The following is a 72,089-nucleotide window of genomic DNA, read 5'->3' on the forward strand; positions in this document are numbered from 1 at the left end:
CACACTTGATTAACCTATTACATAGGTAACATAACATACATCTACACATTTGGCCTGTAAATTGCCCATATCACACATTTGGGCAAAATTCACATTTTCACTTAACTTACAACCAAGGCTAAATTTCCACATAAACAACTAGCATACCTCATGTTTACATATATTCACTTTCATCTACTAGCTCACTCTATCACATCATCACATACACATATACACTGGGCTAGATCTCAAAAGTCACACATATACACACATATTCATATGTGATGCACAAACATGAATTCCTATGGCAACTTATATACAAAACCACTATCATCAATTTGAATTCATTACACCATCTTATAATGGGCTTTATAGAGAAATCTCTATCCCTAGCCCAAATCCTTTCCCTTCGCACCACTAGTACCAAGACCTAAAAAATATAAATAACCACGGGTGAGATAAAAATCTCAGCAACCAATATAGTTCGTTAAATGTCTCTTATCATAAATAACCATGTCAAAGTAACAAAACAAAGGTAATATCAGATATATATCAAAGTATGAAGAAATTTCATCTTTTCAAAGTATTTCCACATAAATACACATTAGCATGATAATCTAGCCACCAAACCTCTAATGCTCCTCGACATGGAACCATAGGCTCTACTAGATCAATCACTCATTGACCCGAGCACACTTTCAATGGTAGAAACACCCAGCTAAAGGTAATTTAACCCACAATCGACTATGGTTTTTCTCTTCACACATTTGTGATAGAAGCGTCGTTGACTCTTAACTATGCCCTAACAGGCACTAGGGAGTTGCCAGACTACCCGAATGTTTCATAGTAACAGTCCTATAATATGTTGTACCGAATTACTCATGGTAATATCTTATATAATGCTGTACCAAATGACCTATAGTGCCAGCCTGATCATATGAATTTTTCACTCACATATTCCTACACACACATATCCCCACATGTCATCTTGGGTGAACTCCTACCCCTTATGATCATGCTTTTTTCACAATTCACTACCTTTTTCACATTTACACACCATGTACTTTTACTCATAACATACATACATATATATATATATATATATATTTAAAGCTAGAAATCCTTAAACTTTCTTTTCACAAATTCATTTCATGCTAAGCTTGTTTTCAATACCAAATCATGCATAAAAACCAACTAAACCACAGTTATACAATTACTTTTATATAATTATAATAGTTAATAAACATAATAAACTATATGGTTACCTCCTGTTCAATAGAAAAGGTTACCCATGTTCCAACAACCCTATTCAAGCTCCTTTTCATAATTCTCACGTCACACGCTAGAATCTATATAATTTAGGCACCCAAAGTCAATAACTTTATTGACAAAAGTGCCAATTATCACAACTAATCATCTAATCACTATCATTTCCTCTATTCGCATCTATTCACGCATACTATGACCAATGACCACTCATATCATGCATTAATTTCCTCACTATCAAACTTTCTCTCACTACTCTCTCTAGATTAGGGCAAATTGTGCCTATAACTTTAAAGCTTTATCGTTCCAACTCAAACCAGTCACAAAAGTACTAGTTTAGTTTCAGAGAACCTTTCTATTACTATAGGGTAAGGAATCAATTCCTTAAAACCTTTAAATTCAATTTCTCAATGGTTAAAACTAAGAAAAAACAAGGTAGAATTGGAGGTTAAGCAATATGAGACTTACCTGATAAGTAATTAGTCGAAAACATCGTTCTTGCTCCCGAAAACTAAGGCCTTAGCAAATATCCCTTCTCTTCTCCATGCCTGACCCTCTTTTCTTTATTCCTTCTTTTGTTTTCATGAGCTGGACATGAAGGCACTTATCAGAATCTTACACCATACACCATGGCGCATCCACTCTCTATTATAGCGTATGGAACAATGAGGGAAAATCCTTACTATACTCACATGCTTGGCCAAGGAACCTCATTCTTCCTCTCATATCTGTTCACATAACATTCCAAAGGAGTCAATATAACACTTTACTATCCACAACCCTAATCCTACATTAAATTACTAATTCAATTCGTAATTAGTCATTAATATAGGATTAGAAATTCAAGATGGTACAACTACCACATTCATAATGCTAATAAATCACTTTTCAATACTCAACCCCTTAATCTCAAAAATAGATGGGAGAGCTCAAATCTCAAAATTCATCAAATGCTCTACAAAATCACATGTTATACAACACTCTTACTTGCATTAATATTTTGGCCCTGCTCTAAATATCACAAATCACATGCATACACCCTAAGGCTCAAAATACACTTTATAATTCACAAGATACATAATGCAAGTAAGTTCCAAATGAATCAGTCCTAGTTGGCAATATCATTCAACATATACACATACATACTCAAAAAGTAAAAGAGGCCTACTACTAGGATATCAATCCTATGCCTCTGGTTGTTTTCCTCTGTCCGATCCTCTTGAGTTATTTCTTATAACATCGAAGATAGTAGGGTGAGTACAACCACTCAATAACTAAGGTCCAACTAACTTATACTAATGCATGTCAATTAATTTAAATGTAAGTGGCAAGTTATAATCCAATTCTTAAATCATGTAACATATACAACAGCATAAATCCACATTTTTAGACATGATAGCATATGCTCAAGAAATAACGCTTTATAACACAATTTTCTTGTAAGAAAAGAATTAGTCACATGACCAATTAGCATATTTTCGCATGGAAATAAAGCCAAATTCATAATTTTCATTATTAGGGTCACATTATAAACAACCATGTGCCCTTTTCCCACTATATGAATAATCATTACATCCTTCTTGTTACTCTAACATGAAATTGTGGGCTATATAAGCATTGGGTTTGTTTATATACTAAGACTGCCCTAGCTAAAACACTTGTGAGAGGTTACCTAACCAAGGCTTCTCATACTATGGGGTGTCATTCTCCTTAAACTAGCTTCCTTGTCAAACAAGTGGATATCTAGCTAGGTTCGAGTCTCTTATTGAACTAGTGGGATAGTCTCTCATTGAATAAGTAGGATAATATGTATATAATAATTTAGGCAAACCATCGAGCTCTAATGGAAGCCTTATCATATGGATTTTAAATCTCTACCCCTCTTTCTAGACAAACTCACGCCTGTTATGATCATTCAATGCATATATATGCACTATCTCATAACTTGCACATTATTCACTACTCAAGCATGCTCAATTATCTCATTGTACTCTCATTACACATAATTATAATTAATCATTGAACTTTCTATGGCACATAATCATTGAACTTTAGTTACAGTAAATCATTGAACTCCTCAAATCCAAGAATCATTGAACTCCTAAAAAATATACACCTTTCTTTGAACTTCTCATAGTACACACATTCATTAAAACTCACATCAATCACATTCATTCAACTTTCCAACACACAATTTCTTCAAACATTTTCCTTTTCCATTCATTGAACTCCTCATGACAACAAATAAGTGTAAATCCATTTACAACCCTCATCACTGATTATCACGTGAAAACACTTCATTGAACTTTACTAGAGGATTAAAAATGGATTTCCAATTACAACATACCACAATTAGATTGCATTCAAGATCACACATTTAAATTTATCAAATACAAATCAAATAACTAATTAACATGCAAAAACATAAAGTAAAATTCCACCAGTTACCTCAAACTTTTAAGAGGTCAAAGGTTTCATCCTTCAAATACTCACTTCTAAAGTTCCACAAAGCTTGAATGGTGTGAAAAATAGTCATTCTATAAGTAATCATAATGAAATTCATCAATATCCACTTTTGGGCTAATTTCTACTATTAACTCAAACACTTCTTCACTCTTAAGATTCATTCTCTACTCATATAAAAATACTCATAGGGTTTCTTAACTTTTCTTAACTCACATTAATTTTATCAAACTCTTTAATGGTCATTAATTGAGGCACATTCCCCCAGCCACCCCATTAATGGTGGATTTTTCATTCATTAATGAACTCCAATAACAAAAAATGGATATGGCCAAGAATGTTAGGTTCCATTAGCTTAATCTACTCCTATTAACTTTATTTAAGACAATGGGTTCGGATCCATAACCTCTATGAATTGAAAATCATCATTTTCAACTACACCCTAACTTCCAACATAAAAAAAATGGAAGAAGTAGGTATATTTAAGCTTGAGAATCTTACCTCTAGTGTTTAGAGACTTCAAATCACTCCAAAACTTTGAATCTCATAAGCCCTAGCACAACTCTTCAGTTGCTCCTTCACTTCTTGTTTTTTGTACTTTTTTTTACTTTATTTTGCGATCTTATTTTTACAAAAATGTGGCCATACATTGTAACATACACATAATGCACCATGGTGCATGTCATAGCGAGGTCCTACTCAAAATGTATTAGCACACATTCGTTAGGGTAGCTCATCCACAAGCTGCAACACATGGCATAAAACCTTACTCTTTAGATTTTCTTCCTCTTTCATGACCAGGTAACCTGACTTTACTTCATACCCACATTTAGGGCTGAAATTATAATCAAACATGCCCGTTAGACCTCTCTGGCTACACACCTCACTAATGAACTTAATTAATCTAATCAGGCTTAAATAATCAGGTTTAAAATTTGAAGATGTCACAACTTGCAATTGTAGTAATAGCAATGATGTTGAAAGGTCGAAATCCATGAGATTGGAAGAATGCCTTAGAAACCTTAAAAAATTCTAGGCTTTGCAAAATGTTCATAGAGACTTGGTAAATGTTTATAGAAGTTTAGAGTTAAGCTATAATCATCTTGAGGCATAAGCTCAAAAACTCCTCTTGTTCTGCTCTTTCTTTCCAAAAGATTATGACATTCCTATAGACCTTTTAACCAAATTAAATTTGCTATAGGATTGGACCTTTTTAGGGAAGCTAACAACTATTTAGAAGCAAGAAGAAGAATGATTCCAGTAAAATATAACCTTATTAAATATTCTTTATTGTTGAGGCTAATGAAATATGTGTGAAGATGCATGACTTAGTTCATGAAGTGGCCTTGTAGATAGAAAACAAAGATGTGCAAGTAATCATAAATCCAAGGAAAAAATTGAAGCCAAACTTGCAATTTTTGTTTTGGAGTAATAAGAACTTTCCTAATCATTTTGATGGTACAAAGCTTGAGATTTTGTTGCTTTAGATAAAAGGGGAAGTTAATGTAAAAAAAATCATATGCAATATTTGGTGAGATGGCAACCTTAGAATTTTGTATGTGGTTTATGATAAATTCAAGGTATGTTTCTCTCTACCAATGCAATCACTACTTTCATCAAAGAATATCCAAACTCTTATCTTGGAAGGTTGGAAATTAGGTGACATCTTTGTTTTGAAAAACCAACAAAGCCTTGAGGCTCTTGAGCTAAAAAGTTGTTTAATATTTGAATTACCAAAAGAAATTGGGGAAATAATTAATTAAGGAAGTTGAGATTGTTGGGTTTAAGAAAATGTGAAATTGAAAAGAACAATCCTTTTGAAGTGATTGAAAGATGCTCACAATTGGAAGAATTCTACTTTGTTGAGAATTACAATGTCGAAGATTGGAATTGGGGGGTGAAAAAGGAATTGAAGATGATTGCTTTGCAAATGTATTCTACTGCTTGTTCTAGTTTTAATGTTTTGTTGGTGATGATAACTACTTGTCAAAATGGTTCAACCCAAACTCATGAAAAAATTAATTTGAAAGCCATGTTTAAGTACTTTGTTAGAGAAACACAAGTTCTTGAGATGGGGGAAATCGGGAAAACAAGATGGAAATGTCTAGTCCATGACATTATTCCAATAAAAGATGGGGACATGAATGGGCTGACATTAAGTGCCTTACTAATATCAGTAAGTATTATATTTCCAATATGTCAGTCTTCTCGAACTTGGTTGAGTTACATCTTGATGGCATAGATGTGAAAGAATTATATCAGGGTCATATGCCTTTTGGCTTTCTTCTCAAGCTGGAGATTTTAAAGTTAAAGAAGTATAAGAAATTGCACAACATATTCTTAGATGAAAATCTCAAACTATCTCATTTTAAGGTCTTGGGATTGCATTAATGCCCAATGTTCTAATCATCAATTTTCCAACCTTCTGTCACTCAAAGTCTGGTGCGATTGGAAGAATTAAATATTAAAAGTTGCAAGGGCCTAAGAAGTTTAATTGCATATGAGAGTTTGGGAGAAGAAACATTGGATGTTGATAATCAAAATGGTTATGGCTTACTATTCCCAAAGTTAAAATCTTAAAATCTTTTCTAATTGAAAGATGTGGCAAATTAGAAATGATATCATTCCTTTAAGCCAGAGACCCTCTTAAGTTGAATCATATATCCATAATGTATTGTGAGAATCGAAAAACATATTTAGTGAATATATAGGTTTAGTCCAAGTTTTGCTCTAGGAAATTATGCTCTTTTTTCTAACAGGTGTGAGTCTTTTTGATGCGCCAAGTTTCATTAACATATTTGAAACTTGTAAGAAATTTATGCTAAAGCCACCTCAAGTTTTGAAAGAAGATTCAAAGGAGAAACATGAAAACTTTAGTAAAAGAAGTGCTTTCTCATGGCCTGACACAGCCTAGTCACCTCTGCCTCAAATTTAATTCCAAGCTAAACTACTAATGAAGTATAGTAGCTAACTTGGGTCAATCTCTTGAGGAGCTCTTAAAGTCCCAAGGTACAACAAAAAACTTAAATTAAAAGGAATAAAAGGAACAAGTGGATATGTGAGGTTTAATTGACTAAAACTAAAAGACTTGAATTTAAAATGCTAGAATATAAAATGTTTTTTTAATTTTCTTTATTAAAGGAAATAAACAGACTGAAAAAGGAAAGAACAAGAAATAAGATGTAAAAATTGTTGGATAGGGAGGTGCATCAGAAGATTAAAGATTTTAAAGTCCTTATCTTGATATGGATCGAACAAACTCGTTCAAGTTAAGGTGGATAGAAGAGTTACCTTTTAATTTTTCAAACTTGGCGTGTATTCTCTTCAAGAATTTAGATCTCAAGAGTTGACAACATAGATCTGCTCCCTCTACTAGTATCCACACGAATATCTCTTTAACTCGAACAGCATGCTAGCATTTCTAACGTCCGTTCTTCTTTGAACGTTAGTTTTCCTTTCAATATATAGTATGCGGATCAGAGTTTTCATCTTCCACTTAAAAGCCCATGAAAATTTAATTAAATTTATCTCATAAATTTAATCCATGATAACATATCTAATTCAAATTTATCTTATAAATTTAAATTATAAAACTGACATGATATTCTCTCATATCATGTTAGTCATTAAATTTAATCTATCATATAAAATTAAATGTAAAACTAACATAATATAATATATATGATATATACATATTATAATATATATATATATATATACATGACTATATATATACATATATATTTTGAAAAAAATATATATATATATATATATTATATTATATATATTTAATTTATATATCATAAACATATACATATATATATATATATCACAGATATATACATACGCATACACACACATAAATATAAATATTTTGAAAAATATATATATATAATTATATTTTGAATTTTATATTTCATATAAATATATATATATTTGAATATTTATTTAAACATATATATATATTTATCAAATAAATATTCATATATATATATATATAAAATTCATTCACCCTATATTATATTCATTGAATCTAGACATATTCCAAATTCAATGAACTTGGATGTTATAACTCGAGTTGAGCTGTTCTTGTGTGCAATCCTGTAGGCCTATATGAAATTGGCAGTAGGCTAATTATGTTATTAGCCCATAAGTCACAAGTGGCCTCTAGCAAAACATTGCAACTACCCAACTCACATGGGGATCAATGATCCGATGTAATCTATCATGCAACCATATCACTTTCCTTTTGTCATGCGATATTTCAGTTAATTGTGAGACATGGAATTGTCATTCTCCTTTATCTGACTGTTACTTTCTCAATCTTTGAGTGAACTAACTGTAGTAATGGAAAAAACCCTTTCCATTGTAGTATGGCCATATATTTTCTTAGTCTTACTTATCAAGGGGTAGTGTAATATCTCTCACTTAATATGAGGGACAAATTTTATCTTGACCGTTCATATTCCTCTGCATGAATATTAATAAACTCAAGCATAACCTTTATGATCACCCAGTCAAAGGTGACTTACTAGGTCAAAGTTCAGTGATCATCATGTAGGAATCCATGATGATCTCAGATCAAAGGGCTTAGTGATTTAGTTACATATGAGATAAGTTTATGACTTGTACCATGTAGCTTTCTCATAATGGATCGATCCAGCACTTTGTACTCATTTAGCTACCTATGACTTTGATTTGTATCTCTATAATTAATCAAAGTCATACTAGTCTTGTTTCATCTATGATCCCTCATAGGTGACCGACCAAGGACATTTAGGACAATCACTATAGTTTGTCCAAGGATACAGTTATCATATTGAACATGCAATTGATATAATAACAAAAGAGAAATTCATTAAATAACAATGTGCATAATATAATGATTGGCCCTAGGCACAATTTCTAACATCCAAAATTCAAGTGATAATAATAGCCCCTTAAGGGTGTGGTTGCCCTATCCTTGGCAATAAAATAATAACTAGCCTTCACTCTTAAATTAGGTTTGAAATTTGTTTAGGTAATTCCCAAACTCACACTTAAATTCCACTAGAATTCCAAAAAATCAAGTGTAGTTATATTCCACTTGATAAGTCTAATTAATTCCTTAAATTACTCCCTTGCCCAACCTAACAAAATCTAGTCCAATTGAGAATATACCTCACTCTTTAATTCACACAAAATGCATAATATGACTCACTTGTGTGAAAATAAGAGGAAGAAATTAAATGCTCAAGGGAATCAAAAGAATAGTAAAATAACATCAATGGACAGCACAATAACTCAAGGAATGATTAAACTTCATTAATTGAAAATGCTACACAAATTCTGAATTCCAAATTTAGCAATATTAAAGATTTAAATAGAGCACAGCTACTAAACAAACTCAATTTAAGAGAAGAGTAAAAACAGTCCAAATAATCCAATAGCCTCAAGAGCTTCACCACACCCAAAAGGGCTTAAGAGTTTAGCTCTCCATGAATGTTAGCTCAAAAATCCCATTGACCAAAAGAGGTGTTTTGGCAATGAGAGATTAGGAGCTAGTGTGACTGATTTGAAGTGAGTGGAAGTGATAATGAGATGTGTGGATCAAAATTCCAGATTCTGGAATTTGAAGAATAGTGGTGTGAAAGTGAGCAAAGGGAGAGTAAAACCAAAATGCAAGAACAAAATCAAGCAAGGAGTGATGGATGATGAAGATGTAAGAAAGAGTGAAGTGTAGCATGAATGAGTGTGTAAACAGTGGACAACCAGATTTGGAAAATGAAAAGAAAATGAAAAAAAAAAGATGAAGAAAAGATTGGTCTGGACAATGGGAGAAAAGAGAAGAATGTGAAAGGAATTTGAGAGAGGTGGTGGCTAAAATTGAGGCTCCCCCTTGACCTTCTATTCATGGATTTTCTTGGAGAGAAACTAAGGTTCAAGATGGATGATTGGTGAACAAGGTGGAAGCTTGCACCATTAGATTAAGGGCTACAAATCCAACCTAAAAAGACAATGCTTGAATTAAATAAAGTGAAACTAAAATGTCTAAAATTTTATGTCTTCTTTGCTCCTTATTATCCTCTTAAATTTTATCTTGTTCATCCACCATCAAATGAATCGTGATCTTGATAAAGGGTTGAGATCTCATCCTCTTATAGTTAACAAGTCAATTTCAGATCACCCTTCAACCTACATAGCCAATTGTCCCATTAGCATAAGTGTAGAACAAAATTAAGCACTAATTTAAATTCATCAATCTTAGGTGAAAAGTTATGAAAAAAAAAATTGGAAAATGATTAGTGGACAGGAGTTGTGATTAGTTTACTTTAATTTTTTGGATTAAGAAAACCTAACCCAGTTTACTATAAAAGTAACTAGGAAGTACAATTAAGGTACTAAAAAATGAATGAAATAGTGAATTATTCACAAACTAAAAAAGATGAACTCAAATTGGCTCAAAATTTCCTAAAATTGCAATTCTGCCCCAAAAATATGAAAAATTGCAGAAACTGCCTAGTTGCTCCAAAGGCCACAATTATGCTCTAAACAACCCCAAAATGATGCTAAAAGTCAAGGATTAGAGGAATAAAATGATGTAATAATTTTGACTTATCATGGGCTCATAGGTGTGTTTTCTAACCCCAACTAAAGATACTAACATTGTAATTTCCAATGTCACACCGGAACCCCACATAATCTTACTTGTACGCTTTCTAATCTTGCTCTCTTTGTTCAACATTTTTATGTTCTTGTTTTGGGCAAAAATGTTATTGATTAATTAAAATTCCAATTGTGTAACTAACAGAACTATTCTCAATTGATTGAATTTATTGAAAATATGATTTGATGTCTTTAAAGTTAGAAGTTTGAGAAGGTTTTAGGGAAATGGTGATATAAGAATAATAGGTCATTATATGTCATATTTGTGTAACTAATAGTTAAATAAAATATTAGGAATGAGTTGGTTAAAAATCTACTCCCCCTTGTTAAATAAATTGCTACTATGATTTGGAACTGAAGTAGTGTTTTTTTTTCCCCCTCCCAAGAGATAACTGATATGCCATTATATTTAAAATTCTAACATAAAAAAAAATAAGATAAGCATTACATAATTTAAATTTAATTAGAACTTTTAAAGAATTCAATGTTATAATTTTCAAGAAATACTGTTTAAGCTTTTTTCGAGAGTATTCAGAATTAAAAAAAAAACATTACTATGAAGTAAAAGGAAATTTAGAAATTTAGTTAGCTCAGTGAACTAGCACAAATAAATTAAATGAGACTAATGTGTTATGGAGCGGTAGATCCAGAATCGCATAAGAGTGTGGGGCAAAGTTTTTTACAGAAAAATAATGAATTTATTCACATATTTAAATATCTTATTTGTGCCCCAATTTACCCAAATCCCAAACACACACATATGCACCCTAAAAATAAAATGTTCTATTATAATGTTAAAAATGATAAATTCTGTCAAAAAAAAAAGTCATTTCAAAACTCAAAGTAGCTTAACTAAATTTTTTTCCCATTATTCTCTAACAAGCAATAAATTTTTTTTTTTTGGGCCAATTCTTGATAAGAAATAACAATGCATTCTTCCAATGTTTATCATTTACTGTTTCTTAAACTAAAATTGCCTTTTCTTTTCACATCAATAATCATGCTTTCAACTTATTAATAAAAAATAAAATGTTATGTACTCCATCCATTCCAAACTATTGTTAAGTCATTTTTATTTTTTTATGTTATTATATTTTTATGTTTTGTTTCTTGAGTATTTAGTTTCAATAAATTATAGCTTATAGTAATTTAATAAAAAATTTAAAAATATATTTTCTTAAATTACGTACAAATTTTGCCCCATCAAATAATTTTATTTTGGGTCTGTCCCTTTATGTTAGGCCATAATAAATAATAAAAAGAATTCGGCTATACATTAAGTAACACAAAATATATTAATATAATTACTCAATTATCATACAATACTTCTATTGTTGATCAATAAGATAGGAATTTACAGAAATTAATAAAACACTTAATTATATTGTTTTATTAAGAGGACTAAGAAGTATATATACTTTTCCAACACTGTCGCGTGTGGATTTATCCATGTGTTTGTTGGAACCTGCATTTCGATTATAATGTTAGGAAAAAAAAATGATAAATTCTGTAAAGCAATTAAGTTATTTAAAGCAGCTTAATTAAAATTCTGACCTCTATTCTTCTCTGGAAATCAATGACAATGCATTCTGTAATGTTTATCATATACTCTTTCTTAAATTAAAAATATTTTATTTTTCCCACATCAATCAACATATTAATTAAAAGTACTAGTACAAAAAGTATTTTTCGCCACAGTTAAAAGCCCTTTTTCACGATAGAAGATAATGTGTAATTAAAGATTGTGCGGTAATAAGTGTATATTTTTCACCATAGATCATAGGAGAACTGTGGTGAAAAATAGGATCTTTGAATTCACCACAGTTCATATCAGAACTGTGGTGAAAAACACTACAAGGAGAAATTTATGGTGACAGTTATATCGAATAATTGAAATATGCCTTTTAGCCAGAGTTATAACTATAAGTATATGAACTGTGGTGAAAAACACTACAAGGAGAAATTTGTGGTGACAGTTATATCGAATAATTGAAATATGCCTTTTAGCCACAGTTATAACTATAAGTAGTCTGTCGCTTTAAATGCTATATTCTATTCCCATGTGTCTGAATTCACACACAATTTCTTAAAATCAAATTATTAAATGCTAATTAATCTCATTCTTTTATCCCAATTAATCTGATAGGTTTTCTGTAACCCATCGCAATAAATGTGTCTAGAAAAATTACATGATGAATGCAAATAAAATATTAACTTCTAGTAAATTAAATATCATTTGCGGTGATAGGGGTGAGACTGCCTGTTGCCATAAATGCAAATTAAATATTACCTTTTAATTAATATATGCACACTTATTAATTAGATTTAATTAAATATGTATGAATTCAAACATAATTAATATATTGAAATCAGTCATATTTGAGAATATAATTAACAATATATTTATTTAATTTAATTAATTTATTGAAATTCATTTAATATATCTGCTTAATTAATTAATTTACTTATATTATTAGACTTCAATTAAGGTTGGGAAATTAATTGCAGAAAATAGACACATTTATGGTGATAGGGTCCCTTAGGCCTGTCACCATAAATGTGTTTGATTTTAGATATTTTCACTTAACCACAATTAAAAATATAATTAATATTATTACATGTGATTTATTGCGACAGGTTTTTGGTTTGCCTATCGCCATAAATGTGTCTTGATACATTTATATGTTTTTAATTTAAATTTAATTAAATATTTCTTAACAAGACACAATTAACAATTTAATTAATAATTTATTTTTAATTAATGAAATTATTTAATTTGATTTAACATAAATTTATGGTGACAATTAGATTTAGCTCCGTCGCCAAAAATGATGCATTTTTTAACTTATTTACATATCTACCCCCGAGTCTTATATTATCATAGTTTTTTAACAAACTGTGACAAAAAATGTATAGTTAAAATTATATTTTATACTAGTGAAGTTATTTTTTTTGATAAATAGGCTCAATGATAGAAAAATATACTCCATCTATTTCAAAACTGTTGCTGAGACATTTTTATTTTTTTATGTTATTATAGTTTTATGTATTATTTCTTTAGTATTTTGTTTAAATATATTATACCTTTATAGTTAATTTAATTAATAGTTTAAATTAAAATTATCTGTTTTTTAAAATTAATATTTAGTTACGTGAAGTTTCGCCCACTAAATGATTTTTTTGGGGCTTTCCCCTTTGAGAGAAAGGTTTTTAAATATATTTGTAACGATGTGAAAATAAAAAATTAAAATAATTCAAATGTAAAAATCATTTGCCACAATAAATAACATGAAGAATTCATCTATACATTTAAGTAACTTTTATATTCATATAATTACACAATTATCGTACAATATTTGTAATATTGATGAATAAGATGAGAATGTATTGAAATTAATAAAGCAATTGTATTATTCATGTAATTACTCAATTATCATACAATATTTCCAATATTATTTTCGGAACACACACATGTGGATATCCATGTGTGTTGGCGGTTGCAACAAATACTCCGTGAATTACTAGCATGGACGCAAATGTTTAAGTTGAAGTAGCATGTCATTAATTTAATTCCTCATAAAATTCAATCTTAAATGTCTACAATCTTGTAAGTCCACCCAAGAAGGGGTGAATTGAGATTAATAAAAATTTGACTAACAATGCAAATTTAAAATGAGAGATAAGGTTAGAATGATATCACCAAGCACAAATGGGAGTAGGGAAGAGAAGGGTGTTTAGATCATTCATCTTTGTCCAACTCCAATCACTTGAATCTACATCTAATTTTCAAGATACACTACTTGAGATTTTCTCCACTTACTCTGCCAAGATTAAGTAGAGCTCTTAGTTGCCTTAGTACAATTATATATTCTACACAAGTTTGAATCACTCCTCCTTACAAGGGTAATACTTAATCCCATTTAAGCTCTTCGAGCTTAAGTTCCTCTACTTTGAATGTGTAAAATAGGGATAAATAGAGTAAGTTTAAGAATGAACTACTAATATTAAAAACTCTTTCTAAGAGTAGATTTACAACAAATGAAGCTCACTTATAATGAACATTACAATAGGAAGTTGGTGAACTAATAAATAAATATGAAGGCATAACTCTTGTGTTTTCTTTCATTTTTTTTCGTCATCTTCATAAATGCGTTTATTTATAGTTAATCTTCATAAATGATCTGTTGGACACAAGAGATTAGCTGTTAGACTCTTCATCTTCTTTCCTTCTAGCTTTCTCCATAAAACAGGCAATGGCACAGTGCTTTTCGATCACTCTCATGGCAAGTAAGGAAAATAATGGCTCTTTGCATTAAATGTTCTAACAAAAGGTAGGTAAGGTTTATACCAATAGAGCCAATGCTATATGGATTTAAAGGATAATGAAAGAATCAATAAGAGTTTAATCTTATCCAAAGTTGTGTTTAAAAGGATTCTAAGTAGATTACAAGGTTAGCACAACTCATAAAAAGTAAAAGGAATGGATAAAGAATAAGATTTGAAGATTACAAAATTGAACATGTAAAAGAAAACATGATTCTTGCTGTTTATACTAGAATAAAGAGAGCTTTACCAATATAATCAAGCACATTCAATGGTTTTGCACAGTGTTTGTTGTTTAGGAATGACTTAATTATATCGGAATAAATCTTTGTGAAAGATGGTGATTCATGACACGTTGGATTATTTAGTCTTATTTAGTCATTGGTTAAATTTTATTTCTTGAATTCAATTATATGCCAAGTATGGATTTTCTAGAATTGTTTCAACAAAAATAGATGTGTACAGCTATGAAATTAGGCTATTAGAGGTGTTTATAAAAAAAAAAAAAGGGCCCATGGAAGATATATTTGTCATGGAACTGATCTTAAAGAGTTGGGTAAGTGAGTCAATATTACATGCAATAATTCAAGTCATGGATTCCAATTTATTGCAAGGAGTTCATGAACATCATATAAATAACAAATTGACAACTACATCCTCCATTCTTAAATTGACTTTAAATTGTTGCACTGGTCTTCCATGAACACGTGGCAATATGATTAATGTTATAATATCATTGAACAAGATCAAGGCTATGTTTCTGCATAGGTAGCAATGCAATGTTTAAATAAGCATTAACTCTCTTACAATTTTTATTGTTATTTATTCTCCCTTTTTTATTACCCACTTTCATAATATGTTGGACTCATTATTTATTATAAATGTGCATTTATTTTCTCCCAAGCATAAAAGACAAGATATTAGTTGTAATAGTTGTTGCATTACATTGTCTATCATCCTTTTTGTTCAATTAATGATATAGCACATACAAATAAATTTCTCAAGCGGGTGTCCAACAACCAAAGCAATTATATAGGTTTTTTATTATTTGGCAATAACTTTTCATTGTGACACGCCACCTTTGTAATAAAGATGAGACCATTACAAAGTGAGATTCCAAATCATTCTTGTAAGCCATGCATGTAAATGCTCCCAAAAATTCTAATAATAGTGTCAAGAAAAAAATAATTGAGGATTATTTGAAATTTTTTTATTAAATCTTCAATTAATATTTATGCCAAACCACATATAATTTTTTGTAGAAATCCCCCTTGATAGTAAGATATCCCAAAACTTCATACAAATATTAAGATTCCAAACAAAACATACATGCATCATCCACAAAAATGCACTTTTCACCATTATTTAATTTTTTTTTTTTTTGTGTGCGCCATCCTTGCATAGAGGCTATGCTAATATTCTCTATAACATTCTAATTTTATTAGATATCCCCCAAAGGACTTTGACTATTTATGTCCTTTTTTAAAAATTATATATCCAAATGCATTATTAATTAAAATCATCTAAACATTTTTGTAGTACTATACATTTGTTGTGTTATTTAGCAACAATTCAAAGAGACCCCTTTAAAATGTAAAGCAACTTTATTTTGTAGATTCCTTGTTCTCCTTAGAGTTTCATCCTCATTGTTTTCTCATCTTGTTTGTTATCTCTCAGCTTAGTACCCAATTATATCCACGGAAGAGAGGGTTCCATTATGTTCATAGCAGCCATTAAAATAATTTTTAAATAAAAAAGGAAAAAAAAAAGCTAATGCAAGAAACTATCCTCTCAACATTGTGACCTTGCTAAAGACATTCTTGTTGGATTTGATGTGTACAGAGAAACTAAGGACCTCCATACAAATAGAGAGATAAACTTCAAGAATTTGGTGCTTGGATTGACTTACAAATGACTAGATCAGATGCCACCATGCGAGAGGTTCTTTCAATGCATGTTTGAAAAATATTATATGTTTGAAAAATTTGTGATTCTGATCTCAAAGAACCTCTTATTTCTTGGATACCACCCAATATATACAACCTCTTACATGTTTGATAAGATCAGATTCACAAAGATCAAATGACTTCTGTTAGCACCTTTGAAAATGATGTTGAAGTCTCCAAGAAATTCCTTATAAATATTACTCCAAAGAATTAAGAGCCATTGAGTGATTTTGATCTTATCATATTCATTAAGGGTTTGGAACCACTCTCTCAGGTTTCCCATCATTCTAGAGATAAATTCTGAAAGAACCTTTCACATGATGACATCTGATCTAGTCATTTGTAAATCAATCCAAGTACCAAATTCTTAGAGTTTATCTCTCTATTTGTATGGAGGAGTATCATCAAATGTAAACCAAGATGTGGGTTTGAAATTTGAGTCCTAATGGATAGGTATATATTGAACACCTTCCATAGCTATTGCTTCTCATACTTTATCAAGGAGTCTTCCACAACTGTTTCTAATCTAGATTCTCTTCTGGGTTCTCCCTAAGTCTGTTGTTGTTGAGTTTGAGGTTGAACCATAGCAATTTTTGATAAATCAACTAAGTAGTCTGTAACCTCTCCCCATATCCACCTAACATTAGGAGGGGTTAACTAAATCACCATATTCTTAAACCAAACTATATTTGAAAAAATCTTATTTGAAAAGCTTGGGTCCAAAACTTGTTTTGAAAATCATCAAAATCAATAACAAAATAGAGCATAACATAACAGAAACTAACATATGCATTCATTAGAGTCCATGCATGCCTTTCAAAACAAAAGAATAAAGTCAAAAACTAAGCCATGCGCTGTGACATGCACCACATACACTGCAGCATGTGGCACAAAGCCACGATCAACCCTTCTCTGTGTCATGCACCATAGTGTGACATGCCATGTACCACAATGCACATGACAGTATTTGCTGCTATCATAAACTAGTTTGTAGTGCAAATTTTCAGCGTATGCTATTTCCACATATGATGTCTGATTGAAGTGATTCAAGCGCCCATATGAAGCTTATTTCATAAGCTAACTAATTAGATAAGTTTGGACATGGACCAACCGTCCGATCAAAATTTGGACACTTAGGGTGCAAAAAAATTACTTTTTTCTAAAAATTTTGCACACCCAAGTGCTCAAATCGCTCATATTGTCTCACTAGACCATTATAGGCCTTGAACCAAGTCCAAAAGGACCTACTATATCTGATTGACCATACTTTATATCATGTATACACATAAATCAAGATTTGAACACTTAACAGCCCATCTCAACTTTTGACAATTATTTATAACTTAACATACACAGACCAGTTTGGCCATTTTCACCACAATATCACAAAAAATTCACTTCATATCCACTACTAGCATATTCACAATATGTTCACAACTAAATTTTAGCCTAAAATGCTTATTTCATCACATATGCACACATAAGGCTAGGATCTACACAATCACTATCATTTTCAGCATTTCACTACTTGTAACTAACCAAAACATGCACAAACTAGTAGTACAAAAAGCATTTTTCACCACAGTTAAAACATATTTTTCACGACTAAAGAAGCTTTATAGTAAAAAAATCATGTGGTAGTAAATAGACATTTTTCACCACAGGTCAAACGGAACTATAACGAAAGATATCATTTTTCACCATAGATCTAAGCTCACCTGTGGTGAAAAATACAGTAGTAAAAAATATCATTTTTTGCTACAAGTTTCAGCTTAACTGTAGCAAAAAATGATATCTTTCGCCACAGTTCCTAGCTCACCTATGGCGAAATATATAGTGATAAAACATATCATTTTTTGCCACAGGTCTTAGCTCACTTGTGGTGAAAAATAATATCTTTTGCCATAGGTCCGAACTCACCTGTGGCGAAAGATGCGTTTAGAGATTCATATATGGCGACAGTTGTTTCTATAACTGTCACCATATATCATCTTTTACTATAGTTATAGTGATAACTGTGGCTGTAAATACTATATTTTTTTTTATAGATTCGCAAATAAATATATACATCCTTTGATTACAAAACTTGCATTAATACATAAACAGTAACTCCAGACACTAGTACAAATATATCTGGTACAAATATATGAACTAAAAGTCTATATTTTTAATACAAATATCTAGAAAGTTTCTACTCTAATCCTATCAATTCTAAGAAAAACCTAGACCACATATTGCAAATATGTCTCAACTCTTGCTTAGAATATGGCTCTAAACTTTGGAAGTGCTACAAATTAAATAGAAATATATGTATGAATAATAACTTAAGTATACAACAAACAACATAATTATAAATTATTATTAACAAATTATTACTTGATCAAATGAGTGAGTGATACCCTGAGTGATAATTTCATATATGAAAATCATCACATAATAACCGCATTCTACACTTTTTGGTTGTTGAAGACACTATGCAGAAAATAAAAATAATTAAATACTATAATCTTTATTCTAATTAGGGAATAAATTTGAAATACTTACTTGCATTGGCACCCACTTGATTTCATTTTTTTTCTTGTCAACCATTCCCGCTAATTTCCAATATATCACTAAAGATCTATTTACCAAATATACACACTTAGAAAACTTTAAAAATATTAAATATATGTTATTAATAACACAAAATAGAATTATTCAAAAACTTACAATTCAATCAAAGTCTTCATATCGTCGCTTATTTTCCTTTGTATTGAACAAAACTAGTATATAGTATTTTCATATGGGCAAATGACAAGAAGTATCCAATGATGATTAAAATATATTAATATATTAATATCACATCATTAAGGAAATTTCTTTATAAACTAAGGGATGAATTTAAAATTTAATACCTTTCAATAATTGGTAAAAACCAGCATATCTTTTACTTGCACATCGTCTTTCCAATATAAGAAGCTCTTTGGTTCACTTTGCCACATGCAGTTAAAAGTGGAGACAAGAACCCATAATTATTGTCAACACCGAGTTCATTGCATATCTTGTAGAGGTACCTTTGATAATAAGAAATACGTTAGCAATAAAAAAATATTAAATATTAATTTAGAAATAAAAATGAATACTTACATGATAAAAATTTGAATTATTCCCAAGTCTAACCACTCAAAAATAATGAGATCATTAATGTCTTCTTTGGCGACTCTAAACGTAATATGCTTCCCAATAATATTTTCAATTACGTTTATTTCATCAGAAAATTCATCGATGTCAACCACCACCGAAGCCAACCATTTCAAATCATCTTGCACTGGTTGAGGATTAGAGCCCAGAGGTTCTTTTGATTGTAGAAGTTCCTATGATTAATATATAATGAAAATTAGAAATACCTATGATATTAATTAAATATAAAAAATTGTAATATTTTTATACCTCTTCAGTAACTTGTCAGACTAGCTTTTTCAACTAAATAATGAAATTATACTGAGCTTTTCCTATTGTTTACACCTCCTCAGTAGGGAATAGACCAGAAGCATTAGCATCCACAATCTCTTCAACCATCACCTTTACTTGGTAATGTTGTATCTGTTGGTGGTGGACTATAGTTGCATCGTTATACACTTTTCCATATGCAACTACTCATTTGGCATGATTGTTCACATAAAGTATGTATGGCATTCCTTGATATGATAGGCTAGGATCACACACTAGCTTTGTAACACCATCATATTTTGGTGCTTGTTGTGGTTGCATCTGCAGACTGCTAATCATTGATTGCATTTTGCTATCATCCTTTACACTTATTGTATCGGCATAAGATTAGATGGTGGAGGTCCAAAATATTGTCTTAAACCCACACCTTTTGGAACCCCCCTAACACGTCTGAGGTGCTCTTCACTCCCTAAGGCCGTGGTCAATATATCCTTCCTACCAATAGACACAAAGGTCCCCTCAGAGGATGCACTACCATAGAAAATACCCATACTTGATACTTATTTTTCACAATACTTGATAGTTTTTAACCGTCAAGTAAGGGTGCGACATATATTAAAGAAATAATACTTGACAGTTAAAAACTGTTAAGTATTAATCTTATACTTGACGGTTATTTGAGAAAAACCGTCAAGTATATGAAGTAAATATGCAGTTCCCAGAATAAATACTTGACGCTTATTTTGAAACAAGCGTCAAGTATTTATGGCCAACCATAAATACTTGACGCTTGTTTCCTTATAACCGTCAAGTATTTACAAATACTTGACGCTTGTTTTGAAACAAGCATCAACTATATTGATACTTGACGGTTATTTTGAAATAACTATCAAGTATTAATGACATAATTTTTTTAAATATGGTGGCTGCTTTTAAAGCAGCCCCCTGCATAAAGATACAGATAAAGATAAAAAATAGCCAACCAGCAATGAAAATAATGCAATATAATGAATGTTTATAATAGTATCTCCTACCTAATTAACATAAAAATTCCTATACATTTAACCTTAAAATCTAAACTTATTTGCAAACTAATGTTTCAAAATTAAGTGGCCTATCCCATAAAAATTGGCCCAAAAATGTGTATATAAATGTAACTAACTATTGTATCGGCCTAACCACTGTTGCTACCCACATATTGAAAACACATTGGGCCACCTCTTCAAGGACCTCTTCTACATGTGCAGTCGAATAACGAACGCAATAGACGTCCTCGAAGTACTGTAAGCAAATAGTTACAATAATTTCAAGTTAATAGGTAGCTAACTAAAATTGTTTAAAATTTATAATTGAAGTGTAATTAAATTTTATATATATACCTTGTTAGATAATGTGGTAGGGGCATGAGTGATAATGTCCTTCATGAACTTCATCAAGCAATAACCACAATCATTGCTCTGATCTGGCTGGAATGGACACTATAAAAAACAAATATCAATGAAATTGTAAAATATAATGAGACAACTTCTTGATTAAAAACTTGACCAATTAAATGAATACCTTAACAGTGACCCATTTCTCTGAAGATTCGAATGCCCTCATCTTAGGGGATACAGTCATGTCAGTCGCAGTGCGATACAACACCACAGCTCTAAGAAGGAATTATGGAATGAATGTGAGAAATATATATGAATGAAAACTAAAATTAAAAATAAATAACAAGTAAAAAAATCTAACTTACTCATTAAAAAGTACCACCATATCTTCCCTGTTGCTTGGCTCTCCATTAAGGGGATCGAGATACCATATTTTTAGAGCAACGGGATTAACCATAATAAGCATCCAGTGTCCCCTAACAAGAAACAGCACATGTTACCAAACAAATAAATATAAAAAATATTTACTCGTAACAAATATTAACAACTCACCTTTGGCAGTAAGGAGCGAGAAATAAAGTATCCTTCGCTACTCCCCTTTCTCGAAATTGATTCGAAAGCATTTTTGCTTGATTTTCAAGGGCTTCCTTTGTAATATTATTGTGGGGAGAGACATCATGAGGATTAACTAGCTTGATCTTTGACTCAAGGCCACCAGGAACCACGAATGAGGTATAAAGGTGACTTGGGTGAAAAAATATACAAGTTAATATGCTTGCATACTCACACACATAAATAATTCAAGAAATTAACTAATAAATGTTGAAGAATTACCTCATGTAAAAAGTCATCAAACTGGTGCTCGCTATATTGTGCTTGAGGATTTCATTTAAAATTTCATCCCGAACGACTTCAAATGATGCTCTACCAAATAGCCCATCGTCAAAATTAATGATATCCCCTATCGGCTCTTGACGAATCATCCTCGTAGCTGAAGCATAGGTCTCAAGAGAGTCACGGAATTTATTTTTTACAACAGGCATAGGCACTGCATGTTGCGAAATCATGACTGACTCTTTAGTACGGCCCGACACCTTACCCTTCAATTTGCTTTTCCTCCTTAGCTATACAATGAAAAAGTTAGACATATATATATATATATATATATTAAAAATTTTAAATAATTATATAAATCATATATACCTTTTTCTTTAGTGGCAAGGGGTCCTTTGGTGACTTTGGGTCCTTTGTCGGCTTTGGTGTACCAACCATAACAAGGTGGCTAGGCCATGCAATGGAGCTCCCCAACGTATCTCCTACCGTTTGCATCTCATCGGTAGGATAAGGTAATAGATACTTAGGGTCAATTGCAACAAGTAAGGAAACCCTAATGCAATCGGGCGAGAGGGGAAGGTTATGGATTATGTTCCCGGCAATGTTATACACGCGTCCCGTTGCAACTACTTTGCGTGACGGATCGTCTGTTAAAAAGTTGCAATCATTCTCGCCCTAAATAAATGAAGAACGTTAGTTGTTTAGATAAAAAATTAGTTGAGCAAATTTAAAAGAGAAAATGCATTACCTCAGGTATTTTGTTTGAAGGGACTGTGTAGCTATCTTTTCTACTAGGGCTAATGTCACCTAAAAGCCTCCCAAGGATCTAGCCCTTCAATAGCATGTCAATTAACTTCACTTGGGCTTCTAGCTGTTGCTTCATAACAGCTTGCTCTTCTCTCAACTCTTGGACCTCTGATGAAGAAGCCCATGTTCGCTTCTTAATCTTGCCAAAGTATTGCTTCTTTGTGACACCGAAGCCAACACCCCTAACACGACCAGGGTGGTCAGGGGTCCCCAATACTCTAGCTAAGATATCCTCATGCTCAAGAAGCTCGCCCTGTGATACTTCTTGAGAGAGGGAATCCTGTGAAAAGTAGAGCTAATTAGTATGCCTTTTAATAATCATTTATTAATTGATAGATAAGAATAACACTTACAATTTTTTTAGCAACCTCTTTCACACGAGGGTTGTCGATCACTCCATCTTTATTTGTTCGTGCCAATGCCCAGAGTCTTTGGCAGGATATGGTAACATCTGATCCCTCAGCCTCAACTTCTTTCTGCTCCATGCCTGCATACCCTAAGCTCCCTGTTATGTAAGGATATTCATTCTTGGCCACTCTCTTCTTATTTTGGGCGCTCAATTCCTTTAATCAATAACAAAAATATCCTGTTAGTACACATAGATATATTCAATAAAAGGCACTAAAATTTAAATTTTAGAAACATAAATACCTTAAATTCCTTCTCGCGCCGAGAGACAACAAAAGCATCCCAATCTTCTTGCTTTACTAAAGGCTGTAATAGGGGAGGAACTTGGGCTACAAATTCAGCATTAGGGTCTTTCAAATATTTTTGTGTAATAAAATGTCTGAAAGACCGTAATGCCCTCCCAGCCTTTTGAAGGGCAAAATCCTTCCTGCTCTCGTCTATTTCAAATCCTGACTATAAAATAAAATAAATATGTTAGGTGCATCAATTTAAAATATTATAATAGAATATAACTTAGTCAAATGCAACTTACAGATACAGTCTCCTAAACAATGTCCTTCGTGGCTTGATCAACTTTGTGCCAAGATTTCTACGTGATAGGTACAGTTGTCTTTGCCATAACCCCAATATAACTTATAAACTTTGCAGATTTGATGGCTTGGCCTTTCTTTTTTCACTGCACTGATATTTTTTTCCCTACTGCTCTTGTTTTTGTGACTTCTTCTATTATTGTTAGGCCTCGCTGGATATTGCAATATTCCTGTTCCAATTTTTTTTTTGTGACAACGGAGCATCAGTAGAAGTTGTAGCGGGATCTGATGGAGGGATTTCAGTGGACTCAGAATCTGAAGTCATTTACGTGTAACATAATAAAATTTCAAAATTAATCAACCATGATTAATTCAAAAAATTAATCAACCATGATTAATTCAAATATAATTGACTATATTAATTCAAACATGAAACAAAAATGGCATAATTAATTCAATGGTTACATGTTCAAGTTGCTCTTTTTCATTTCCTTGACTTGGGTTTTTTACTTCCCCCTCCTTGAAATATTTTCTTCTTATACTGAAATAATTTACCCCTCTTTGAAATCCAAATGCCTTCATTGTGATCATTTCTCATGTATAGAGCTTCATCAACAGTGTCGTTACTTTGATTTGATGTCCCTTCAATTGGGTCATCTTCAATTGCTACATTTTCATTTATTTTTTCATGTAACATAAGAATAGACCACCCCTTATTAGCAGGGTCAGGGACATAAAACACTTGTTTGGCTTGTTGCGCTAAAATAAAAGGCTCATCCTTATACCCTTCCTTGTTTAAATTGACTTGTACAAAGCCAAATTGGTAATCAAATTTCAAGCCATTTTTTCGATCAATCCACTTGCACCCAAAGACTGGAACTCGAAAGGATATGTAATCTAAATCCCATATATGCTCAATTACACCAAAGTATGACATGTTTGTATAGATAGGATTTTTATCCTTAGTGCTGGAAATATGCATGGAATGAGCTACAAGAGTTACACCACTATTTTGCATTGTGCTCCTATTATCTTGCTCCCTTTTATAAAATGTGTATCCATTGATAAGGTAAGTAGTGTAAGAAATGGCCTGTCTGCTTGGACTGTTAGCTAACCATCTCAATTTGTTACAAACTGAATTGAAATTAACATTTAACTTTTGAAGAATGTGCTCCTTAAACCATCTTGTAAAAGTTTTGTTGTGTTCCCTAGCATACCAAATTTCTAATTTATTGAGATTGTCCCTCCTAAGTTCAGCTATATGCTTGTTTACATACTCTTCAATCTCTTCAATGTTGTGCAACACATATAAGCGGGCTTGCTCCCACTGTATACTTGACATAATAATGACTTTGTTTCCCATGATCCCCTCTCCACTTATTCTACCCATATGTCAAGACATTAGAAGCCCAACATAGCTAATATGACTCAGGTATTCAGTACAAAAGTCAACAGCCTCTTCACAAATATACCGTTCAACAATACAACCCTCCGGTCGACTTCGATTTTTCACATAGCCTTTCAAAATCTTCATATAGCGCTCAATAGGATACATCCATCTTAAATAAGCAGGCCTGCACATTTAAACCTCCCTAACTAAGTGAACAGTTAGGTGGATCAAAATATCAAAGAATGCCGGTGGAAAATACATCTCAAGCTCACACAGTGTTAATACAATTCGAGCTTGCAACCTTGGCAACTTATGTGGGTTAATCACTTTATTGTAAATGGACTTGAAAAACAAACATAACTTAGTGATCATCCCTCATACTTTATGGGGTAAAATTGCACGTATAGCAACTAGAATGAAATCCTCTATTAAAACATGGCAATCGTGAGACTTTAAGCCCTTCAACTTTAAATCTTTCATTGATACAATATTTTTTATGTTTGAAGAGTAACCCTCAGGAACTTTAACTACATTAAGAAACTCACAAAATGCAGTTTTCTCTTTCTTAGATAGCATATAAGCTGCCGGAGGGAGAAAGGTACGGTTCCCCTTATCTTGGGGTGCTAATTCTTCTCTTATTCCTAAAGAGACCATGTCCAACCTTGCTTTTATGCCATCTTTTGTTTTTCCTGACACTTGGAGTAAAGTCCCAATAAGACTCTTGCAGACATTTTTTTCAATATATATGACATCAAGAAAATGCCGAACATCCAAGGTGGTCCAATAAGGGAGTTCAAAGAAAATAGATCTCTTCTTCCATCTGGTTGTCCCAAGGTGCCTTGCAAATGGTTTGCCAAATTCAATATCCAAATCCTTAATCTTCTCAAACAACTCATCACCAGTTAACGGCAAAGGTGTCTTACCTTCTTCTGGATTTCTATTGAATGCTTTTCTCAACCACTGATAATGATGTTCTTGGTGTAAAAACCTACGGTGGCCGAGGTAAACATTCTTCATCCCATGCTGAAGCCTCATAGAATGTGTTCCCTCTTCACAAATAGGGCATCTAAGTTGCCCTTTAATGCTATACCCTGACAGATTGCCACAAGCAAGAAAGTCATTGATTGTACCGAAAAGCATAGCTCTTAAATTAAATATTTCTTCTCTATACCCATCATATACCTCTATACCTGACTCCCACATGATCTTTAAGTCATCAATTAGAGGAGCTAACTATATGTCTATGTCATTCTTAGGTTTCTTAGGTCCCGCAATTAGCATGGACAACATCATATACTTGCGCTTCATACAAATCCATAGAGGAAGGTTATAAATCACCAAAATGACTGGCCAAGTGCTGTGGCTACTACTTTGAATCCCATAAGGATTCATCCCGTCGGTAGACAATGCAAGGCGTAGATTCCTACTCTCTTCCCCAAATTCAGGGTACTCATAATCAATCTTTCTCCATTATGGAGAATCAGCAAGATGACGAAGCATGCCATCTTTTATCCTTTCATCCGCATGCCATGTTAAGTTTTTCACAATTTCTGCACTGCTATACATGCGTCTAAATCTAGGCACGATTGGAAAATACCATAGTGCCTTCACGAGACTTGATCCGTTCTGCTTGTAGCGTGAGGCATTACACTTCAGACACTCGGTTAACGACGTATATTCATTCCGAAATAAAAGGCAATCATTAGGGCACGAGTGTATCTTTTCATAACTCATGCCAATTAATCGTAATACTTGTTTTGCATCATATGTTCGACAAGGAAGCTCATTTTCCTTAGGAAGTAATTCTACTTTCAAATACCCAAGCAACTCAGTAAAGCTTGCATCACTCCATCTATGTTTTGCCTTCATGTTGTACAATTTTAACACTGCTAACAACTTTGATGCACTACAACCAGCATACAATAGTGTCTCCACATCACTTTTCAACTTCTCAAACATTTCCGGATAATCCTCGAGGTCCTCTTCAACTGCTTTGGCCATCTGTTCAAGATAATCTTCCTCAAGTGTGCATGTGTCAAAATCATTAGGAGATGATGCACAGCTTTCACTATGCTTCTGGCTGCAACCAATATCATCTCTTGTCTCTCCATGCATTGTCCAACACTTGTAACTTTGATCCATCCCATTAATCACTAGGTGTTCTTCACAAGTATCTAGACTAACCCACTTCACAAGACCACACTTTAAACATGGGCAAACAATCCTAGTAGGATCCTCCGTAAGCTTAACAAAATTTGCCACCCCATCCCAATATTCCTTGGATAGACGATTGACAGACATCCATTCCTTATCCATAATTCCTAGAAAGATTAAGAGGGAAATATGATTAGTGACTTTGACTACTCCTAAATAGTAGCAGAATTAGATATAAAGATCAATTAGTCAATAAGTCACTAACCACATGTTTGCACATTCCCTCTTTAATCTTGTTTGAAACTAATAATTATATTTTAATGCTAGCCATTGAAATAATTTTGGCAGCATAACAACTTAAAAAAGAGAGTTTTTCAGGCCTTATCCCCTCTTCCTATTAATCTAAATGACAACAACAATAGCATCCACAACAACAAACACATAAAGTTATATTCAAGAATAATTTTAAAAAAATTAATAGTATATATAACGGCTTAAAATGAGTATTACCAGGTCTTTATGCCTTTAAAAAAATCAAGTTATCCATAATGAGATTATATATGATCCAACAACAATAATAACAACATTAATAAGAAATTCAATTTTAATTAAAATCATATTAAACCACATCAAACACTATATAAATATCAATTTAAAATATCAAAAATATTAAAAACAAGGTAATTAGGTGGTATACTATTTTCATATCCTTAATGAATCTCCTCATATCAACAAAATAATTGGATGATCCCTTAATTCAATAACTAAGTAACCAAAAACTCAAAACTTCAAACACTCACTGGGAAGAACAACAATGCAGATCAAAATAAATAACACAAAAATTATTTATTATGTATGAAAATCAAAATCAACAACCCATACATTCAAAATGAAGATTAATGATTGGGAAAGCAAGAACCTACCTCAACAAGAAGAGGGAACACCGACTGTGCAGAAAAATAGAGACGAGAGTCTATTGCAGAGTGATAGAGATCAAGAATCCAAACGAACGAGTGCCCACGAGACTTATGGAGGCCGAGAATCAAAAATCCCTCAAGAATCGAGACCGAAAATGTATTTTTTGGCAGTTAGAGTGACGAAAAATGGGTTTCGGTTTGTTTCTGAAGACGAAGGATTTACGGAAATGGAGAGCGAAAAAGAAATCTAGAGGAAATTTAAATGATAATACTTGACGGTTATTTCATAATAACCGTCAAGTATTACATATATGATGCTTTTTTAAAACAATCGTCAAGTATATGGCAGACAAACTTGACAGTTATTTCAAAACAAGCGTCAAGTATGTAAAAAAATTTAATTTTTTTTCTACTATTAATTTGACGTTTGTTTATTGAAGACCGACGTGTAAATTTTAGCTTTATATGACGGTTATTTATAAAAAAATGTCAAATATATATACTTGACGGTTATCTTTAAATAACTGTCAAGTATTTACTTAAATATTTGACGCTTATTTCGTAAAAACCGTCAAATATTCTCCACCTTTTTTATTTGTCATTTTTTTCAAATAAATGTCAATTATAGGGCATCAATTATACACCTTTCTGTAGTAGTGATGCTTCTGTAAGAGCATCCTAGAATATGCAAGCAAATAGAAATCAATATAGTTAAAAAATTTCAATCATATGATTAAGATATTGACTGTAAAGATACATACAATTTTCTCAGTCACTTCTCTAGCCTCTGGGAAAATAAACTCTCCTTTTTTATTCATCCATCCTCTCTCCATGCTTGAGCACGATTAACAGGAGATGGAGGAGAAACATCTTCAATATTATCAACCCCTGCCGCTTGTCTTTTAGCTTCCCACTTTTCTTGAGTCATTATATCATAAATATATGCATACCCTTCCCGAGACATCGTATGGTTGTATACATTTTTCTTTCGATGCTCTTGCCCTTTTTGACTTTTTTACTATTAACAAATAATGAAAAGCATTAGTTAGAAATGAATTTCTACTAATACTAAACAAATTATCATATTCTTGTTTCACTTACCAAAAATTTGGGATCGTGTCTACTATGAACAAATTTCATCCACATGTCATAATCAATGAATGGATATTTCTCCCAAGGTTTTTCCATGTTGACATCATTATCACTATTATCATTTTCATTGCAACTCTTAGGAAACACATATTTTCTAATAAGTTTGGACTTAAAGTCCCTCCATCGGTCCATAGCATACTTTAGCCACTTGTCCTTTAAAAATAGAGTTTCCTTAATATCATAAGTAATCTACAAAATAACACACATTAACAAAGAATTTAGTAACAACATAAATGTCAAAATAAAAAGTAGATATGACATATAACAATTAGAAATACCAGTATAGATTCCCAAACATCATTTCTATCACTTTCATTTACATCATCCCACTTTTCCTCTAAGATGCTGATTTTTTGACATGCTACCAAACCCACAAAACTCTTAAAAATGTTTCCTTTCTTCTTATCAATTGGTTGGCCTTTGTCATCAAAATTAAGTTGAATTTTTTCATGTATTTGGGCCAACTTAGTAAGTCGTGTGGTCCCTCTTTTACCTCTTTTAGAACTTGATTTGTCGGTGACAAGATTCTCCATATTTTTCCTAAAACAAATAAGATAAATAAAGTTAGTAGTAAAAAAATATAATAACATATCACATAAGATATCCTCTATTTGATCACCAAAATTCATATCATCATTTTCAACTTGTGGCATACCACGTTTTCTAGATTCACTATGCAATACCCACTGTCTATATGCTTTGTATAACCCAAAACAAATTAGGTGATCCTTAATCTCTACAGGACTTTGTCGCAACCCATTCAAGCGTTTAACACAAGGACAATAAAATAATCCTTTATTACTAAGAACATTATTCTTTGCAAATTCCAAAAAGTGATCTACTCCCATCTCATATTCATCACTTGCTCGTAAAGCATCTATCCAACTATGGTTCATCATTACCTATTTCAAATTTCAACAAATAATTTATAATTTGAAATTTAAAAAAATTTCAACGGCATAACAGTTCACAAAGCGAGATTTCTCGAGCACTAAACCCCTCAATTTGTTCAATTTAACCTCTCAATTGAATTTTCAAAATTATCAACTCTAATCAACAACCAATTCAGCTATTACATACAACCGTCAAATGATAATCTAATTTACTTTTGTAGAGCTAAAAGGATAATTGAAATACATTGTTCTATTTAACCTTTCCAAAACACCAATTTGAACAAAATTAAGCAAATTTTAATGATTAAATTCAACTAAATTGTCAATAATTATTAACTCTAATAAACAACCAATTCAAACTATCACATACAGCCATCAAAGAACATTTTAATTAATTTATGATAGTAGGTGTTTAAAAATTATTAAGAAACAAACAAAAAATAGTAAAAGGAACAAAAAAAAAACAAAATTAAAATCAGCAAAAAAATTAATTTTGTGAAGCATAAAAAGCTAATTAAAAAATTAAAAAACTTGAAAATTGAGATGTGCAGGGGCAAGGGAAGGAAACACGATGAAAGTGGTGCTTAAAAATAGGTGTTTAAAAATTATCAAAAAACAAACTAAAAAAATTGTAAAAAAGAACAAGAAAATAAAAAAAATAATTTTGTAAAGCATAAAAAGCTAATTAAAATTTTTTAAAAAAACCTGAAAGTTGAGATGTGCTAGGAGCAAGAGAAGCTGAACCGAAGGCGACGGCGACGGCGGCGGCGAGCTAGGGGCGCAGAAGCTGAAGGTGGCGGCAAGCTGTGGGATAAGGCGAGCTGGAGCTGTGGGCACTCCTCAAGCTATGGGAGCTACAAGCTAAGGGGGAATGAGGAAGCGAGCTGCAAGCTAAGGGGGAATGAGTGAGCTTGAGGATGAGCTATGGAGAAGACGAGCTATAGGCGACTGTGATGGCTGGAGCTGTGGGGGAGAGTGACGGCACGAGCTGAGAAATCACGAGCTAAGGGATTAAGTCTTTTAGTAGCATTAACGGCGACAGTTAACCCACCACCTGTCGTCATAAATGTGTCTCATTTTCAGACAAATTTATGGCGACAGTTCACAGGGCAACTGTCCCCATAAACCATGTTTTTTTAAAAAAACAATTATTTTAAGACACTTTTAATGTGCCTTAAAATAAAATATTATTTTATGTGTCTAAATTAAGACACATTAAATGTGTCTTAATTCAGACACATTAAATGCGTCCTAAAATAAAATATTATTTAAAAATATTATTTTATTTTAAAAAAAGATTTTATTTTAATTAATTAGTAATAGAGACAAATGCCTCGAGGTCTGTCGCAATAAATATGTCTTTAACAAGACATATTTAATGGCGACGGATTCCCAGGGGACTGTCACCATAAATTTTTTTTTAAAGATGTATCTTTGGTGACATCTTTGGCGACAGTCCCGAGGGCGCCTGTCACCAAATGTACATTTTAAATTTTAAAATGTCTGAATTCAGACGTAAATAAATAAAATATATAAAATTAATTTAATTTAATTATTTTAAGATTTATTTTATTTTTTCTTCTATTTTTAATATGCTCGATTTTTGGCAAATTTTAATTTTAATTTTAAAAAATATATTAATTATTCAATGTTATTAAATAAAATTTGTTAATATTTTTTTATCTAGACACAATTAATTTAACTTAGATCTTACATTATTTATTACGAATATAATAAATAATTTTTATTTATTATAATAGTCTCTAAATAAAATTCATTTAATATTTTTTATTTTAGATACAATTAATTTATCTTCAATATTACATAATTAATTATGAATATAATAAATAATTTCGATGAAGTATAATTATCTTCTAAATAAAGTTATTTTAATATTTTTTAATTTAGAAAAAATTAATTTGCCTTAAATATTAATTTATTATTAATAAATAATATAATTAATAATTGATTTCAATTATAATTATTTTGTAAATGAATTACATTTATGTAATAAACATTTAAGTAATAATTTATTTTAATTATTTAATTTAAATATTTGTCATAAGCATTTATGGTGACAGTTTATCATAGAACTATCGCCGTAAATGATCTATTTTTCAAGTTAATTATCAATAAGCCATTATCTCATGTATTACCACTATTTTTTTATGAACTGTGGTAAAAAATATGTCGTTAAATTGCTATTTTACACTAGTGAATTCAGAGATTTCACATCAATGGCACAACTAAGCTGGTCCTAACTCTTTTTCCCTACCTTTCTCACTACTGTAACCTGTAAAAATATAACCATGGGGTTGAGATAATAATCTTAGTAATAGAATAACTCTCTACTATTGACTATCACATGTAACTATAAGCAAGTATTATATAATATACAATTAAACACAACATTTAGCACAAATTTCACTTTAAATCACCTTTATATCGTTTCACCTTTTCCAAAACTATATTCACCACAATTCACCACTTATAAAAATAGCATGATCACTACCAATTGAACCTTTAAATCACCCCGACTTGAAACCATAGGTTTGCCTTGGACTAATATACATACTCATTAGCCCTTAGCACACCTTCAGTAGTATAATCACCCGACCAAAGGTGTTTTATTTTACTTCTAGACTATAGTTTCTCCCATTACACACAATGGAGTGTCGTTGACTCCAACACCAGATCACATCAATACTAAAGAGTCTAAATCTTTAAGACCACACCTTAATTGGCACGTAAGGAGATAATCTCCAACTCCGCATCTCAATAAGCACTAAGGAGATACAATTCTCTAGCACCGCACCTTGTCGAGCACTAAGGAGAATATGCCATATGATTTTTCACTATTACTCCCTATGAGTGAACTCCTACCCTTATGATTATGCTTTCATATAAATCACATTTTCCCACATACATATAAAACCATCTATAAACACATGTACACACATATTTATCCATAAAGCATGCAACTCATGAATTCAATTCTTTAGAAATTCATTTCATGCTCTAAACATGTATTTGGAAAATATACTTACTTTAAAACATTTCCATGCAATAATACTCATACTCCTAAACAGTTATAGTAGATAATCAACTAGATAAAGTTATTTAGCTATCTCAACTCTTCTATCACAAAAAAGGTTACCTGTGGATTTTCTCAACCACTAACAATTCACTACACTCTTCTCTTCTTACTTTACATATGAGATAAGCCAATCTACATACAATTGGTACCATTAGTCAATTAATCAAATTGACTAAAGGCACATAAATATTACTTAAAGCTACATTTAGCCATTCATCCCTTTCCATTAGCCAGTCTAGGACCAATGTCCCTCAAACACCACTTTCTATCACTTTACATGATTCTATTTTTCCTCTACTCCATTTCCACCTCATTTCTCTTTAAATTAAGGCCAAATTTGAGCCTGTAGTTTCAAAGCTCTATCATTTAGCCCAAATCAGTCACAAAAGTTTAATTTAACTTTCAAGAACCTTTTTATTTCTACAGGGTAAAAAACCAATCCCTTAAATTTTTCCGATTTAATTTCTCTATAACTTATACTAAGAGAAATTATAGTAGAATCGAAGGTAAGAGCTATACGAGACTTACCCAATAAGCTATCGATCAAAATTGCCTTTCAATCTCCAATGAACGCTTGCCCTAGTAGACCTCTACTCTTTTCTTTTCTCCTTTCATTCTTTACTCCCTTTTTTCTCCTCAACCACGAGTTGATGCACGATTAAATCAGTAGATTTTTGTGCCATGCACTATGGCACAGGCAGCATTAGCTGTAATGTATGGCACAGTGAGGAAAATTGTCACCATGCTCACATGCTTAATTTTGAGACGTGGTTCTTCCACTCATGTCTACTCATTAAAACACCCCAAGGACTCAAATTATAAAATAATCCTCCAAATTTCTACTCATTTACTAATTACTAATTCACCTTCAATAGTGACAAATTATAGGATTAGAAAACTAGGAGGTTATATGGTCTATTTCAAAATTTGTGTATTCTGTAAAGACTTCAGTTGAAGCAATTGAGTCTATATCTTCTTGTTTAGAAAAAACCTAGTCAAATACATCATTTTTCATAGAAGCAATTGTTCTGGAGGAGTTTAAGGGACCTTCAATCCCTTTGAGGTTTTCATTTGTTGCTGGTGGTTTAATCTTTAGTCGACAGGAGTTGGTGTTTTTATAAGCTTGTTATCATTGGAAGAGTCTTGGATAAGAACTATTTGATTGCTCCTTGAAGTAGAAACCTCTTGATTATATATGTAACTCAAATTGGTGTGATTTCCCTAACTAGAGGTATATGTATTTCCATATGGCTTAGATTGACCTCTTCCTCCTTGTTATGGGTGATTGTATGGCCTTTGTTGTTGATAAACAGTAGCAACATCTTCCCTTTCATAGGCATGCATGTAATTCGAAGTAATGTGCATGGTTGAGTGGCAAATGGCACAACTTGGAGCTACCAATACTCTTGACATAGAAGCCACTTAAGGTTGTTTAGAGGTGGCAAGAGACATCTTAAGGAAATCTAATTGAGAGTAAATGTCATCTAGTTGAGCACTAGAAATTGAAGCTTGATAGACCCCATTCATACCTCTTGTGTTCTCCCTTGTGTTGTATTGTTGATTATTATTGGTCATCTTTTCCACCAATTCCCAAGCTTCATTAGGAGGAAAATCAAGTAAAGACCCATTAGCAGCTGAATATATAGTCTCTATATCATGAACTGAGAGTCCAACATGAAAATACTCAATGAGAAACTCTTTGCCAACTGAAAGGTATAGACATCTTGCTAAACCTCATCCAATACTCATATAAGGATTCTTGAGGAAATTGTTGAATTCCCATTATTTGCTTCTTCAATTGAGAGTATTTAGTTGCTAGAAAATATTTTTCCAAGAAACAATACTTCATTTCAGCCCATGAATTGATTGTCTCAGTGACCAAAGTATTAAACCAAGTGATTGCCTTATCTTCCAAAGTGAAGTAAAAGACCTTCAACATCAAATTCTCCAAACTAGCTGTAGGTGGCTTCATTGTAACACAAACTCTCCCAAGAATTTGGAGATATTTATTGGGATCTTCACCTACAAGTCCATGAAATTTTGGTAAGGCATTGATTAGAGAAGGCTTAATTTCATAGTTAACATTTTTTTACAAGTTCACATTTAAGCCACATGCTCTAAATGCATCCTTAGGCGCAACCATCTCCCTAATGCTTCTTTTAATGGGAATGTCTTCCTCATGATTATGCACATGTCCACTACTATTTGCATCATTGTTTGCCATACTTTCTAAAACAAAAGATTTATCAATGAAATAAATGGAGGAAGAATTAATGATATCCAAGGATTGCATTTTAAAGTCAAGGAATTCTTTTTCAATTTTCAAACAAGAGTTACAGGAAATGCAATGCTCTAAGATCAGCCAAAAAGACTAACAAAAAACACTTAAAAGGTCAAAAACACAAAAATCACACAAATATGAAAATCTGATAGAACAGAACAAAACAGCAGCAGCAGAATTGTTTTTTTTTTTTTGTTCGGAAATGAAAATGAAGGAATTAGAAAAAACTCAAAACTATAAAAATGAATATAAGATGCAAAATAAAATTTAGAAAGAAAAATCATGCAATTCGGATGAGTAGGGAGTGAGAAATGCTCATTCAAATTTGGTCCACTTTTCTGAATCTGACAGCAAATATCAGTCTAGAGCTAGTGCGTTTGTGAGCTGCACAAAAGCTGAATACCAACTCAAATTCCTCTGAAATTTTTCCCTGAAACAGCTAACATAACAAGGATTATACTGAAAAAATTTCAGCTCAAAATTATCTCAGTTGCTCCCAGAAATTCTCACAACTCAGTGAACAAATCTGGAATTTCAGGACTACTTCCAGAGTACCTTATCAGAACTTTTCAGTCTTTTCACCAAGTTATTGCAAAATCAGAGGATGAACCAAACATACAAATCAAAGCTAACACAATGATGAATGACATGAGACAAGAATCAAGAAAATTGGACAAGTAGAGTGAAAGTTGTGCACACTTAAATTTGACACAAAATTCTGGATTTCTGAGACAGCTATTCCAGAACCTTGCTGTCTTGCAACAGATATACAGAACAGTTCCTGAGTCCGAAATTTTCAGTCTCAACGTGAAATCAAAGCTAAAGATATGTAGCTTTCTAACAAATCAAGTCTCAAGCACAAACTGCTTTTCAATTGTTGACAATTCAATTTTAAATCAGGTCAAACTTTGCGAGACAGCAACAATCTTCAGCTTAATTTTAGTTCTGAAAAATCCAACGAAAATCAATGAAAAATCACAAAAAAGCAAATTAAACAATGGTGAATGAAATGAAATTGATTGGCTATGTTGCTCCCCAGCAACGGTGCCACTTGAAGAGCTCTGAGTCGTATCAAACTTTTTAAAAAAACTAGAATGTAGTTGAGTACACCCTAGGTCATTAAATCCCAAAAGAGCAAACTTAAGCAACCAAAGACAATTTATAAACTATTTTCACAAGTTAAAAACGATGTTGGTTTGATAAAAATCAAGAAGAGAAATATTTTTGGTTTTTTAAAAAATATAATCAAAATAATCTAATCCTCAACAAGATAAATGATATCAAATTAATTCAGTTAATCTAACCAGATTCAATGAATTAAATTCAAAATCATAACAAGAATTAGAATCAGAATTAAGCTTCAACAGAACTGAAACGTAGAGAATATGAAGCTCAAGTGGAATTTCATCATCTTAGAGAATCCTTGAAGATTTAGCCTCTCATTTCACTCTCTATAGCTACTGATTGAAGGAGAGAGTCACCAGTAGCTGCCATGGATGAATGCTTCGAAGGAAGTAATCTGTGCTGGTGTGCGACAGCTAAAACTGAAGGAGATGACTGATGAATCTCTGATCGAGAAGAGGTGAGCTGTGCAATGATTTGGTGTGTGTGTCGAACGAGCTTGAGACTGAACGGAGATGAATTGAACCGGGGGTTGTGAACGGCGGCGTGCGACGAGCTCTGGAAAAACCAGAGGAGAATGAGCGTCCCAATGAGACGAACTTTAGCGTGCACCAGCTCTCAACTCAGCGGTGGATGAATGCTGTCAATCCCCCCTTTGCGTGTGAAGCGACCAGAGTAAACTGAGAGAGATGAGCCATCCGCGTGCATCTCACGTCAAAAACGGGAGAAGCTCCCCGCTTGTGCGTTTTCTGTTTCTTCTTTTCTTCTGCGTTTTCTCCTTTTGAAAAGTCAAAAGTGATTTAGAAAGGCAAAAGGAAAAAGGAGAAAATTATCATATTTGGCCCACAAATTTTTTAAAACAAAAAAAAAAAAACAAGGATAAATCAATCTTATGCAATTGAACCAATTAAAGTCTTAAAAATAAAAATAAATATTGCTCAAATAATAAAATATGTTAAGGAATTAAAATTTCAGATTTAAAGCATTTAATTCCAACAAAAAATGTGCAAAATGACCAAAATACCCTTAATGCCAAAACTTATTGCAAATGAGCTTATGATCAAATTCAATGCTAAAATCATGTATATAAGGGTCTAAATCAATAAAGTATAATCACAAATGTAAAAGAAAAGTATTTAAAATATGTGATTCATCACTAGCCATAACAACACCACAAGGATCCAAATCCACTTGATTAAACACTTTTTCATTACGTTCCTTCCATATGAACCACAATAACCAACTACACAAAGCAATCTCGTGATCTGTGAATTTGGAGTTCCTATTAACAAATTCAAACCACCGTTGGCCAAAGTTATGAGTATCAACCAAGTTCATTCTAAGTGACAATCCATACCCAAACCAAACACATTTGGTCCAAGGACAAGAGAAAAACAAATGTTCAATTGTTTCTACATCATCCTCACAAACAAGAGAAATATTTGTATTCCCTCTATGCTGGTATGTCAATGCTTCATTTGTCGCAAGGGCATGTGAAAGAGCTCTCTAAAGAAAATGAGTAATCTGAGGTAGAGTTTTAGTTTTCCAAAGCTTCCGCCACATGTGACTAGAAATAATAAAAGGTGAACTAGGAGCTAACTTGCTCACCTTATATGATGCCATAACTGTATTGTAGCCTTGCTTGACAGAGTACACACCATTACTTGCCATCGTCCAGCACAACTTATCACTAGAAGCGTTAGTTGCAAGAGGGAATTCTGAGATGGTCGTAAGGGATGCTGCATCAACATAGGGGACCAAGGTTGCAAGATTCCACTGTCTATTTTTCAGTTAGGGACGCCACTTGCATGTCAGACTTAGCTAAAGCTCTATCTTCAGTGTGGAGATGCATGTTAGGGAGGCTAGGGATCCAATTATCCTTCCAAATTCGAGTAGCCATGCCACCACCTATATGCCAGCATAAATGATTTTGTAAAAAATTCCTACCATCGATGAGGCTAGACCAGCACCAAGAGGCCCTAGACCCCTTTTAGGCATCAATAAAGTAAACCGTAGGAAAATAAATTCCTTTAAGCACTTTGGCCCATAATTCATCTAGATTTTGTAAGAGATGCCACGCTGTCTTAGCTAATAAAGCCAAATTATAATTGATAAAATTTTTGAAGCCCATACCTCCCTCCATCTTGGGTTTAACCGTTTTCTGCCAAGCCAACTAATGTATCTTGTAATGATAAAAATAATAATAATTAAGTTAAATTAAAATTTATAATTAGACAATTTAAATGTACTTTAATAATTCTCGCAGTAGACTTAACAAGTTAGTAGCTTAGCGGAAATCATTATTAGTGTGTATCTAAAGATCTAGTGTTCGAATTCTTGTAGCTGTTTTTCTTATTTTCATTTTGTTCCAGCCTCTAAAATTATCTTTTCGCCCCAATACCATCAGATATTTATTTTCCCATTTCCCTCCTCAAATGAGATCGTGCTTTAGGTGTTTATTGAGAGAGCAAGAGAGCCTTAGGTGTCCGAAAGCTTTGAACCTCTGTCCTCTGCTGTCCTCCTCGGTTTGTAGTTCATCGCCAGCGGGGTTGTGCGTAGGCGTCGTGACTGCCGCTGCTCACCCTTGCTCTCGATCCTTTACTTTTCTTATTTTTGCGTAACAGCTGAGTCTTCTCCTTCTTCCTCTGTTTTGCTGCCAATCCTTCTCTTTTCTCTTGGAGTAGCGACTTGACCAGACCTCTACATGTCTTGTGTCGCCGCTATGTCTGTCATTGGTGCATCTTGGTCAGAGTTGGCTGCTGTTACAGCATTTCTGACGGAAAAAAAAAACAAAAAAAGAAAACGCACAGCCCCTCTGTTCTTCGAATTCTCCTTCCTTCTTCGTTTTTGTGTGGCCGTGTTCCCTTCTTTTCTTGTCTTGCAGTCGTCGATTTGCTGTGAGGATGCTACAAGTTGTGCTGTTCATTCCTCAATTCTTGGTGAGTTGAGATTCCACTTTCTTTCTCTTGTTTGCTATGCGTAAAAGCTGATTAGAGTGATGCTAATTTTGGATTTTAATTTCCTCTTTAATTGAGACTATTATGTGGGTAGGAGATAATTTGGAGAAGCATAATCATTTCAAGATTGATATTGGAGAATTTTGAAAAATGAAATTCAACGTGAAGAAGCTTGGTAGTAATTTGAAAATTAATGCGATGTTTGATAAAATATTTTTAGGGGGAGCTTTGTTGGTTTACGTGATTTATGAGATTTCATTATTTTTTATGAGAAGCATAAATGATTTGGATAGTATTTATTCATAAGTTGGCTTGAGTATTACTAGAAATTGCTGATTATGAAACTAATGTATAGCTAATTGGGTTCTAGAAAGTTGTATGGCTCATAATTATAAACTATAGTATTGTTTTATGACTTATTTTTGGTGTGCACTTTAGGTATTTGATAAAATGGATTATAGAAGTATTTTAGATTAATAGAGTAATAAAATTTGGGTAATTTCAAATTTATTGTAGATATATATTTTTTTGTTAATGTTAGAAGGAAGTTTATTGAAATTGTAAGAAGTCTTATAAAATTCTATTATCTATTATAAGGAGATTTGGAGAGAAAGAACTTAAAAATTTAGTTATAGACTAATGCATACAAGGTGTTTAGTAAAATGTTTATTAGGAGAAATCTTGATTATGGTAATAAAATACATATGATGTTTGTACAGTTGTTAGTTAAAGTCATGGAAGGCACTTATTCTTTACAAAAGAAGTAGAGTTGAATTTAGAGAATTTTGGAAAGGATATGTGATTGAAAATTCAAGGATCATGTGTGCTTGTTCTGATAGTAACCTTAAGATATATATATATATATATATATAAAGTATTTCATGGAAGGTTGGAAAAGAGGAGGTTGAGGCAAGTGGAATAAGTCATAATAAAAGTTATCTATTTTTCACAAGAAGACTTAAAAATTTTGAGTATTGTTTATACAGGCATTCTAGAGGTTCATTAATTGAGTTCACATAATTTTATTGTGAATGGTGATAGATTGGAGATTTTATTTTCTATTCTTCTAAATTATTTTAAAAGTTTGGATTTGCAGAATGTATAAAAGAAATAACAATAATATCACTTGGCCGTTAGGGAATTAAGAAGTGGATGATGTTACAAAAGCAACTGATTAGGAGTAATTTGTGTATTTGAGAACATTTCAAATAAGTGGATAGCATCCCAACTAATTTTTCAATAAATTTTTTTTAATAAAACATTACTTTTTTATGCAAATCATTTTAATAACAATGATGTAATTATTGGATAAATTGTTGATTAAACTTCTTTATTTTGTGAAATTGTTTATCAGTTTTGAAATCTTAATTAATTAATAAATACAAGTTTGGACTTTGATTATGAGATTTTATTCTATCAAGTATTGGATTAATACAGACCACGATACATGTGAGTTCGACTTTAAAAATGAAAACTTTATTTATTACTGATGAGTTTCTCGCATGTTTGAAATTAAATTTGAAAGGGACTTATTACATAACACTAGTTGCTAGCAACAGTTCCGTTAGCTCTTGGCATGCCATGGTTAATGACTAGCTAGTTTGGTATTCATGAGCTATGTTCTCACATTTGTTATTCATGGGTTTAATACCTCCATTTGATTTTATAGTTTCAAGCCACGTTTGGTTAGCATCACCCACATGGACTGTGTATTCACGTTTGTTTCATAGCTCAAGCTGTGTTTGGTTACTTTTTCTCATGGACTGTGCATCCACGTTTGTTTTTATGGCATAAGCCGCATTTTAGTTACTTACTCTCGTTGACTGTGTATCCACATTTGTTAATTGTTTTGATAAGTCCTTATAATTATGAACCTAATTATTTGTATTTTATATCTCATTGGTTTTTATTTAGTAATTTATTTATAAGTATTTATTTCATTTATATGCTTTCTTGAAATCAAATGATATTAACAATTGCTAAGATAATTCAATGGTTTAAGATTTTATTTAAAATTTTATAGAGCCATTATATTATGAAGTTTATTAAAAATTTTTTTATCAAATTCTCTTTAATTTACATAATTATTTCAAACTTTCCTTTCTCTTCATGTTAAATTATTTATTATTGAGACGTTATTCACTGAAAAATATTTTTGGTCTTAGATAACTTGTACGTCTATTAGATCATCCAAGAGATTTTGCTACTGGATTAAAGTTGTGATGCTATTTTAGTTAATCTCTATTTTTTATGCAAAATTTTAATCTATATGTTGTACTTTTATAAATAATGACATAAGTGCTCCACATAGACTATGTAAGGGTCTTTACTTTCTAAATATTTTGTCTGCTAGCTAAAAGCAGCTGAACTTCTAAATGTTATAATATTTTTTTAAAAATTTGTATTGTAAAATTTTAAGGAAATCATATGCACAGGAGAGATCCTGTCAAAACTTCCACAAAAATATTAAAGCTTCATTTTTAAATGAAAAACATTTTTAAAATGGAACATCTTTTGAATTAGGCTTAAAGAATGTGTGTTCAAGTGCACATTTTGTGCCGGTCACTTCTATGCTTCAGGACGTGACATATATTATTACCAGCAATCCCTCCATCCCACCAAAAGTTGGAAATAAGACTATCAAGCTCCTTACAAGATTTGACAGGAAATTTAAAGCACATCATTGGAAAGGTAGGAATAGCATTAACAACAACTTTTATCAAAATCTTCCCCCCGGCTTGGGAAAGGAATTTATGACTCCATCCATTTACTTAGAGCAGACTCGATCATGAACATAAGTAACGGCCTGGTATTTGGTTTTCCCTCACATACTAAAATACCTAAATACTTCCCCCGATCATGTGTAGAATTAATCTCCATAATTGCACAAACAGAATCTCGTACATTAGGCAGTGTATTATCAAAGAAAAAGATATTAGACTCCTCCAAATTAGCAATTTGACTGGAAGCTTCACAATAAATTTTCAAAATTCTGGCCAAATTTCTGCAATTAGACTTAGCAGCATTCATAAAGAATAAGGCATCATCAGTAAAAAAAAAATATGTGTCACCATAGGACATTAGAGACCCAGTTTAATACCCTTAAGTACACCTCGATCTTGGGATTTCTGCATCATACTAGAGAGAACTTTAGAAATGAGGATAAAAAGATATGGCGATAAGGGGTCCCTTTGTCTCAAGCCCCACCCAAGTTTAGTAGCAGCCACTTTATGACTTGAGAGACATAAATTCAGAGATACAGATTCCGCACATTTCATAATAAGATTCACCCACTTACTGCAAAAATCAAGCTTTAATAAAACATGACAGAGAAAATCCCACTCAACCCTATCATAGGCCTTACTCGTGTCTATCTTAAGGGCAAATTCATATTTCTTGCTGTCGTGTTTTCTTCTCAGATAGTGATACACCTCATGTGCCATAATGATATTATCATGAATGCATCTCCCAGGGATAAATGCCCCTTAACAAGGAGAAATAAATTTAATATGAAAAGGTTTCATTTGCATAGCAAGAATTTTGGATATGACTTTATAAGAAATGTTACAAAGTCCAATTGGCTGAAATTTAGAAACACAATGAGGTTTATCTTTCTTTAGAATAAGAGTAATATTTGAATCATTGATCTTAGTTGTTGCACCCAAAAAAATGCGACGCGGATAGCGCATGAACGAAGGTCCTGGCCTTCACGGCGAAAACCGAACAAAACAAGGAGTCACTACCAAGATTTTGAGGGAAATCTTGGGAAACTAATTAATGGATGGATAAGAGTGGTCTACGAAATCAGAGAATAGGTTCGGGAGTCAGTTGAGTGTGGAGGAGGTGTTAGACACCCCACAACACCCATTCTTCAGAATGGTTACCTGAAGTTTGTTGTGCTCTTTTAATATGATTTTATAATTATTTTAATTATCCCTTTTATATTCATGTGTTTCAAAAATAATAAGAATTAAGTGAGAAATGTTTATTTACTTATGAGGGAGGAAGGACTTGACTCAAAATCCGACTCTGAGGCCTATGTACCCTAGATGAGGATTAAAGTCCATGTAGATCGGGCCTAAAAATTATTGGTGAAAATATTTTTGAAAAGAAATTAATTAGAAATAATTCACCATTTCGTAAATAAAACAATTTCTAAAATTTTGATATGTGCGTTTTAATTTGCAAAAATTAATTTAATTTCAATTATTTTCTCAATTTTGAGTTTTTGAAATAAAGAAAAAAAGGGTTAAAAATTATTTTTCTTTCATGTTTTATGATTGAAAATTTTAACTGCTATACCTACAAAGCCTTATTGGTTCATATGGTAATACAGTTGTTCTAAATATCTGTGGAGATTTTGAAATCTCACACGATAAAAGAATTCAGCAATTTAATTTGTTTATATTTTAAATGTTAGTAATAATTTATTTAAGCATGTATGTACACGTTTTTAAAGAATTTTAATAATCATACCTGCAAAGCCTTATTGACTTATACGGTAATATGATTATCTTAAATATCTACGGAGATTCTAAAATATCACACGATAAAAGAATTTAATTTATTTAATTAGATTTTTAATTTGATTAATTTAATATATAATTTATATATTTTATTGAAAACTTAATCGTTATATCTGCAGAGTCTTGTTGACTCATACGATAATACGATTATCTTAGAAGTCTATAGGGATTCAAAAATTTCACATGACTAAAAGATATAATTAGATTACAATTTAAATACATTAATTTGGTTGATTAATTTTTTCTAAATTGTATTATATGATTATTTGCAAAAATCATTTATTTATTATAAAACTTGAGAATCACTATATCTGTGAAGACTTATTATCCCACACGATGAAGTGATTAATGTTTCTGCGGAGATTCTTGAAACCTCACATGAGACTTAAATAAATTATTAATTTGAATTATGAAAGGAGAGTTAATTTTTTTAATATATACATTTTTCTCTCATATCTGCAAAATCTTATTGATTTATACGACATGAGATCATTTTAAATGCCTGCAAAAATTCTTAAAATTTCTCATAACAAATAAGTAACAAACAAATATATACTCTCTTATTTTTATTGGATTTCAATTATAAAGTTCAAAATACCTAAAAATGGAACTCCCTTCTAGTGATGACATAATGCACATGCGAATAGATAAAGAAGGTAGAGATTTATGTTGAGATATTACAAATAGATAAAGGGCCTCTATCAATATAAGGATCAACGCTAATCCACCACATATCCACAGATCCTTTTAGGCTAAAAACATATTCAAAAATCATGTCTAACAATCATACTAATTTTTCATTATCTGAGATAAAATTATAATGAGATTATGCTCAAAATAAAATCAGGCTAGTTACGATAGCAAGTAAAAAATTTTATTTGCAATCTCCTTGTCATTCTTCTTCACACTCTTGCATCCATCAAGCCATACGTGAACATATGTAAAATTTTGCAATATTCACAGCAAGAATGCCTCTAGAAAAGCCAAATTCCATATCAAAAAAAAAATTCTAATGAAATGCAAGCATCTAAACTCTCAAGGAGGCATATGTCAACCTTTTGTTTAGAAATTTTTTAGGGACCCCAATACTGATCAAAGCTTTAAAATTTTTTTAGAAACAACAAATCGAAATCAAACATAAGTCCAAATTTAGAAGCAAGCAAATTAAAGAACTTGGGCAGCACATCTTCTTCCTTCGCTCTCTGAAAAATGCAGGTCCTTTTCTCCTTTTTTTTTCTTAGCCAACTTCTACGTCTGATCTCTGCCTTTATTCTCTCCTCTTTGTCTTTCTAGAAATCTCCTCTCTGATTTTAGTTTCTCTCTGTCTGGGTTTCCTCTTTCCTCACGTTCAGTTTCCTTAAATCCTCGGCTTACTCAGTCTCTATTTTTCTAGAAAAAAGGCTCGTCTCTCTTGATCTCTTGCTCCTCCTGTCCCACTCTTTCACTCGACATCTATTTTTTTCTATTACTCTCGTGCCTCTGTCTTTGTCCATTCCTTGTTTTCTTCCTCTCTCAGTCTCTATTTTTCCAGAAAAAAGAGGCTCGTCTCTCTCGATCTCTTGCTTCTCCTCTCCCACTCTTCTTTTTCCAGAAAAAAGGCTCGTCTCCGTCACCTCCTCTCTTGCCTCTGTTTTTACCTTTCTCAAACTCTCTCTTCTCCGCCCCCCGTCCTCTTTCCTTCTCTCATTTTTTAGCCTTATATAGAGAATGGAAGAGGTGAATGATTAGTCACCTACTATGCTTCTTCCTTTTCCCTTTCTTTCTGCTGCATTTTCTGCGTGTGTGCTTCCTTTCTTCACTCGTGTGCATGATTCACATTCACCATCTGCTCTCTGCTATGTTTCTGCTTGCTTTGGCTGTGTGTATGCGTGCTTCCTTTTCTCTCTGCATCTGACTCTCTTTCGTTTACATGTGAATGCTGCATTTCTACTTCTTCTTCATCTCTGTGCTGCTGATTCTCGTGTGCTCTATTCTTCCTGATCAATGCCAAAAAGATAACTAATCCTTTACGTTTTTCTCCACGTTTTGCTGTAACGTGTGCATGAACGACCTCTGCATTTTTTCTCTCTCCACATTTTGCTGTAACGTGTGCATGAACGAGGACCCAACTTACTTTATATTTTTAAATTTTTAATAACTCTTTTTTTTTAATTATGTTTATTAACTTCAAAAATTGGATTAAGGGACTTAAAAATGTGATTTTGGATTAAACAAATATTTTTTGAAAATATAATCTTAAAAAGGATTAAATTTTGTTTTTGTATTTTTATATTTTTTTGGTTATTTTAATGAACTAAAAGAAATAAAATCTTAATCAACAAAAGATTATCTAGGATAGAATAAAATTAAACCCTATCAATTAAAATTTTCTTTTGTTTTGGAAATATAATTCTAAAAAAGATTAAATTTTATTTTTGTATTTTTTAATTTTTTTGGTTATTTATTATTATTTTTTTTAATTAAAATTAAAAAAATATCCAGAAAAAATACAGTGTTCACAGTTGCCCCTTTTTACTTGTTTCTTATGTAAGTATATGAAAAAGTTTGTTTTTGAATTCTTACATAAATGACAAGTAAAAATAGAACATGTATTTTGGTCGACCATGGAATACCTATGAAAAGACCTACGACAAGATATGACATGATTTTTTTTTAGCAATATGATGAGGTGATACGATGGGAATAAAAATGATCAATTAATAAAGATCAAAACACAATGAAAGACTATTGGATAACAAACACAGTAAAATAAATTTTTTTTAGTTTTGGCAATGTGATGCAAATGGAGATGACCAAATGAATAAAAGGATGCAAGACTACGAAATGATTTTCTTAAGCATTGTGATGCAAATCAAAATAACTAAATGACAATGATCCAAATAAAATATATGTTGACTAGATGCCCCCTCTTCATTTGATTTCTAAGTGAGAATTTCATGAGATGATATTCTTATCTTAGAAATGAATGAAGAGAGAAACATGTATTTTGTTTGGAGGGGCAAGACTCTTAGGTACCTATAACTAAACAAACAAAACAAAACAAAATAATACAAAGGGTTTAAAATGAAATGTTATTTAGGAAATAAACAAAACAAAACCTCAATAGAGATGAATTGCTTATGTTCCAAAGGATCTGGTGGATACTTGCCTTTATAAGGCTTGGAGGGTGCCTGTCGTTATAGGGCTTTAAAGAATTGTGTCAGCCGGTACTGGGCTTTGGGGTGCCTTCTGTGATAGGGCTTTTAAAGAATTATGCCAGCTGGTACTAGGCTTTGGGGTGCCCGCCGTTATAGGGCTTCTAAAGAATTGTGCTAGCCGGTACTGGGCTTTGGGGTACCTATCATTATAGGGCTTTTAAAGAAAGGTGCCAGCTAGTACTGGGCTTTAGGTGCCTACTGTTACAGGGCTTTAGGGTGCTTGCCGTTACAGGGCTTTAAAGAATCGTGGCAGCTGATACTGGGCTTTAGGGTGCCTGTCGTAACAGGGCTTTTAAAGAATTGTGTCAGCCAATACCGAGCTTTGGGGTGCCTGCCGTAACAGGGCTTTTAAAGAATCGTGCCAGCCGATACTGGGCTTTGGGGTGCCTGCCGTAACAGGGATTTTAAAGAATTGTGTCAGTCGATACTGGGCTTTGGGGTGCCTGCCGTAACAGGGCTTTTAAAGAATTGTGCTAGTCGATACTCGGCTTTGGGGTGCCTGCCGTAACAGGGCTTTTAAAGAATCATGCCAGCCAGTACTGAGCTTTGGGGTGCCTGCTGTGATAGGGCTTTTAAAGAATTGTACCAGCCGATATTGGGCTTTGGGGTGCCTGCCGATGATAGGGCTTTTAAAGAATTGTGCCAGCCGGTACTGGGCTTTAGGAGTGTGAGAATATGTTCCATCTCACGTGGAAAATATGAGAAACTCACTGGTGAGGTTTGTTATTTCTTCTCTTACTTCCTCAGGTTTTTTTTTAATTTTGCTTTGCCCCAATCCAAATGAGGCGTGTTTCTATGACAAGGAATGCAATGTAGTAATGCACCATGTATGATTTTTTTCATGGGTGCTAAAAATATGTACAATATACTATGGATGGACGATTTGCAATGTAAAAAATTTGAACCTTTGTTCGTCTCAATTTATGAGACTTCTTTTTATGATAAATGCAAAGGGTAAGACGCGCTTATTTGCCCTAATGCAAATGCATGGATAATGCAAATGTATTGCAAAAATTTTTATTGGAAAGCTTGATGTTGATAACTATTTTAATATATATTCCTTTTTGAAAATTTTCATGCATATTGAATAAAACATTTCGAACACAAGGTAATACCTCCAAGTCCATTATTTAACCTTTTATTCATTAATAGGTGTAGTATCACAATATACCATTGCCCCTCTTTAGAAAATTCAAACGACTAAATTCCCATCACTTGATCTTGCCTTCAAGTTAATGAGATCAACTTTTATGACAGAATACTAATAGCACACATGCTCTCGTTGTCATTTTACACCTACGCGATGATCTTGATACCTCAAGGCCAAAAAGTAAGAATAAAGATACCAACATTCTACGTCAAGTAAATGTATCAATAAATATTGTTCCTTAAATGTGAACCTGCTGTAATATATAAGATATGAATTTGAATATGATAACACAAAAAAAGAAGAAAGATGATCTCAAAGGAATAAGGGTGGAAAAATTCATTCTCTAATGCCAAAATTCATAGAGAAATAGGAATATCTTGGTTTATGAGTACAAATGGCCTAAGTATAAATAGGATATGTGGATCCACTTAATCACATCTCTTTCCTTTAGCTTTTCAAAACCCCAACAAGTACTTCACCGAGCTGCCATTGATATGCATAATGGGAGGGACAATAGAGTCAAATTTCCCAAACATAGATACTTAACTTCTTATGCCTTCTTTTCTTCTCTTAAAACATCCTTTTGTCTTGGTGAACTCTTCTTCTTCTTATCATTGCTTTGCTTGTTCTTTTCTCTAACTTTTGCTTAGGTTGCCTTTACAGGTTTTCAACCCAACGAGCTATTCTTTCCTTTTCATTTTCTGTTGGCTCTAACTGTTGCCTAGGTTACCTTTATAGGTTTTCAACCTAGCGAGCGCTTCTTTCTTTTTCATTTTCTATTTAAGCAAAGTAACACTTGACAGCATCTACATTAATAGGCTTTGCTAACTCTTGACCGTCCATATCAGTCAGGATCAGCACTCCTCCAGAAAAGGCATGTTTAACAACATAAGGTCCCTTATAGGTTGAAGCCCATTTGCCTCTATTATCTTCTTGGTTAGGCAATATTTTGTTGAGTACAAGATTACTAGCACTGAATTCTCGTGGGTGAAGTTTTTTATCAAAAGCTCTTGCCATTCTCTTTTGGTACAATTGTCCATGACACATTATAGTAAGCCTTTTCTCTTCAATCATGTTGAGTTGCTCAAATCAGGTTCGTACCTATTCATTTTCTTCTAAATTTGCCTCAATTAATACTCTCAAGGATGGAATTTCCATCTCAATGGGTATGACAGCTTCCATTCCGTAAATAAGGGAGTATGGGGTTACCCTTATAAATGTGTGTATAGTAGTACGATAACCATGTAAAGCATAGGGAAGCATCTCATGCCAATCCTTATAAGTTACTGTCATTTTTCCAATAATCTTCTTAATATTTTTATTGGCTACTTCAACTACTCTATTCATTTAAGATCTATATAAGGCTGAATTATGATGCTTGATTTGGAACTTCTCGCAAAAGTGTCTGACTTTCGTTCCATTGAGATTGGGGCCATTATCAGTAATGATCCTTTCAGGAATCCCATATTGACACAAAATATTTTGTCTTCATGAATTTAAGGAACGTTTTTTATGTGACGCTAGCAAATGAATTTGCCTCTACCTATTTTGTGAAATAGTCAATTGTGACAAGGATGAAGCGATGTCCATTTAAAGCTTTTGGGTTAATTGGACCAATAATGTCAATTCCCCATATTGAGAATGGTCAGGGTAATACCAAATTATGCAATAGAATTGGAGGAGCATTTATCCTATTAGCATAAATCTAACATTTGTGGCATTTCTTGACATGCTCAAAGCAATCTTTCTCTATTATTAACCAAAAGTAGCCACACCTTTAAATCTATTTGGCCATAGTGTGACCATTCACATGCATACCACATATGCCTTCGTGTACCACAACCATGATTTTCTTTGCTTCTTCTGAACTCACATAGCAAAGTAAGGTACCATCATAACCCCTCTTATACAGAACATCTTTACTGATAAAGAATGTCATAGCCAAACGACGAAGGGTTTTCTTTTCATTCTCAGTCATTCCAGTTGGGCATGATCTCTTAGTGATATAGTCTTTAATATCCTAGAACCAAGGATATTCTTCTTGACCTTCTTCAACATTCAGACAGTATACTAGAAAACTTCTAGCTTCTACTTGAATGGGTTAGACATGGACTCCACAATCGAGTTGAACCATTGTTGCTAAGGTGGCTAAAGCATCAGCGAATTGATTTTTATCTCAAATCAATTGATGAAAGCTAACATCCTCAAATTGCTTAATCAAATCTTTTAAGAGTTCTTGATAGGGAATCAATTTTGCATCCTTTGTTCTCCATGCTCCTGTTACTTGATGAATAATGAGAGCTAAATCACCAAACACCTTCAAACATTGTATACCAAGGGTAATAGCTGCTCAAGGATCATTAACACAAGCTTCATATTCTGCTATGTTGTTGGTACAATCAAATTCTAATTTAATGGCCACTAGAAATTGTTTTCCTTCTGGTGAAACGATCACCGCTCATACCCCATTTCCATGCATGTTGGCAGCTCCATCAAAATACATTTCCCATTCTTGCTCTATATCATTTCTTTCATCATAACCTTCTTTTGTAGTGCATATGCCTTCATCAGGAAATTGAAAATCTAATGGCTAGTCATCCCTTAAAGGATTATCGGCAAAGTGATCCACTATCGTACTACCTTTGACTAACTTTTGCATCACATGCTTTATATCATATTCAGATAGTACAACTTGCCATTTCAGTACTCTACCTACAATATGTGGGCTCTGAAAGATATACTTGAGTGGGTCCACTTATGAGATTAGCCAGGTAGTGTAGTAAAGCATGTATTGCCTTAGCCTTCTAGCTGTCCATACCAGTCTACAACAAGTTCGCTCAATCATTAGATAAAGAGCTTCACAATCATTAAACTTCTTGCTTAAGAAATAAATTGCTCTTTCCTTCTTTCCAGAATCATCACGTTGACCTAGTATTGCTCCCATTGAGCGAGGTAAAGTTGCCAATTAGAGGATTAGTAGACATTCTGGTGACAGAGGGACCAAAATTACAAGATTTAGTAAATAATCTTTGATTTTATCAAAGGCCTTTTAACAATCATCATCCTATATCTCCTTGTAATTTTTCTTTAACAGCCTAAACATCGGTTCGCAAGTAGCTGTTACATTGGCAATAAATCTAGCAATGTAATTCAATCGTCTGAAGAAACTTCTAACTTCTTTCTCTGTTTGGGGAGGTGGCATCTCTTGAATTGCCCTCACTTTATCTAGATCTACTTCTATCCTTTTACGACTCATAATGAACCCTAATAGCTTCCTAGAAAGAGCTCCAAAGATGCATTTATTAGGATTCAATCTTAGCCTATATTCATGCAATCTCAAAAATAGCTTTCTAAGGACTTCAACATGACTCTCATTCTCTGCTGATTTAGCTACCATATCATCTATGTATACTTCAATTTCTTTATACATCATGTCATGGAATAGTACTACCATAGCTCGTTGATAAGTTGCCCTAGCATTTTTCAAACCAAAAGGCATCACTCAATAACAATAAGTTCCCCCTTAGGTTGTAAAGGTTGTTTTCTCTTTATCTCCCTCATGCATAGGGATCTGCTTATATCCTGAATAACCATCCATAAAGGAATAGCGGTAGCTTCAAGCAGTATTATCAACTAATATGTCAATGTAAGGTAGTAGAAAATCATCTTTCGGGCTCGCATTATTTAAATTATAATAATCAACACACATTCGAATCTGATCATCTTTTTTAGGAACAGAAATAATATTTGCCACTCATTATGGGTAGGTTACTACCTCCAAGAATCCTGCTTATAACTGCTTCATTACTTCTTCTTTTATTTACAAGGACACCCCTATATTCAACGGTATTTTATGAGAAGTAATGCTTGGGTCTAGCCTAGGCATATCTTTATAGGACCATGCAAACACATCTATGTATTCTTTGAATAACTCAATCATTTGTTCTCTTTCAGGATTATCTACTATTTTGAGCATTTTTTGATCCTCCTTAGTTCCCATATTAATCATCTTAATCACTTCTTCATGTGGGCATATTCCTTTATCACTCAATTCAAGCATCTTAGAAAAAGTTTGGATTATGTCTTCATCATCAGACTCACAATCATGCATATCAGTGGCAACAAGTGAATCATCTTCACAGGGTTTATTAACCTCTAGGTGAGAGATGGAATTAGAAGAAAAAAAATCCCGGGATGATAGAAATAAATATGGAATGAAATAAAAATATGGAAAAGAAAAGAAAGGGGAAAAAATGAACTAAAGTAGATAAGGTGGAATAAAGAGATAGACATGAATGCAACTGAAATTCATTTTCACAAATTACGTGAATTAAAGTTTGCATTAGAGAAAACCCAGGATCTATTACCTAAACCTAGGCTCAAAAAGTGGATAACAAAATAGGAACAACATAATTGAAACAATTACTCTAAGCTAATGACATTATTAGCCTCTTCAAACTCCCAATTCGCCAGAACTTTGTTGGAATCATCGATTGCAATTGAGGCACTTGTTTCACAAACTACATCTTCATTGGAAGAGATCATTGAGACAGTTGGTTCACATATCACCTTGGACGGGCTTGGGAAGGTTTCTTTGATGTGTGGAATCTCTAATTTACTGGCCTTTTTGCCTTTCGCCAAACTTGCTTTGTCCTTCATCTGATCTTCTAGGGTAGGCTCACACCCTAACCCTTGGCAATTACAATTATCCAAAACTTTAATTAGACACGTAATTCCTTGTAAATGAGAGCCTAAAACTTTCTCTGGCATATACCCACTCTTCGTCATGATTTTAGCAATAACGAAATTAATATTATGAGTACTATCACAAATATCCTCAACTTTCAAGCTTTGAAATGAAATTCCATGATCCTTCTCTACAGCCTCAATATAAGGGAGTGAGCTTGGTTTGCTCACCATGATTTCCTCCTCTCCTTTAACTGCTACAATTCCCCCATTACTGATGAACTTAACCTTTTAGTGTAAGGTAGAAGGAACAACCATAGCATAATGAATCCATGGCCTTTCTAGCAACATTGTGTGGCTTAGGTCTATGTTCATAAGTTGGAAATCTACCTTAAACCTGCTTGGTCTTATCTCTAGAGAGAGACAAACAGATTCTAATACTTCCTGTCTTGATCCATCAAATGCTCTTACCATAATATTGCTTTTGTGTACACTTGAAGCTTCTAGTGATAATGATTTAAATATGGAGAGTGGCAACACATTTAATGCTGATCCTCCATCAAAACTCTTACTATTATGAAGCCTCCACATTTCAAAGTGATATGCAAAGCTTTAGTTTGGTGGATAGCAGTTTCTGTAACTTCCTCTTCCTGGTAGAGGAGGCTTTTACAACATTCATTACACTTGCCACCTTCTCAGGGGTTATATTAGGCTGCACGAAAGCTTGATTCAACACTTCTTGCAATGCTTGGCGATGCGCTTCAAAATTTAAAATCAAAGAAAGTATTAAGATACGCGCTGGAGTTTTCTTTAATTGATCCATAATGCTGTAATCACTTTGCTTCATAATCGACAGAAACTTATCTTCTAATTTTTCTATTTCTTTTGGATCATCTTCCTTCAACCTATCAACATTTGCATTTTTCTCTCTTACCATCTTCCTAATGTAAGATGGTAAGTATGGCTTTCCACTTCGAGTAACACCTCCTGGGTTTGCTATTTCATTACTTGTTCTAGCAATCAACATTGAGTTTTTGTGGTTCTCTATAATACTTTAATATCTCCACGGGACTGCTCAATCACTTTCATAGGGAAAGGGATGAGGTGTGCTTATGGTCAATGTTAGTTGTCTTGCGTGAGGTGCAAGATTTACAGAGGCTTCATTGATCACAAAAGAGACTGCTTGGACTTGTCTTTTAGGCTTGAGTTTTTAATGACAAGCTTAATACACCTTTTCTCCACCATACATACCTTGATATCTCCCTTCTTTATGGACACAATTCCTAGCCCCATCATTTTTCTAACAATTTCTTTAAATTGTTCACAACTTTCTATATCATGGCCTATTATCTCCTGATGATATTGACAATATTCAAGCATTTGATCATTGATATTATTTGTGAGGAGCATTTCTTGCATATAGCCGTACTCCTTTAAGTGAGCATAAAGCTCATTTATAGGCATCTTGATCCTTGTAGAGCTTCTGAAAAATGTGTCCTCTTCTTCAATAGCACTAACTCATTTTTTGTGGTTTGGAAGTGGATCAGTGGTAATGGTAGAGCTTCCCTCTTCTTTAAGCTAGATATGATTAGAATCAACAAGGTTTAGCACATTCCTTTTGAACGTCACATAGTCTTCTATTGAGTATCCAGGTGCACTCATATGGTATTCACAAATAGCTTTGGATTATACCATACTGGGTAAGGTGGACCAAGAAGCTTATAAGGTCGTGAACCTAATAATTAGGCTGCCGAAGTTTATGGTACAATTTAGCATTTGTTAATCCAAAATTGGGCCATTGGCGACTATCCCTGGATTGGATATTTCTCCTCTGTTAAGCCTAAACTCGAATTGTGGTTGTCTTTGATTCCTTCCTTTTATTTGATAAGGGACTTGGGGACTGTAACAGCTTGTCTTACAAGTTGAATATAATTCACATTCCCATCTTTCTTTTTTTGGTCATAGTTCTTTCGTGAACTACTTTCAGCTTCAGAAGTGGCTATTTTCCCTTCTCGTATGTCTCTGTCAATCCTTTCTCCAATTACCATTAAATCAGCAAAATTAGTAGCATGTGTTCCTATCATGTGTTGGTAAAATGGCTTAGGCAACGCACGGATGAAGTAAAAAGCAAAGTTCAGAGTTTACTATTGGAGGTTGCACTTGTGAAGCCACTATTCTCCATGTTTGAGCATATTCTTTGAATGACTCTGATGATTTCTTGGTTATCGCTTTCAATTGTTCTCTAGTTGGAGCAGTATCAAGATTGAACTTGTATTATCTTATGAAAACGTCCATAAGGTCTTTCCATCTTTTAATCTTGGTTTGGTCTAGTTGCATGTACCAAGTCAGTGCAGCTCCAGTTAAGCTTTTGGGAATGAAGTTTATCAAAAACTTCTCATCTGGTGACCATATAGACATCTTTGTGCAATAAACCCTCAAATGATAAATTGGGTTACTCGTACCATCCTATTTATTGAAGTTTGGCAACTTGAATTTCTTAGGAACATCAATTTCTAGAGTCAAGCATAATTCCTTCAAATCTAAGGAACCCCACGCATTTGATCCTTGAAGAGCCTTCAATTGATCTTTCATTTCTCTAAGTTCTTCTGTCAACTCCTTCTCTTTGTGTAACACTTGTGGGATTTGGAACATGTAGGCATGATCTTCCCCAGGACCATCTGGTATGTTAAAGGCCCCTATTCTAAAATCTTGTTTCTTTGGCGTGGGTATCTTGGGATTTGATCCTTTGTTTAGCTCAATTGTTCCGTTAGCTGCATTCTCATTTGCTACAGTATTATGTGGTGGATTATCATCAATCTTCCCTTTTAGAGTCTCTGTTAGCAGTTTCATCATGTCACTTATTTCGGCCATTTTGGATTCTACTGCAGACATTCGATCATTTAAGGGCATTGTCTTATTCACGTTTGAACTTTCCATGGCACGACTACGCGATCGTGTACTGTATGTTTGAGTGGCGAGAATTTAGTCAGATGAGTTTTTCTTTCTAGGCATAATGTTGGCTTACCTGTGTAAGATAATAATTAATTTTAATAAGTTTTACCTTTTACTTTTGTTTCGTAAGATACCGAGCATTGTGTAGGCATAAGGGTTTCACGTCACAGGCACCCTTTAAATTCCTCTAGAAATTTATTATTTCATTAGGAATTTAAAGTTGACCGTTGAATTAGAAGGACATTGGATCCCATCACAATTAAAGGTTTTAAGTGGACGACGATAGTACAAACCAATCAACAATTTCACAACCACAAAGCATTATATGGATCCTCATACAATGATTCAAATGTTAATACAGATTTAGAACTTTGTCATGCTATTGAGTTCTTTTACAATTTCATAGCACAAAGGGAAGAATTCAACAATCTCTAATGGAGTTCCTCTGGGGAGAACCATGCCTTCAGCTTGCTTGAATGCTCTTGTAAATTTTAGAATTTTGTCATTAGCCAAATCAATTATCTGCCTACATTTTAACATCCATTCTTTGGTTTCTTCTATTTGATCAAGGCAAAGTGATTTCCATTCCTTTAAAACTTCATTCTATTGCTTAAGCCTTTGAACAAAGTTCTGTACTGTCTCAGCTGCACTTCCTCTTACCCTATCTAGCTCATTCACCTTCCTTTCCAATTGTCTTGTGAGCATATTGATTTCTTGCTGCATCTCCTCGACAGGCCTGATGTCTTGTAATTCCTTCTTCAATGCATTATTTTCCCTGACTATTTTGACATGTCTTGCTTTAGTACTTTGAACTTTGTCATCACTACTTTGCATCTCTCTTTTTAGCTTGGCATTTTTCTTTCTCAATTTCTTAGTCTCAGGCGTTTCATTAATGTTATGTCTTTCTCTTTCCTTCACTAGCTTCCTCCGTAACTCAATGCATTCATTTTGGCATTTTTCTAATTCTTCTTTATTCTTTGATTCCGAGCTAGCAAGCTCTTGTAACTTATTTTCCTTCATCTTCAAACATTCAATCAGCTACTCATTAATTTCTTTCAAGTCATTACCTAATAAGGGATTTTGAGGAGGGAATGAAGGATTTGCTCCTTGAATCATACTCTTCAACCAAGTAGTGTATTTTGAACTTGAGTTTACTACACGTATCCCTAGCTCAATCTTTCCTTTGTACCCTATCTTTTGCCATGCTTCTTTAACATTTTGGTTTGACAACTTCATCTCGTCCTCCTTATGTAGAAAGTATAAGTCTTGTACCTCTTCCTTAAAAGGAACATTTTGCTTATAGGCCAATTGCCTTAACGCTAAGGAAGGGTTATAGTTGATACACCCTCTAGGTCCCATTAAAGGCATATTCGAAAAGTCACCACAACGATAAATAACCTCCTCTTTCCACCACCAGTCTAGTTTTCATAGGATGGAATTTTCTCTGAGTTCTGTGAAGGTTCTTTTCCAATCCATATAGCTCATTTCATCAATCATGAATTGACCCTTAAAAGACATAAGTGGATTACTGTATGATTCATTCTTCTTTCTAAAAGAAAGCGTCTTTCCATAAAGGTGGCCAAGAATCTATATATCCAGTAATGCAATGCAACAATTGACCTTTCCTTTCCTTTTATTATGACATTGAGTTAAGGTCAAGTATGTTTCTGCCAAGATTACTGGTACCAAATTCATGTTATGATACTCCACCATTTAGAATACACTAATGGCTCCTAAATTAATTATGCCAATTGATGATGGAAACAAGATTATTCCATATATGCACAAGGGAAAGACCCTGCAAAATGTAACCCAATCCCCTTTTTTTGCCAAAACTTTCAAGTGGGCTTCTACATCAGCTCTCGAGATTCCCTCTGCTTGTCCTGGGCAAACCATTCGCACTTTTTCCTTAGGAATTTCTAAAATTTTCACTATCATACCTCGAGACAATAAAAACCCAGGATAAAGATATACTGCTATATTCTCTTTAAGGGGCATTCTCAAAATTTCTCCGTATTCTTCCAAAGTTAATGCCATTTGAAAGTCTTGAAATGTGAAACACCTTAACGAGGCATCCTAATATTGGCTTAATTCCATTATTGCATCATTATGTATTGTGAATGATAAAAGATCCAAGATATTTCCATATTTCCTTTTAAAATCTTGCATAATCTTCCCTTTAATATGATGGCTCAACTCAATTAAGGTTTCCAGCAACTCAAATTTTACAGATAATTTGATCCTTTTTCCATGGTATAACTTTCCAGTGTGATTTAGATTTATACTACCTTCGAGTGCCATTTGTCCCTTATGCCAATTTCACAAAGATTCCAGATAGCTCACTATTCCTGTTAAGCAAAACAAAGGTTAATAATATGCAATTCTCATAATTTTAGCAAGCTATTTGGCTCCTTTTTTGAAAATCTACTCCTCCAGACACTTATTGCATCATAGGGAGATAGAGTAAGTAATTAATTGATGAGAGGTTTAAATCCCCTACATGATTAACATTGAAAGGTTTAGCCTTATAATTTGTTTTTGAAAAAAAAAATAAAAAATTGATTTTGGTCATAGATATGCCGAGAGAAAATCCCTTCTTTCCTCGATGTGCTTATTGCCCGATAGGGAGAAAGGGATAAATTAGCCTACGTACAGCTAAAACTAACACATAGCTAAAGTCCCGACTTTAAAAGCGAAATAACTCAGTCATCTAATAACAAGAGAAATTATTTAATTTGTGTTTTTTTTAAAACAAAAGCGAACACTTTATGATGACATGGTATGAAAATGATACAATAAAAGATTAACACTCTCATTCTGTGTCCTATTCAAGGAGACTTAAGTTCATAACCAGGCGTTTACTAGAATGGTTGGCTACTAGCTTTTGTCTAAAACGTGTAACTCAAGGGTAGGTGTATATTCTTAAAAGGCTCCCAAGATGCCCTCACCCGAAGGTGAAGACCTTACTTAATAATTTTGGCCCTTCGAGAACATAAGCTCTTCAGGGACTAAATTTATTGAGGAAGTAATAGCTTGGGTAAGGTATTCATGGTAACCTTCAAGAGTTCAGAAACTCCACAGGGAAACCATTACTAACCTCTACTTACCTATGGTACTCACAAACCTGGGTATAAGGCCCAAAATATGTGTGTCAAATTGTGTAAGTACAAAGTGTGTGATGAGAGCATGCAAGCTTGTCACCTTATTCATATATGCTACCTAACCCTCATCTGTCAATCAGATCAAACAGAAAGATAAATATATATGTACAAATAAAAGTCTTCTATCTTAGGGGCTATTCTACATGTTATCTATCCTAAAACATGTTATAAAATATAAAAGGAAAGAGAGAAGGGGGAAAATAGGAAGAAACAAGGGACACACAAATTTAAAGGGACAATAATGCTAATAAAAGAAAAACTATATTATATTTTGAGTACAACAGACTTATAAGCTTGACTCTCTAACTGTCCCTAGTAGAGTCGCCAACTGTCGCACCCAAAAAAATGCGACGTGGATGGCGCACGAGCAGAGTTCCCAGCCTTCACGGTAGGAATCGGACGAAATGAGGAGTCATCACCAAGATTTTGAGGGAAATCTTGGGAAACCAATTAATGGAGGGATAAGGGTGGTCTACAAAATCAGAGAATAGGTTCGAGAGTCGGTTGAGTGTAGGGAAGGTGTTAGGCACCCCATAACACCTGTTCATCAGAATGATTACCTAAAGTTTGTTGTACTCTTTTAATCTGGTTTTATAATTATTTTAATTATCCCTTTTATATTTATGTGTTTCAAAAATGATAAGAATTAAGTGAGAAATGTTTATTTATTTATGAGGGAGGAAGGACTTGACTCAGAATCTGACTCTGAGGCCTACGTACCCTATAATGGAGATCAAAGTCCACGTAGTTCGGGCCTGAAAATTGTTGGTGAAAATATTTTTGAAGAGAAATTAATTAGAAATAATTCACCATTTTGCAAATAAAACAATTTCTAAAATTTTGATATGTGTTTCAATTTGCAAAAAGTAATTTAATTTCAATTATTTTCTCAATTTTTAGTTTTTGAAATAAAAAAAAGGGTTAAAAATTATTTTTCTTTTATGTTTTATGATTGAAAATTTTAATTGTTATACCTGCAGAGCCTTATTAGTTCATATAGTAATGCAGTTGTTCTAAATATCTGTGAAGATTCTAAAATCTCACACGATAAAAGAATTCAAAAATTTAATTTATTTTTATTTTAAATGTTAGTAATAATTTATTTAAGCATGTATATACACATTTTTAAAGAATTTTAATCTTCATACCTACAAAGTCTTATTGATTTATACAGTAATATGATTATCTTAAATATTTACAGAGATTCTAAAATCTCACACGATAAAAGAATTTAATTTATTTAATTATATTTTTAATTTGATTGATTTAATATATAATAAATATATTTTATTGAAAACTTAGTCGTTATATCTGCAGAGTCTTATTGGCTCATATTATAATATAATTATCTTAGAAGTCTACAGGGATTCAAAAATCTCACATGACTAAAAGATATAATTAGATTACAATTTAAATACATTAATTTGGTTGATTAATTTTTTTCTAAATTGTATTATATGATTATTTGAAAAAATCATTTATTTATTATAAAAATTGAGAATCACTATATCTGCGAGGACTTATTATCTCACACAATGAAATGATTAATGTCTCTACAGAGATTCTTAAAACCTCACCTGAGACTTAAATAAATTATTAATTCGAATTATAAAAGGAGAGTTAATTTTTTTAATATATACATTTTTCTCTCATATCTGCGAAATCTTACTGATTTACACGACATAAGATCATTTTAAATGCCTACAAAAATTCTTAAAATTTCTTACAACAAATAAGTAACAAACAAATATATACTCTCTTATTTTTATTGGATTTCAATTATAAAGTTCAAAATACCTAAAAATGGAACTCCCTTCTGGTGATGACATAATGTGCATGCGAATAGATAAAGAAGGTAGAGATTCATGTTGAGACATTACAAATAGATAAAGGGCCTCCATCAATATAAGGATCAACACCAATCCACCACATATCCACATATCCTTTTAGGCTAAAAACATATTCAAAAACCATGTCTAACAATCATAATAATTTTTCATTATTTGAGATAAAATTATAATGAGATTATGCTCAAAATCAAATCAGGCTGGTTACGATAGCAAGCTAAAAATTTTATTTGCAATCTCCTTGTCATTCTTCTTCACACTCTTGCATCCATCAAGCCATACATGAACATATGTAAAATTTTGCAGTATTCACAGCAAGAATGCCTCCAGAAAAGCCAAATTCCATATACAAAAAAAATTCTAATGAAATGCAAGCATCTAAACGCTCAAAGAGGCATATGTCAACCTTTTGTTTAGAAATTTTTTAGGGACCCCAACACTGATCAAAGCTTTAAAATTTGTTTGGAAATGACAAATCGAAATCAAACGTAAAACATTCCAAATTTAGAAGCAAACAGATTAAAGAACCTACGCAACACGTCTTCTTCCTTCGCTCTCTGAAAAAAGCAGATCCTTTTCTCCTTTTTTTTCTTAGCCAACTTCTATGTTTGATCTCTGGCTTTATTCTCTCCTCTTTGTCTTTCCAGAAATCTCCTCTCTAATTTTAATTTCTCTCTGTCTCGGTTTCCTCTTTCCTCACGTTCAGTTTTCTCAAATCTCTCGGCTTACTCAGTCTCTATTTTTCTAGAAAAAAGGCTCATCTCTCTCGGTCTCTTGCTCTTCCTCTCCCACTCTTTCAATTGGCATATGTTTTTTTTGTTACTCTCGTGCCTCTGTCTCCGTCCATTCCCTGTTTTCTTCCTCTCCTAGTCTTTGTTTTTTTAGAAAAAAGGGCTCGTCTCTCTCGGTCTCTTGCTCCTCCTCTCCCACTCTTCTTTCTCCAGCAAAAAGGCTTGTCTCCGTCACCTCCTCTCTTGCCTCTGTTTTTACCTTTCTCGGACTCTCTTCTCCGTCCCCTGTCCTCTTTTCTTCTCTCCTTTTTTTAGCCATATATAGAGAATGGAAGAGGTGAATGATTAGTCACCTGCTCTGCTTCTTCCTTTTCCCTTCTTTTTCGCTGCATTTTGTGTGTGTGTGTGTGTGCTTCGTTTCTTCACTCGCGTGCATGATTCACCTTCGTCATCTGCTCTCTGCTCTGCTTTTGCCTACTTTGGCTGTGTGTGTGCGTGCTTCCATTTCTCTCTGCATCTGACTCTCTTTCTTTTGCGTGTGAGTGCTGCTTTTCTACTTCTTCTTCATCTCTGTGCTACTGATTCTCATGTGCTCTATTCTCCCTGATTAATGTCGAAAAGATAACTGATCCTTTGTGTTTTTCTCCATGTTTTGCTGTAATGTGTGCATGAACGACCTCTGCATTTTTTCTCTTTGCACGTTTTGCTGTAACGTGTGCATGAACGAGGACGCAATTTACTTTATATATTTTAATTTTTAAAAACTTTAATTATGTTTATTAACTTCAAAAATTGGATTAAGGGACTTAAAAATCTGATTTTGGATTAAACAAATATTTTTTAAAAATATAATCTTAAAAAAGATTAAATTTTATTTTTGCATTTTTATATTTTTTTGGTTATTTTAATGAACTAAAAGAAATAAAATCTTAATCAACAAAAGATTATCTAGGATAAAATAAAATTAAAACCCATCAATTAATTTTTTTTGTTTTGGAAATATAATTCTAAAAAAGATTAAATTTCATTTTTGTATTTTTTATATTTTTTTAGTTATTTATTATTATTTTTGTTAAATTAAAAAAAATGGCCGGATAAAATACAATGTTCACATTAGTAATATTAACATAGCCTTCAAGAAATTCTTCACAAGTATATAAACACTGTCACCCACTTCATTCCAGGCAGATTGATAAAATTTACCTGAGAAGCCATTAGGACCTAATGCTTTAGTAGACCCCAAGCTAAAAACTGCATCGTGTACCTCAGTCTTTGTCATTGGTACCATGAGTTGTTTATTAATTAAGTCATCGACATGTTGATCCAAAAAGCTAAGTGCCTCATCAAATCATTGTGGATGGGATGCAGTGAACAAGTAAGCATATAAATTAGAAAATAAATTAGTAATTTTTGAATTATCTCTGAGCTAGTGACTATTATCATCATGAATTCTAAGAATCTAGTTCCTTTGATACTGCATAATAGTAGATAAATGGAAGAATGCGGTGTTTTTATCACCTGCCTGTAACCATGAGACCTTAAAACATTGCCACCGATATGATTCCTCCCTGTCCATCATTTGTTCAATTTCTATAGTGAATGTATCTACCAACTTAACAGAATCTGCAGTGATGATTCCTTATTTACAAGCAGCCAACTGTGTTCTAAGTTGATCAATGTGCTTCTTACTATTGGGAAAAGTCTTTGCACTCTACTTGATAAGATCCCGCTTACAATAATTCAAATTAACAACAAAAGAATTTATGATATTAATTTAAGCCCGCTCTTACAGATATGTCTAGCTCCTTTTCACCACCTGTAAGAATTCAGGGTGAAGAGTCTATATAGCTTCAAATTTGAAACATCGAGAATATTTATTCCCATTATAGCACAAATCCACTACGTGGAGCTGATGATCCGACCCTAAAAGATCAATGTTAAATACTTGTATCTTTGGAAAGACTTCACACAGGGTCACATTACCAAAAGCATGATCAATTCTCTCCTAGACAATAGCATCATCTTGCCGACCATTGCACCAGGTAAACCATAAACCATTGTACCCTAGATCTATTAGAGAGCAATTAGTAACATACCTTTGAAAGTTGAGCATTTTCTTGATCACTCTTGGCCTTCCTCCTTCCTTTTCTCTGTGTAAAAGCATGTCATTGAAGTCACCTAAATAGAGCCAAGCCTTTTTTTATACTAACAGCCATACCAACCAAGAGATCCCACATCTTCCACCTTTTCTTTTTCAGCAGGTGGTCCATAAACAAAAGAAATATAATTAAGAGTCTCAAAAGAGATAGAAGAAACAAGCGAATGAATTATATTCAAAGATGAAGACAGAATATTAACAATGACATCATGCCTCTACTAGATAGCAAGGCTACCACTTCTACCCCTCGGATCCACAATCCATTCTTTATCATAACCACACTTCCTCCTAATCTTACTAACATATTTCTTTTTTTATTTTATCCCTATCAGAAAGACAATTTAGGGTTATCTTTCCTATATTTATCCTTGAGCTTTTTAACTGCCAAGGGAGCCTCTAACCCCTGGTAGTTCTAAGATAAGATTTTTATGATGAACCGGTAGCGGGATCATCCCTACTATCGACAGTAAATGCTTCACCATCAACCAGAGTTTTTTAAAAGCTCTTAAAGACAAACCACCCAGTTGGAAAAAATACCTCTTCAACACTCAAAGAAATCCCATTAGTAGTGTCCCTTGGCCAGGGAGCTGCCCTTTTACCTTTTTGATTTTGAATATCCTTTTTAATATTTCTATAATTTTTTCAAACCAGAGGTGAAATTGGGGTAACCTAAGTTTCATCTATTGCATACTCTATTTTTGTCTCAACAAATAATTTCCTACACTTTAGATTAGTAAGACTGGTTTCCTTAAATAAAGGACGTTTCAATGCAATTTTTTGAGCTTAAAAGTAACTTCTGACACAAGGGAAAGGCCCATTATAGAAATTAGTGCTTTTTTATTGTCTTCTTCTTTACTAGAGAACTCTATTATATACTTCATGTAAACTTTAGGGCCCACTTCATTTGACCCAATATTATTATCATCAAAGATTGTGACTGAATGGGCCTTTAGTGTACTAGGTCTAGCTACTTTATTCTCCACAGATCATGCTCCTTTGCAACCTAAGTGAGAAGAGGGAATCTTGTTTTGATCCGCATAATCATTAATAGCTGGAGAATCATCCACCTTGGTTCTCACATTATTCTCCTTAAATCTGCCATTACTTTGCTTATTACTTCCTTTACCATAACTCCTCTCTCATATAAGATTAATGCTTGATCCCCCATTTTCACGCTTATCTATGTTACCATGATTAGAATGAGGTGTTTTATGACTACTATTCTATCATTCACTGACATTCTGAGTTCTTATTTCTTGGAGTGTTTTTGCTTCAACCTAACCAATCCTGCACATTTCCACCACTTCGTCTAAGGTCTTAACATGAGTAGCACTAAGCCAATGACCCCATTCATTAGCTTCATCATCCTCCTCCATATCACTCCTTCGATTGCAGCAGCTCTTAGCATCATGCTCGATTCAGCCACAGTGATAGCAAAAGTTATGAAGGTGTTTATATCTGACATTTACCCAGACTGGTTTTCAATTTGGCTGAGGTCGCCAAAAACTCGTGATCAATAGCTGTAAAATATCAATCAAGACTCTAACTTTGATAAATGATCTCTTCATTCTTCCTTTTGCCCTTGGAATCTCAAGCATTATTACTTCACCAACTGCCTTACCAAGCCACATAGCTTTATCCTGATCAAAAGCCCTATGTGGTAACCCATGAGATTTCACCCAATATGGGCATTTAGAGAAGTCCACCTCATTAAAGACCATAAGATCGTCCCAACACTGTAAATTCGAAAGAAAATCTTGAATGTACTAAGGTCTACCTCTTACAATTCTATGATAATCCACCTCCTTCTCAAAATGAAAAATGAAGGCATTTTTAACATTCAGATCATGGAATTCAACCTTTTTATCAATGCCCCAACCTTTCTTGATCATTGAGATAACAACATTTTTATTGAGGTTATTATTCATCTCCAATTTCCCGACTAACGATCCTCTAGGCCATTCTTTATCCTTTTTCTCCAACTCTACACTAGTACAAAAAGGCAATTCTACTACTCTAATTCACGTTGCATTTTGAAAATAGGATTTAAAAAGAAGATAAACCACATCACCTAAATGAAAAACGGATGTGGATTAAAAAATTTATTTTTTTTAAATCTTAATAAGCCACGTCCCTCTCCTGTTTGAAGGGACGTGGCTTATTCAGAAGCCACGTCCCCCAAAGAGGATGGAGATGTAAATCCACATCCCCTTAACCTCGTGGGACTTGGCTTCTGCAGAAGCCATGTCAATCCTGTTGACTAGGGAGGTGTAGCGGAAGATTAAAATTTTATAGTCTCTATCCTGGTATGGACTGAACGAACTCGTTTAAATCAAGGTGGATAGAAGAGTTACCTTTTTAATTCTTTGAAGTTGATGCACGTTTGGATCTCAGGAGTTGACAATATAAATCTGCTCCCTCTACCAGTATCCACATGAATAGCTTTCTAACTCTAACAGCATGCTAGCACTCTCAGCGTCCGTTCTTCTTTGAACGTTAATTTTCCTTTCTATAAGGTGTTTCATGGCTCTCAGAGTGTTTTTGTCGATAGAACTTTTCTAACTCTCTCTATACCTTCATAAGGACGTCCCTATCTATATATAGTATATAGATAAGGGTTTTTATCTTCCACTTAAAAGCTCATGAAAATTTAATTAAATTTATCTCATAAATTTAATCCATAATATCATATCTAATTTGAATTTATCTTATAAAGTCAAATTATAAAAATGACATGATATTCTCTCTTATCATGTTAGTTATTAAATTTAATCTATCATATAAAATTAAATTTAAAACTAACATAATATAATATAATATAATATAATATATCACATATACATATTATATTATATATATACAAATATATATATATACATATATATATAATTATATTTTGAATTTTATATTTCATACAAATATTTATCAAATAAATATTTAAATATATATATATATATATAATTCATTCACCCTATATTACATTCATTGAATCTAGACATATTTCAGATTCAACGAAGTTGGACATTATAGCTCGAGTTGGGCCATTTTTGTGTGCGACCCTATAGGCCTATATGAAATTGGCAGTAGGTTAATTACGCTATTAGCCCACAAGTTACAAGTGGCCTCTAGTAAGACATTACAACTTCCCAATTCACATAGGGATCGATGATCCAATGTAACCTATCATGCAACCATATCACATCCCTTTTGTCATGTGATATTTTGATCAAGTATGTGACATGGAATTGTCATTCTCCTTTACTTGACCATTACTTTCTCAATCTCTGAGTAGACTGACAGTAGCATTTCCATTATAGTATGGCCATACATTTTCTCAGTCTTACTCATCGAGGGAACCAGTAATATCTCTCACTTAATGTGAGGGACAAATTCCATCTGACCACTCATATTCCTCTGCATGAATATCACTAAACTCAATCATAGCCTTTATGATTACCCGATCAAAGGTGACTTTTGACTAGGTCAAAGTTCAGTGGTCATCATGTAGGAATCTATGATGATCTCAGGTGAAAGGGCTTAGTGATATAGTTACATATGAGATAAGCTTATGACTCGTACCATGCAGCTTTTTCATAGCGGGTCGGTCCAGCACCTTATACTCTTTCAAGTGACTATGACTTTAATTTGTATCTCTATAATTAATCAAAGTCATACCAGTCTTGTTTAATCTATGATCCCTCAAAGATAACTGGCCAGGGACATTTAGGACAATCACTATAGTTTATCCAAGGATACAGTTATCATATTGAACATGCAATTGTTATGATAATAAAAGAGAAATTCATTAAATAACAATGTGCATAGTACAATAATTGGCCCTAGGGCACAATTTACAACATCCTCCCACTTACACTAGGTACAATCATTAATTTGTCCAATTCCTATTGTCCTAACATGACGTTCATGCTTCACCTGTGCAAGAGGCTTTGTAAAAGGATCAACAACATTGTCTTCTCCTACTACTTTGCATATTTTTATATCACTTCTATCAATTATCTCTCTGATAAGGTGGAAACGCTTGATTATATGCTTGGTCTTTTGGTGTGACCTTGGCTCCTTGCTTTGTGCAATTGCACCGCTATTGTCACAGAACAAGTTTATTGCATCTGAGATGCTAGGCACCACTCCTAGTTCAGTAATGAACTTTCTGATCCAAAAGCTTCCTTAGTTGCATCTGATGCTGCTATATACTCAGCTTCTATTGCAGAATCAGCTGTTGTGCTTTACTTTGAGCTCTTCTAGCTCACTGCCCCACCATTTCAGGTGAACACATATCCTGATTGTGATTTAAGGTCATCCTGGTCAATTTAGAAGCTTGCATTTGTGTAACCTGTTACAACTGGCTATTCATCCAATCTGCTATATACCAAGAATAAATCTTTAGTCCTTCTTAAGTACTTTAGGATATTCTTGACAGCAGTCTAATGTTCCTCTCCTAGATTTGCTTGGTATCTACTAGTCATACTTAAGGCAAATGAAACATTCGGTCGAGTGCACAGCATGGCATACATGATAGATCCAATTGCTAAGGCATATGGAACCTTACTCATGCGATCTCATTGATTTTGTGTATAAGGACACTGGCCTTTGTTGAGATGAATGCCATGAGACATGGGGATGAAACCCCTTTTTGAATCCTGCATACTAAACCTATGCAGTATCTTGTCTATGTATGTGCTTTGACTTAGGCCTATTAGCCTTTTGGATCTATCTCTATAGATCTTAATCCCAAGAATGTAAGTGGCTTTACCTAAGTCCTTCATAGAGATAGATTTTTCTAACCAAGACTTGACATTCTGCAAGGTAGGAATGTCATTTCCAATGAGTAGGATATCATCTACATATAGCACTAGATATATAACTGTGCTGCTATTAACCCTTTTATAAACATAAGGTTCATCAATATTTTGAATGAATCCAAACTCTTTGATTACTTCATCAAAACATTGATTCCAGCTCTGAGATGCTTGCTTCAATCACTAAATGGATCTTTAGAGCTTGCACACCTTTCTAGAGTCCTCTAGACTTACAAAACCTTCAGGTTGTGTCATGTACACTTCCTCAAGTAGATGTCCATTAAGGAATGCTGTTTTAACATCCATATGCCATATTTCATAGTCATAATATGCTACAATGGCAAGGAGGATTCTGATTGATTTTGCCATTGGGATAAGTGAAAAGGTTTCATCATAGTCTATACCATGAGTTTGGGTGAATCCTTTTGCAACCAATCGTGCCTTGAAGACATTTACTTTGCCATCCATGTTAGTTTTCTCCTTAAAAACCCACTTGTACCTGATGGTTTTTATTTCTTCAGGTGGATTGATTAAGGTCCACACCTTATTATCATACATGAATTGCATTTCAAACATCATGGCATTTAGCCGTTTCTCAAAATTTGGTCCCACTATGGCTTCTTGGTAGGTGGTTGGTTTATTGTGTTCAATGAGGAACACATCACAACATTTATTAATCAAAAATCCATATCTCTGAGGATGATGCTGTGTCCTATCAGACCTTCGTGGGCCTTGTGTTATTTGAGTAGGCTCATTTACTTCTTGTGAGTCTTCTCAATTTTCCATTTGTGACTCTATACTATTTTGTGGTTCTTGAATTTCTTTAAGATATATCTTGCTCCTACTAGTTCTTTTAGAGATAAATTCTCTTTCTAGTAAGATACCATTTTGAATTACAAACATTTTATTATCGGTGGGATTGTAGACATAATATCCCTTTGTTTCTTTAGGATACCCCACAAAAAGGCACTTTATGGATTTGGGTGCTAACTTGTCTGAGGCTTGTTTCTTAACATAAACCTTACTTTTCCAAATCTTGAGAAAAGACAAACTAGGTTTCTTCCCAGTCCATATCTCATATGGTGTCTTCTCAATTGCCTTAGATGGAATACGGTTCAGTGTAAACGCAGCTGTTTCTAGTGCATGGCCCCAAAAGGATGGTGGAAGATCTACTTGATTCATCATGGATCGAACCATATCTAATAGTGTCTGATTTCTCCACTCAAAAACACCATTCCATTGTGGTGTTGCTAGAGGAGTTAATTGTTAGACTATCCCACAACTCTTTAGATGATCAATGAATTCTTGGCTCAAATATTCACCTCCTCAATCGGATCGAAGAATTTTAATAGTCTTACCAAGTTGATTTTGTACTTCATTTTGGAATACTTTAAACACTTCAAAAGATTTAGATTTGTGTTTTATTAGGTAGATGTATCCATATCTATTGTAGTCATTAATAAAGGTAATGAAGTACAGATAACCCCCTTTAGTAGTTGTACTCATTGGTCTACATACACCTGTATGTATAAGTCCCAATAAGTCATTAGACCTCTCATTATGCCCAGTAAAAGGTACTTTTATCATCTTTCCTAGTAAACAAGATTCACAAGTGTCATAAGATTCAAAATCAAATGAGTTGAGAAGTCCATCTTGATAGAGCTTAGAAATGCGTTTCTCATTTATATGGCCGAGACAATAATGCCATAGGTAGGTTGGATTCAAATTGTTCGATTTGATCCTTTTGGTAGTTACGTTATAGATGTCTTCATTACTAGGATGTTTCATATTTAAAAGATAATGACCAAAATGCAAATCACCATTAGCATAAAAAATGTCATTTCGATAAATAGAATATTTATCATTCCCAGTAATGGAAGTAAAACCTTCCTTATCCAAATAAGAAAGAGAAACAATGATGCTACTCAAAGCAGGAACATAATAGCAATTGTTCAAAACTAATAAAAGCCCACTGGGCAAAAGTAATTCATAAGTGCTTACAGCTAAAGCAGCAACTCTTGCTTTGTTTCCAACTCGTAGGTCCACTTCACCCTTCATCAACTTTCTACTGTTTTTGAGACCCTGCACATTTGTACAAATGTGAGAACCACATGCAGTATCTAATACCCATGTAGAAGAAGTAGAAAGGTGAATGTCTATAACAAAAATACCTGAAGGAGTAGCCCCGCTATCCTTCTTCCTTTTTAGATCTTTCAAGTAGAGCTTGCAGTTCCTTTTCTAATGACCCAGTTCATTGCAAAAGAATTAAACTCCTTCCTTTGGAGGCTTTGCCTTCTTGGCTAAAGGCTTAGTTTCGGGCTTGTTCAACTCTTTGGTCTTACCATCTGAGCCTTTACCCTTTCCCTTGCCCTTGCCCTTGCCTTTCTTTTTCATACCCTTTTCTTTCTGAACCATCAAAATAGTTCTAGGCTTTTTTCTTAATGTTTTGCTCGGCAGTTTTAAGCATCCCATACAGTTCAAAAATGGATTTCTCCATGTCATTCATGTTATAGTTCATAACAAACTGGTTATAACTTTCCAGGAGTGAGTTGAAAATCAAATTTATAGCCAATTCTTAGCTTAAAGGAAATCCAAGCCTCTCAAGGTGATCAATATAGCTCTTCATCTTTAAAACATGAGTACTAACTGATGCACCCTCAGCCATTTTGCAGGAGTGTAAGGCCTTTATGGTCTCATACCTCTCTTGCCTTACCTATTGCTGGAACATTTCCTTGAGATGTACAATCATTTCATAAGCCTCCATGTGTTATAAATCTCTTCAATGTATAGCATTAGATCCCTTTGAGCTCTTGGAGCATTGGCCGTAGGCTCTTTAAGAATGGGTTCATCCAGGACATAAGCCTTTCTTTCCTGCTTGAGAACAATTTTCAAGTT

At 33.2% G+C, this 72,089-nt stretch overlaps 4 protein-coding genes and 1 non-coding gene across 9 annotated transcripts; all 5 read right to left on the bottom strand.

Annotated features, from left to right (window-relative positions):
- Positions 1-16,035: 16,035 nt before the first annotated feature.
- LOC129319133 (U6 spliceosomal RNA) lies at positions 16,036-16,137 on the bottom strand. The gene has a single exon (XR_008595443.1). It is a non-coding gene; the product is annotated as a U6 spliceosomal RNA (small nuclear RNA).
- Positions 16,138-21,171: 5,034 nt separating this feature from the next.
- On the bottom strand, positions 21,172-22,124 carry LOC129317889 (uncharacterized). Its single transcript, XM_054962304.1, has 5 exons — positions 21,980-22,124; positions 21,793-21,903; positions 21,612-21,702; positions 21,431-21,529; positions 21,172-21,332 (listed from the first exon to the last, which is right to left on the bottom strand). The coding sequence occupies exons 1-5, from the start codon at positions 22,048-22,050 to the stop codon at positions 21,213-21,215; spliced, it is 492 nt and encodes a 163-aa protein (XP_054818279.1). The 5' UTR covers positions 22,051-22,124; the 3' UTR covers positions 21,172-21,212.
- Positions 22,125-22,257: 133 nt separating this feature from the next.
- Positions 22,258-22,917, bottom strand: LOC129317527 (uncharacterized). Its single transcript, XM_054961839.1, has 2 exons — positions 22,631-22,917; positions 22,258-22,551 (listed from the first exon to the last, which is right to left on the bottom strand). The coding sequence occupies exons 1-2, from the start codon at positions 22,754-22,756 to the stop codon at positions 22,258-22,260; spliced, it is 420 nt and encodes a 139-aa protein (XP_054817814.1). The 5' UTR covers positions 22,757-22,917.
- Positions 22,918-23,040: 123 nt separating this feature from the next.
- Positions 23,041-28,564, bottom strand: LOC129317813 (uncharacterized). The gene is made up of 5 exons (XM_054962201.1): positions 28,474-28,564; positions 24,009-24,291; positions 23,720-23,929; positions 23,422-23,631; positions 23,041-23,348 (listed from the first exon to the last, which is right to left on the bottom strand). Exons 4-5 carry the CDS (start codon positions 23,551-23,553, stop codon positions 23,088-23,090), a joined length of 393 nt encoding a protein of 130 aa, XP_054818176.1. The 5' UTR covers positions 23,554-23,631; positions 23,720-23,929; positions 24,009-24,291; positions 28,474-28,564; the 3' UTR covers positions 23,041-23,087.
- A 636-nt stretch (positions 28,565-29,200) lies between these two features.
- On the bottom strand, positions 29,201-32,185 carry LOC129317669 (uncharacterized). Of its 5 annotated transcripts, none has more exons than XR_008595017.1 (4): positions 31,218-32,185; positions 30,113-30,159; positions 29,569-29,808; positions 29,201-29,485 (listed from the first exon to the last, which is right to left on the bottom strand). XR_008595017.1 is itself a non-coding variant. In XM_054962022.1 (3 exons), the coding sequence occupies exons 1-3, from the start codon at positions 30,516-30,518 to the stop codon at positions 29,483-29,485; spliced, it is 864 nt and encodes a 287-aa protein (XP_054817997.1). In that variant the 5' UTR covers positions 30,519-31,211; the 3' UTR covers positions 29,201-29,482. The 5 variants fall into 5 exon arrangements, 2 of the variants coding, with proteins under 2 accessions (XP_054817997.1, XP_054817996.1); XR_008595015.1 differs by having other exon boundaries at positions 29,898-30,159; XR_008595016.1 differs by lacking the exon at positions 29,569-29,808.
- Between the last annotated feature and the right edge of the window lie 39,904 nt (positions 32,186-72,089).

Source organism: Prosopis cineraria, unplaced genomic scaffold, assembly GCF_029017545.1.
Source record: "Prosopis cineraria cultivar Desert tree isolate PC_DT_omini unplaced genomic scaffold, ASM2901754v1 PC8, whole genome shotgun sequence".
NCBI lineage: Eukaryota > Viridiplantae > Streptophyta > Magnoliopsida > Fabales > Fabaceae > Prosopis > Prosopis cineraria.

Coding starts and splice junctions, on each gene's coding strand:
- LOC129317889 (XM_054962304.1), bottom strand. CDS start 22,050: ATGCTTTCGAATCAATTTCGAGAAAGGGGAGTAGCGAAGGATACTTTA. Junction 21,904..21,979: donor CTCGCTCCTTACTGCCAAAG/GTGAGTTGTTAA, acceptor GTTTCTTGTTAG/GGGACACTGGATGCTTATTA. Junction 21,703..21,792: donor ATGGTGGTACTTTTTAATGA/GTAAGTTAGATT, acceptor ATTCCTTCTTAG/AGCTGTGGTGTTGTATCGCA.
- LOC129317527 (XM_054961839.1), bottom strand. CDS start 22,756: ATGCAAACGGTAGGAGATACGTTGGGGAGCTCCATTGCATGGCCTAGC. Junction 22,552..22,630: donor CCTTGCCACTAAAGAAAAAG/GTATATATGATT, acceptor TTCATTGTATAG/CTAAGGAGGAAAAGCAAATT.
- LOC129317813 (XM_054962201.1), bottom strand. CDS start 23,553: ATGGAGCAGAAAGAAGTTGAGGCTGAGGGATCAGATGTTACCATATCC. Junction 23,349..23,421: donor AAGAGGTTGCTAAAAAAATT/GTAAGTGTTATT, acceptor TACTTTTCACAG/GATTCCCTCTCTCAAGAAGT.
- LOC129317669 (XM_054962021.1), bottom strand. CDS start 30,518: ATGATGAACCATAGTTGGATAGATGCTTTACGAGCAAGTGATGAATAT. Junction 29,809..29,897: donor ATGTTTGGGAATCTATACTG/GTATTTCTAATT, acceptor GTTATTTTGTAG/ATTACTTATGATATTAAGGA.